The sequence below is a fragment of the Hylobates moloch genome, unplaced genomic scaffold, assembly GCF_009828535.3.
Source record: "Hylobates moloch isolate HMO894 unplaced genomic scaffold, HMol_V3 SCAFFOLD_2, whole genome shotgun sequence".
Lineage (NCBI taxonomy): Eukaryota > Metazoa > Chordata > Mammalia > Primates > Hylobatidae > Hylobates > Hylobates moloch.
In genome coordinates this window covers 106,774,419-106,845,720 of record NW_026652277.1, presented here as the reverse complement: position 1 = coordinate 106,845,720, position 71,302 = coordinate 106,774,419, and the positions used below count along the sequence as shown (strand labels likewise).

At 42.2% G+C, this 71,302-nt stretch overlaps 4 protein-coding genes across 9 annotated transcripts in view; 1 reads left to right on the top strand and 3 right to left on the bottom strand.

Moving 5' to 3' along the window:
- The window catches only part of PM20D2 (peptidase M20 domain containing 2), a 19,756-nt gene extending 14,340 nt beyond the window's left edge, over nt 1-5,416 (bottom strand). Inside the window, exons 1-2 of the mRNA XM_032155124.2 lie at nt 4,846-5,416; nt 2,043-2,191 (exon numbers count right to left, since the gene is read on the bottom strand). Of these exons, the coding sequence (XP_032011015.1) occupies nt 2,043-2,191; nt 4,846-5,310 (614 nt within the window). The 5' untranslated portion in view covers nt 5,311-5,416. The remainder of the gene's footprint in view (nt 1-2,042; nt 2,192-4,845) is intronic.
- Nucleotides 5,417-27,200: 21,784 nt separating this feature from the next.
- Nucleotides 27,201-27,674, bottom strand: LOC116469677 (small ribosomal subunit protein uS10-like). The gene has a single exon (XM_032754060.2). It carries the CDS (start codon nt 27,589-27,591, stop codon nt 27,232-27,234), a length of 360 nt encoding a protein of 119 aa, XP_032609951.1. The 5' UTR covers nt 27,592-27,674; the 3' UTR covers nt 27,201-27,231.
- Nucleotides 27,675-34,080: 6,406 nt separating this feature from the next.
- Nucleotides 34,081-56,100, top strand: SRSF12 (serine and arginine rich splicing factor 12). Of its 6 annotated transcripts, none has more exons than XM_058435391.1 (6): nt 34,087-34,285; nt 44,898-45,470; nt 46,203-46,268; nt 46,619-46,730; nt 46,898-47,039; nt 53,114-56,100. In XM_058435391.1, the coding sequence occupies exons 5-6, from the start codon at nt 46,909-46,911 to the stop codon at nt 53,481-53,483; spliced, it is 501 nt and encodes a 166-aa protein (XP_058291374.1). In that variant the 5' UTR covers nt 34,087-34,285; nt 44,898-45,470; nt 46,203-46,268; nt 46,619-46,730; nt 46,898-46,908; the 3' UTR covers nt 53,484-56,100. The 6 variants fall into 6 exon arrangements, with proteins under 6 accessions (XP_058291378.1, XP_058291374.1, XP_058291376.1 ...); XM_058435393.1 differs by having other exon boundaries at nt 46,607-46,730; XM_058435395.1 differs by lacking the exon at nt 46,203-46,268 and having other exon boundaries at nt 34,081-34,285; nt 44,898-45,019; nt 46,623-46,730.
- Nucleotides 56,101-67,617: 11,517 nt separating this feature from the next.
- Nucleotides 67,618-71,302, bottom strand: part of PNRC1 (proline rich nuclear receptor coactivator 1) — a 4,108-nt gene continuing 423 nt past the window's right edge. Inside the window, exons 1-2 of the mRNA XM_032155102.2 lie at nt 71,021-71,302; nt 67,618-68,703 (exon numbers count right to left, since the gene is read on the bottom strand). The exon at nt 71,021-71,302 is cut by the window's right edge and continues 423 nt beyond it. Coding sequence (XP_032010993.1) covers nt 68,260-68,703; nt 71,021-71,302 — 726 coding nt within the window. The 3' untranslated portion in view covers nt 67,618-68,259. The remainder of the gene's footprint in view (nt 68,704-71,020) is intronic.

The window sequence follows — 71,302 nt, the reverse complement described above, 5'->3', positions numbered from 1 at the left end:
GAGGCCAAGGTGGGTGGATCACTTGAGGTCAGGAGTTCAAGACCAGCCTGGCCAACATGGTGACCCTGTCTCTACAAAAATTAGCTGGGTGTGGTGGTGCTCGCCTGTAATCCCAGGTCCATGGGAGGCTGAGGCAGGAGAATCCCTTGAACCCAGAGGTGGAGGCTGCAGTGAGCTGAGATTGTGCCACTGTACTCCAGCCTGGGTGACAAAGCAAGACTCTCTCAAAAAAAAAAAAAAAAAAAAGAATTTTTAAGAAAAGTGGATTAGTAATTTAAAAAAAAATGAATTCTTGATCTTGTTCTTTATTTATTTATTTTTTTTTTGAGATGGAGTTTCACTTGTCGGGCGGCCAGGCTGGAGTGCAATGGCACGATCTCAGCTCACTGCAACCTCCGCCTCCCAGGTTCAAGCAATTCTCCTGGCTCAGCCTCCCGAGTAGCTGGGATTACAGGTGCCCACCACCACGCCCGGCTAATTTTTGTATTTTCAGTAGAGATGGGGTTTTGCCAAGTTGGCCAGTCTGGTCTTGAACTCCTAACCTCAGGTGATCCACCTGCCTTGGCCTCCCAAAGTGCTGGGATTACAGGTGTGAGCCACTGTGCCTGACCTCTCTTTTCTATCTTAAAAGATGACCAGTGAAGGCCAAGTGTGATGGCTCATGCCTGTAACCCCAGCACTTTGGGAGGCCGAGGTGGGTGAATCACTTCAGGTTAGGAGTTCAAGACCAGTCTGACCAACACGGTGAAATCCCGTCTCTACTAAAAATACGAAAATTAGCTGGGCATGGTGGCGCATGCCTGTAATCCCAGCTACTCAGGAGGCTGAGGAAGGAGAATCACTTGAACCTGGGATGTGGAGGTTGCAGTGATGCACTCCAGTCTAAGCAACTGAGTGAGACTCAGTCTCAAAAAAAAAAAAAAAAAGAGATGATCAATGAGAAAGCTAAGAAGGCAGACACTAAGAGAAGGCCTGGGATCAAGTGCGCTGACTTCAGAACCAAGACCATGAAGCCTAACCTTAAGTCCCAGAAGGGTAATGAGCTGCAGAGCCTGCCTGCATATGCAGGCCCCTTCTAGTCAAAGGCAACGGCAGAGATTCCTAATCCCCGGTGTTTTCTAGAGATGGACTAGTTTACTACCACCCTTGAAACCAAAGTTTAAAGATTCCTCCTACTGTCACAGTACCAATTCCCAGTGATAAGAAGGAAGATACTCTAATAGTTAAAATGATCACCCTTTGAAAACAGGGCCTGGTAAGGTGCTAAGAGGTGGGATACCCGGGTACAATCTAGAAGCACTGCTGTGATGGTTCTGCTATCACTCCCTAGGTACCGAGCTACTTCTGAGGAAAACACACGGTTTTGCTGAAGCAGCTGAGCACTGGCTCCTTGTGTCTGGACCACTAACTACTATGGTTATTACTATGGTTGAAATTTCTGGTATAAAAAATCCAAACCACTTCAATGATGTGTGCTCCTAGGTACTAAAAAGTGAGTTCTTCAACATAAAGAAAGACAAATAAAAGGTTTCAGCACCAGACAAATCGGAAAAGCACAGAATGAGAAGTTCCACAAAAATCATAGCTACTCATGTTCCATATTCTCTCAGGACACAATTTATCCTCTTTGCAAAGAACTCAAATTAAAGCAAATAAATTGGATAAGTGTGTTTTCTTCCCATATCTAATGGAACGATCTCTTGCAAATCTATTCAGTTGCAAAGACAATCTTATATCAAAGGATAGATGTTTTCCAGACACCAGATTATTGACAGTTCAAAAGAGAACTTAATTGTCAACATGTTTGTTATTCCTATGGTTTCTAAGTGCTACTATTTTAATACTCCAATTATGAACACCATAACGAATCTCAATTAGAAGAGGCTTGCCAAATGTCACTCCATAGATTAAGACATCTTGTCATTGTCTTCCAATTTACTTCTTAAATGTACAAATGTGGAGTTTTCGTCTCTGGTTTAGACATAAAAGTATTCTACAGCCTGTGTTCCCCTAAGAAGTTTATCTTCAACTTGATTACTCACTCATGTTCAGCCATATCTGGTAGATAAGCAGCATTCTCTTGTGATGGATGGGCCATAAAAACAACATCAAGATTTGTAAAAGCCCCTGCTTCAATTAAATCAATTTTGCCACCACCATCTTCTTCTGCAGGGGTTCCCAGGACAGTTACCTAGAAGGAAATACTCATGTCAGGGAAAAACAACAAAATCCTTATAGGAATATATCAAACAGGTTCACTTGCATATGTATTCACAATCTACATTAAAGTCCTTAACCTATTAAGAGAGGTTTTGTTCTATGACGCTTACACAGTGGGCATCAACAAATGGTGCTAAATTAATCACAAAGTGTACATTGTTATACCAACTTGGTGCAAAGTATGTACTAAAGACACTATAAAAAGCTTTTCCCAATTTTACAAGTAAACTAATGGCAAAGATAAAAAAAAAAATACTACAAGTTTAGTTCCTCAAAATTTGTTAGGATTTGTTTCAAAAAGCTTCCTCTCGACTAAGCCTTTCAGTGTATGTATATAACTATGAAGTACTTTACGAGTCAGGAATTTTCTGTTAACTTACTACTTATCCTCACAACAACCCTGTGAGGTAGGTGGGAGATCTCTATCATTTTACAGGGGGTGTTTTTGAGGAATTGAGTGAAGTGTCTTGCCCCAGGTCACAGAGCAAGTCTTCAGGCAGAATTAGGATTAGATGTCCTGATCTTCTGGCCTAAACTCTGATTCCTTACTGGGCTACCTACTTTAAAAGTCTGAACTCATTAATCCTTTATGAAGAACATTAAACAAGTCTTAATGCCACAGTTAGAAACAGCCAACTATTACACAAACTTACTAATTCGATTCCACCAGTTCAACCAGGCAGATTTATTGGTCACCAAACACCTAATTAAACAAAAGAGAACTTTACAGAATAAACATTTTACTTTGATATTTAAGCTTAACTTCTTCAAACAATCTTAAAAATCAAAATAAACAACTAATATATTTTCAAGATCATGTATAAGAACACAATGAAACAAGCTGGAAAAGTCTTGGCTTGCAAAGGAAATCAACTTAAATTCCATTTTCAGATAATTAATAACTTAATCTTGCTAAAACTGAGAACAACCATTTGAAGTTAGAAGTGTGGGCCGGGAGCGGTGACTCATGCCTGCAATCCTAGCACTGTGGGAGGCCGAGGTGGGCGGATCACCCGAGGTCCGGAGTTCGATACCAGCCTGGCCAACATGGCGAAATCCTGTGTCTACTAAAAAGTGCAAAAATTAGCTGGGCGTGGTGGCACGCACTTGTAATCCCAGCTCAGGAAGCTGAGGCACGAGGATCGCTTGAACCCGGGAGGCGGAGGTTGCGGTGAGCCGAGATAGGCACCACTGCACTTGGCCTGGGCGACAGAATGAGACTGTCTCAAAAAAAAAAAAAAAGAAAAGAAAAAGAGTGTACATTTCTCAAAGTTTAGCTTTTTTTGGCGGTTCTACGGTTCTCAAACTCTGACATGAAGCTCCCGCTCCTTTTTTTTTTTTTTTTAAGAGGGGGTCTCGCTCTGTTGCCCAGGATGGAGCGCAGTGGCGCGATGTCGGCTCACTGCAACCTCTGCCTCCTGGATTCAAGCGATTCTCCTGCCTCAGCCTCCCGAGCAGCTGGGATTACAGGCGTGAGCCACCACGCCCAGCTATTTTTTTTTGTATTTTAGGAGAGACAGGGGTTTCACCATGTTGGCCAGGAGGGTCTCGAACTCCAGACCTCAACTGATCCGCCCACCACTCTTCATTCTTAATCCTTAACTCATTAAATACGATATGTCTCTCGCTGACTACTCAGAACCTTTCAAAAACGTGGTTGAAGCGAAATCTCTCCAGTGTTTTGTGACATGGCAAAGCATGCTTCCCCCAACCCAAACAAAAACCTAACAAATGCAAAAACGAGCCCCCAGAGACAGAAAAAAGAAGGCAGCTAAAGTGAAAAAGCCACAAAAGATGTAGTGTTAGGATAAAAGAGGAAGGTTACTGACACTGGGGGAAATGAGCTAAAGAGTATGAAAATAAAACATTGGTTTTCCCCTTAACCTGAATGACGATTGAATCTTAGCTCATAGTGTAGAACATGCCATCTGGAAAAGCAGAGTAACACAGGATTAAACTTGCCCTACGACAAACATAAACGACATTTCCCCGTTTAAAGAGTCGAGGCATTTCTTAAAATCGTAAAACAAAAAAAATTAAGACTTAAGGATGAACTCATCTATGTATAATGCTCATTCACTTCCCCTTTATTTGTATACTTCTAGGGGTTTGGTGGTTCTAGCGACTGAAAATTCCTGTCCAAATACCAATGACTTGAATCACAACATTTTCTAGGACTGCCACAAACAAAAGACTTATTTGGAGACGAATAAAAAGGGGCCGTAGGATTCCCTACAAAAAGTTATTTCCTCCTGAGATTGATGGCACAACCTTGTTAGCAAATTGCTGTTGCCTCTCAGTTACCAAAAATAACCCGTAACAAACACCAGGCTTGGGTGTAAGTTCTTTCCTAAGAGAACAACTCAGCAGAGCTGTTTATAACTAGAGAGGAGGAAACAATAATCTGCAAGATGTCGCCAGGTCAGCAACGCGAACTGACTTTGACTGGGGGTTCAGCTCTGCTCCTGCGCCGAGGCGAGGCCCGCAGGTTTAGCGCGGTCCCGCACACACCTGCCCCGGGCGGGAGGGCACCGAGGCGCGCGGGACGCACGACGGTCCTGCCCTTGCCGGGTCGCCCCCGACCCGGGCAGTCGGATAGGGTCCCGCACCCGGGCCCCACCTCACCTTCACGGGCGGAGGCGGCCTGGGGAGGCCCTCTAAGGCCCCCCTCACGCCCAGCGCGGCCGCCGCCCCGATCTCGGCGATGAGGTTGTGGCCGCAGGCGTGGCCGATGCCGGGCAGCGCGTCGTACTCGCAGAGGAAGCCCAGGTGCAGCGGGCGTGGCGTGGCGCTCGACGCCCGGGCCTCCGGCGGCTCCCACTCGGCGCGGAAGGCCGTGGGCAGCTGGTAGTGCGGCTGCACTGCCCAGGAGGCCGCGGGCGGCTCCCGCTCGAAGAAGTGCGTCAGCACGCGGTGGGCATGGTGCTCCTCGTAGGCCAGCTCGGGCTGGCTCCAGATCGCGCGGCTCAGGGCCCCCAGCCGCTCGGCCGCCTTGTCGATGCACTCCGCCGCGCGCAGCTTCAGTAGCTCCAGCTCGGAGAGGCCATCGCATGCGCCCCCTTCCACGGGCCGCTCCCCTCCGGGCCTCATGCTGCCCAAGCCCGCTGCTCTCGGCGCCCTCTCGCTCCCTGGCTGGGCCGCAGGTAGCGACCGCCCGCGCACGCGCCCAGCGGCCTCCAGGACCGCGGCGGAGCGCGCACGCCAGCCACACAGCTCCCAGGGCGCCGCCCCCAGTCCCGGGGCCGCCTCCGGCGCCCCGCGGGAAACGCTGGCGGCCGCTCGCACCCTACTGGGCGCTCTGCCCCGCCGTGGAGTTTTGGGGTGCTGTGGAGAAGGCAGGGCTCGGGACTCTTCCACCTCCTTGGCTGCTCTGGCCTTTGAGTTATGTTCTAAGGTTATCGATTACTTTTCCGTTGTTGCTTATTTCCCACAGCAGCAGAATGAGAACGGTTTTATCAGTTAATAGCCGTCAGAGACAGATCAAGCCGAACACAGTCCTCGGAAAAACGCCACTCTGTAGCATTAGTAATTAAAAACCTCCCAAGGTTTGTATTTCCTGAAGGAGGCCGTCAGTGTCAATGCTGTACTAACGACGGTACTGTACGTAAGTTTCGGTACTGCCCCCACTTTCTTCTCCTTGAGGTTGTATCACTAAAAGCTGCAGCTACTCCCTACGGTTTCCTCATTAGTTACTAATGTCTGGAACAGCAGCTAGATTATGCAGTAAGCTCTTGGTATATATTAGCTATTATATAATAATTTATTTGAATAGAGTAGAACTAAAAATTTGAAATGAGTTAAAACCAAAGAGTTAAAAGATTTATGGTAGTAAATATTCATACTGTTTTGTTGATTTGGACAGTTGTCTTGAACAGCTTTGAAAGGGAACATATGACAGGTTTCGTTTATAATTTTAATTGATGCTGAACTCCACTAACATGATATGTGCAGCTGGTGTTACATTATAACTGAGTTTTTAAATTACCCAGTGAAGAAATTCAAGATGTCACGCTCTTGTTTTTCTCCAGAGTGAAGCACAAAGTCTGAAAAACTGTTGTTGACGATATGCCTATTAATAACACTGTAGATGTTTATATTCTGAGGTTTTCCACATATTAAAAGCTTCTATCAGCTCTTCATACCCTATCATCTTTCCTTAATTTGTCTCAACTATGTTAAGTGGGACATAATATATTAATGTGATAAACCAAATGTGTATTTTGAAAATAAGTCTAAGGGAAGCTAACATGCATGAAGACTATCAACTACTGTTTTTACTACTCTATATGCTAATAATAGCAGAGTAAATGTCACATTCCATTCGCGTCTGAAAACACTTTCTCAGTTAACACTCCAACAAAAACTCAGCTCTAAAAACAACAAATGTGTTATTAAATTCCTGGGCCCCCTTGGCGATACTTAATAAATCTTTCTCTGGTATTCTGCTGACGAAAATTTCCCCTGTATTCACGAGATTCAATATTATCCTGCTCAGTTAGTTGGCTAAAAAAAGGGAGGGAGGATTGGAGAGCAAAAGCAATAGGTGACAATTGTAGAGCAATTACTCTGTGCTAGGCACTGTTCCAAGGGCTTAGCATGTGTTAACTCATTTAATCCTCAGAGCAAACTGTGAGGTGGTTAATGTGGTTATTTATCTTCACTTTATAGATGTATGTCCAAGATTATAGAGCTAGTAAGTAGTGGACGCACTGTAGAACAGAAGCCAGAGTCAACCTCCAGTGGCTGACTTTCAGCCACCATGGTCTACTGCTTGTGTAAACAGACATGCACATTCATAAATGCATCTACAGCTTATCTATTCAAATCAGAACCCACAACACTCATTTTGAATAAATTTTACTGCAGCAACTCTGCCTGCTGACATCAATAGAACCCATGTTTGCCCTCCTCAGGCATCAATAAACAGCAACAGAAAAGGGATGCATAATTTCATATAGAAGCTGCTATTTATATTGCTTTGCAGGAATTAACAAAGCTGCCACTTGAGGTAGAGGAAAGACAGATTCATTTCAAGCTCTGTTCCTTGTGTATATATGTGGGTGGGTATACATGCCCACAGGCATGTGTGTATTCAGTTTCTATTGTTGACACCTTGTATTTCTTGCTCATGGTATTTTGCACCCTTGAATTCATTTATTTGATAAACTGTGATAACTTGCTGACCGTTTATCTTCCCCTCCAGCCTTTAAACTCTTGTTTTCCCACTGCATTCCCCAGCACCTAACATCTTATGGTCAGCATTTCCTCTGCATTAATAAATATTTGTTGGCCGATTATTCTTCTTGAATCTAATAAACTAACTGAATAATGGCAGCAATTAACCACTAAATGACACTGACTACCAATAGACATTGTTATGCTTCTTTCCTAGCCTTCTCAGTCCTTTATGTGGAGCTGGGGGCAGGAAGAATTGCTTCTGGAAGCTGATGGAGTTGGACATGTGGCCTTCTAGAATCTGGTCAGCTCATAAATTCTTACTATGACTTTCATTTGTACCCATAATATTCATACAACTGTCTACCCTATCTATGTGCTACTGGTAAGGAACCTGTGTATTTTTATTAGAAACAAAAAAAAATGTATACAAGCTCCCTTCCTTTAGCTGGTGCTGGATCTGAGGAAACAACACAATATCCAGAATTTAGTATTAAGATACATAACCTTTTTGGGGGGGTGAGAGGAGTACAGATAGTTCTCTCTTGACTGGTTTTAAAGTATATAAATGTTCTTTCTTAGCTCCTGATGAGAAAAAAGGGGAAAAATATATAAAGATTCCTCTTCTTTCCTGGCTGCTTAGAAAACCAGCTGTCATCACAACTGACTCAATAACTTTGAGAACAGGACATTCATGACAAATGAGTGCTGTGGTGGAAAGAGTAGATAAAAAATTTCCTTTACCCTGGAAAAGCAACTAAAATACAGGCAAATTGTACAAGACTACACTGGATATTATTTTGGGCTTCAGATTCAGAACTCCTTTGACAAGGCAGCAGGCTTTTGTATGGTTTATATTCTTTGAATTAAGATAGAAATAATAAAATAAAATCCCCAACATAGCAAAGCACGAGCTTATGGCAAAGCATGAGCTAAATGAGAAAAAAAAGTTTTTGAAAACATAGAAAAAGGAATGGAATGAAAAATAAAATGAAGAAAATTAAAGGTAGAGAAAAAGTAAATAGAAGTACCAGAGAGCTTCAGTGCAGGATTTCAGGAATGAAAAGCAAACAAACAAAAATAATTGTGGGGGGCCGGGTGCAGTGGCTCACACCTGTAATCCAGCACTTTGGGAGGCCAAGGCAGGTGGATCACGAGGTCAGGAGATCGAGACCATCCTGGCTAACATGGTGAAACCCCGTCTCTACTAAAAAATACAAAAAATTAGCCGGGCGTGGTGGCGGGCGCCTGTAGTCCCAGCTACTTGGGAGGCTGAGGCAGGAGAATGGCGTGAACCTGGGAGGCAGAGCTTGCAGTGAGCCGAGATCGCGCCACTGCACTCCAGCCTGGGTGACAGAGCGAGACTCCATCTCAAAAAATAATAATAATAATAATAATTGTAGGGGAAAGGAATAAAAAGTGCAAAAATGATTGGATCCATGGACAGAGTGCAGATATTTCACCAAAAAAAATCAAATTTATAATACCTTCAAAATATACGATATTTCCAAATGTGCACGTGAATCCAGCCTGCATCGTTTCAGTTTAACGATACTTGGAACTACGGCAATTTTCTCCTGAACAAAATGCTGGCCACTGCACGATTAGGGGACTGCTGCTGCCAGCATGGAGAAGCAGCAAATCACAGTGTCACTCTAGTATATTGGTCATTTACAACATTCTCCTAAGCATCCCCAGACACACATGCAAACTTGGTTAACTCCAGAAACCAATTTCTCTAGCTGAAACAAACACGTAACATGCACTAGATAGCACATGTAAAATCAATCCGGGCTAAGGTGTTGGAAGAGCTGGTTGTCATATGGCAGAAAGCAGACAACTAAGAGAGTAGGTGAGCAGAAAGGTGAATTTGATTGGGGATGAAGGGACATAGAGGAAGTGTACAACACATTGCTAAGGAATTGCAACTTTAGCTGGTTTTGGTGGCTCATGCCTGTAATCCCAGCACTTTGAGAGGCCGAGGTGGGAGGATAGCTTGAGGCCAGGGGTTCAAGACCAGCCAGGACAACATAGGGAGACCCTGACTCTACAAAAAATAAAATAAAATAATAAAGTAAATAAGCCAAGCATGGTGGCACACACTTGTGGTCCCAGCTACTCTGGAAGCTGAGGTTTGAGGATCGCTTGAGTCCGGGAGCTTTGACCTCATGCTCCTGCAGTGAGCATGATTGCACCACCACTGCATTCCAGTCTGGGCAACAGAGTGAGACTTTGTCTCAAAGTAAAATAAAATAAAACCTAGACAATGGCTAAACTATTGGATGTTATTAAGCAGGAGAGAGACAAGATCAGAAATTTGTTCTACAAGAATAATTGATGACTATGTGGAAGATGAATTGGAAACAGACTTAGGTCTGAGATAAGTTAAAAGCTTCTACAGACCGGGCGCGGTGGCTCACGCTTGTAATCCCAGCACTTTGGGAGGCCCAGGTGGGCAAATCACTTGAGGTCAGGAGTTTGAGACCAGCCTGCCCAACATGGTGAAACCCCATCTCTACTAAAACACAACAATTAGCTGGGTGTGGGGGCGGGCGCCTGTAATCCCAGCTACTCAGGAGGCTAAGGCAGGAGAATCACTTGAACCTGGGAGTTGGAAGTTGCAGCGAGCCAAGATTGTGTCACTGCACTCCGGCCTGGGTGACAGAGTGAGACTCTGTCTTTAAAAAATAATTTAAAAAATTAAAAATAAATAAAAGGCTCTTGCAAAGCCCAAGGATTCCAGAAACATTCCATGGGCAGAAGTGGCCAGACTTAATGCCTCACTGAATGTCTGTTTAGGTGAAGAAGGTGCTGCAGAGAAAGGGGGAAAGAGAACTGAAGTTTCTTGGGTTAACAGCTGAGTGAATGGTAAAGCCATGAAACAAAATAGGGGAAATAAGAGAGTGAGGGGCAAATTGATGGATGTGCATTAGACACGTGGAGAGGAGGTGGATGCAGTTGTCCAGGAGGAGACCAGCAGAGCACCAAGGAAAGTGCATCTCTACATAGCTAGTATGAGTAATGGTATACCCAGAGGGGAATTAAACCATCCAGGGAGTGAGTGAGTTGAAAGGGAAAAATGTAAGCTGAGGAAACAACCCTGAAAAACAAAAAGGGAATGAGCAAAAATACCTGGCAGACCCTTGCTTCTGCTGGGCAAGATTCTATTACAACTCGTTTTCAAGTTCTGTACGGATTTCTTCAAATGGCCCATAAAGTGAAGGCAGTGACTTTAAAGCCCTGAATGTCCTGGTACCTGATGACCTGAGGCTCCCTTTGGCTTCCCTTCTCTTGGCAGTGAGATTAGCTGCTCTGTTCTCCATCACTATTCCTGGAAATGAGGACAGGGAGGTTCTGAGAGGACAGGCTTTTCCTTTGCCCTGATTCCCCACAGTGTGTACAAAACAACACTGCAAAGATGTAACCCACCTTGTGGTTAACAAGAACATTTCTCTCCTACCGTTACGGCTTAGGAAAATGGGTGGAGAACTTTGACTGCCCCTGGTCCTCTATACAACATCTAGAGCTTGGGCCTGGTGCAGTGCTTTTAAAGTCCTTGAAGAGATTCCTCCATTGATCCCTCAAGCAATGTGTTCACCTCGACCGTGTACATACCATGGTTAATAATTACCTTTACTAAGGATTCACTTCTCAAACTTCCTGGTCATTTTGTTGTTACATATTTCAAAGATGCTAGCAGGAATGGATGGCAGGTATAGATGGTCACAGGGTTACAATTCTCAAGGTGTTCTGTGGGAATAAATTTTTATTAAAAATGTGATAAGAAGTCATTAATAAAAATGTGTGTTCTAAAAATTAGTAAATAGGACAGGACTGGTGCTTCATGCCTGTAATCCCAGCACATTAGGAGGCCAAGGCAAGAGGATTGCTTGAGCTCAGGGGTTCGAGACCAGCCTGAGCAACATGGTGAGACCACCCCGCCCCCATCTCTACAAAAAAAGTTAACAAAAAAAATCAGCTGGGTGTGGTATGTGCCTGTAGTCCCAGCTCTCTGTCTCTGCATGTGCATATGCTCACGTTTGTGTAACAAATGTAATTTGTTTATGGCTGGGGCCCTTTTGCAGCTTCTCCGTTTGCTCCATTTTTATCTTTAGGCCAGACTTGAGGCATTAAATTCAAATCCAGACCACTGATGGTTATTATATATTTTATTGAATGCTTTGAAGGGAGATAAAGAAAGCATTACATCATACCTTGCACTGTAAACTTTTCTTAAAATGCTTTAAGCATTTCTCTTTTCCCCCAGAACCTCTCTCCCTCTGGCAACTGACTCATCTCTCCTTTCCTGTCTATATATACCCAACAGCCACTCCAGCTGGGGCTCCACCCTTATCACCTTATTTATTTATTTGAGACAGGGTCTTGCTCTGTCATGCTGGCCAGAGTGCAGGGGCGTGATCACAGGTCATTGCTGACTGAACCTCCCAGGCTCAAGCAATCCTCCCACCTCAGCCTCCAGAGTAGCTAGAACTACAGGTCCAAGTGCTAACCTCCAATGTGACTGTATTTGGCAGCAGGACTTTAGGGAGGTAATTAAAGTGAAATAAGGTCATAAGGGTGGCTCTCGCCTATAATCCCAGCACTTTAAGAGGCAGAAGCAGGAGGATGGCTTGAGCCTAGGAGTTCGTGCACAGACCAGCCTGGCCAACATGTGACTTTACCTCTCCAAAAGAATACAAAAAAATAGCTGGGTGTGGTGGCACAGGACTGTAATCACAGCGCTTTGGGAGGCCTAGGCAGGAAGATTGCCTGAGGCCAGGAGTTTGAGACCAGCCTGAGAAACACAGCAAGACCCCATCTTCTCACACAAAAAAAATTTAAAAACTAGCTGGTCATGGTGGCATGTGCCTGTAGTCCTATCTATTAGGGAGGATCAACTGAGCCCAGGAGTTTGGTAAGCAATGATTGTGCCACTGCACTCCAGCCTGGGCAACACAGTGAGACTCGGTCTCTAAAAAAAAACAAAGATTAAAAGTTTCCTCAAAAGCTTCATTTTACAGTCCTATTTGCTCTAATATTAAGTTTTCTATGTCAACTAACAAAAATTTCATCATTGTTATTATTGTAAGCTACCCGACTTCACTAAAACTAGCTTTCTTTGTTATAAATTAATTTGGCTTAGGGGAAAAGTTTGTTCAAGATGCTATGGTAGAGATATTTATTTATTTGTTTACTTATTTATTTTTCTAAGACACGGTCTCACTCTGTCACCCAGGCTGGAGTGCAGTGGTGCCATCTCTGCTCACTGCAACCTTTGCCTCCCAAGTTCAAGCAATTCTCCCACCTCAGCCTCCCAAGTAGTTGGGACTACAGGAGTGCACCACTACACCCAGCTAATTTTTGTGTTTTTAGTAGAGACGGGGTTTCACCATGTTGGCCAGGATGCTCTCGACCTTCTGACCTCAAAGTGCCTTTGTGATCAGCACTTTGGCCTCCCAAAGTAAGCCACCATGCCAGGACCGATAGAGATATTTAATTCAATTTTTTTCAGGCAAATGTGATAGCTGGCCAATTTTTTTTTCGTTTTTTAAAATCTTTTTTTTTAGAAACCTCACCTGGAAAATTTCCAAAAACCTAGAATGCCATTTTTATTATCATTTCAGAAAAGTAAATACTTTCTTCATTGTCTAATTCATACCAAGTGGCAGCAGTTGATGCTCTCATTTCTTTTCTTGTCTAAAATTAGCTTATAATTGTACCCGAGTGTTGTTGTTGGCAAGTGGTTCAATTTCGTTCTCTAGGAACGCTTGACCATGCAGAGGTCTGCAACCATGAAGACATATAATATGGATCTATCATGTTGCTTTGAAAGTTTGTTGCTGGGTGCAATCCCAACACTTAGGGAGGCCAAGGCAGGAGAATGGCTTGAGCTTAGGAGTTTAAGCCCAGCCTGGGAAATATAGGAAATATAGTGAGACCTTGTCTCTACAACAAATGCAAAAATTAAAAAAAAAAAAAAAAGAAATCTTGAAACCCCAGATTTGACCATAGCACTAAATACCAAGGGTTAGTACAAGACAAAATTAATTGTAGAACAGTGTATGCTGTTGAATGGAAGTGAACCAAAATTATATTGAAAATGTGAATAAAAGGCCTAAAAATCAAAGTTATTAAACTGGAATGTCCAATGGTTTATATTTACCATTAGAAGAGACCTATACCACATAAATTAATTTTAGAGTAATAGAGAAACTATCAAAGGAAACAAACAATGAATATGTCTGAAGGAGAGAGAAAAAAAGAGGGCAAATAAGGAAACAGTATGCAGCTGTAAAATTTTTACATTGCTATAGTCTGGTCTAAATATTTCTATTTTTAAAATTGTCTGCAATAAAATAATAAAATAAAAAATTACAATATGCATTTTTAGCCCAGGCATTACACAATGAAGGTGAAGTTTAAGAAAACAAGGTAAGCTAAATAAATAAATGGAAAGGCCAAAATAGCTAATTTATTATCAGCCTCTTTGTTTGCTTTCGATTAATGGCTAAATAATTTTCATGCAAGATCATATTAAACCCGAACTTCTATGTTGCATGATAGGATCATCCACTGTAGTTGCTAAACCAAAATAATTTGATCTTCAAATACCTAAGGCTGTGAAATAAACAAATCCCCTATACATGAGCTCAGATTCCAGTTTCAAACTCTGAAACTCTTTTTAGAGATGGGATCTCACTATGTTGCCCAGGCTGGTCTCAAACTTCTGGCCTCAAGGAATCCTCCCACCTCAGCCTCCCAAAGTGTTGAGATTCCAGGTGTAAGCCATTGTATCCAGCCTGAAATTCTTTCTATAAAGTGCTTCTTGTGTCCCATTTTGGACTTTCTATTAGCTTCACTGTATATTTTTCAAATTAATGTGGAAACTCAGTAAGTATTTATTAGTTTTTGGTTGATTTAATATCCAAAGCAGCAATTGTTAGTAAAGTTTCAGTGGAATTGAGAACCGTGTATAAAGGAGAAATTAGAACACTTTATAGAGAATCACCTTAATCAATCCATGATTCTAACAGGACAGCAAGCCTGTGGGAGTTGAAAAACCTTAAAAGCTGACACAGTAATCTGGAGGAAACATCTCATACAAAATATCAACATGTCTGTAAGATGAAAACACTGTAGTAATGGCTTCCACCCTTAGCCTCCACTACTCGTACCAGAGAAATTGTCTGACATCCCTTTGCTATACTACCACATTTTGGGGTAACTTTACAATGAAGTATAGAGTTCATCAAAAGAGAAATTTATTCTGAGGGAATCTGTAAGATTAATAAGGGCATGAAATGTGGAAATTTTCCAAATATAAAGGTATATATGGTGTATCTGGTTAGAAATTTTTTTTTTTGAGATGGAGTCTAGCTCTGTCGCCCAGGCTGGAGTGCAGTGGCGCGATCTTGGCTCACTGCAAGCTCCGCCTCCCAGATTCATGCCATTCTCCCACCTCAGCCTCCCGAGTAGCTGGGACTACAGGCGCCTGCCACCACGCCCGGCTAATTTTTTTGTATTTTTAGTAGAGACGGGGTTTCACCGTGTTAGCCAGGATGGTCTCGATCTCCTGACCTCGTGATCCGCCCGCCTCGGCCTCCCAAAGTGCTGGGATTACAGGCGTGAGCCACTGCGCCCGGCCTCTGGTTAGAAATTTTAAAAGATTTCAGTATCATGAAGATGTATATGTTTGAAAATATTTTGCATATTAACACATTAGAAATAAATTACACTGAATTAGCAGAGTTAAGTGAACATGATTTAACTCATGTTCTTGGTAAGGACGTCTCTTGGTCAGTAAGATACTTGAGAACACAGATCTAACAAAGATGATGAGACCTCACAGGTTGACATTGAAGTAGCCATAGGCATTCTGGGTTCCAACTAAGGGAAAGTTGAACTGGGCATACATTTGGTTTGGGTTTAGTGGATATAATTATGTGTATTGCAGTCACGTCTGCAAAACTCATCTAGCTGTCTAGGTGCAGAAATGGCATCCAGCAGTATTCTTATTGCCCACGTGGCAACTTACCTGGCATCCGCACAGGTAAATGTTCAGGGCCAGAGGTCATATTGCAATATGACCTTGTCCTACAATGGGCAACACCATAAGTATATGGATAGCGAAGGGGAAACAAGGCTTGAAATGAATGGAGATAAAAGTCAGTCTATTGGAAATGCTTCTAGTCACCAGATATGTAAAATTGTTAAGGAGGGACAAGTCTGTTTTCATCTTCCTGGTCAAAAAGGAAGTTCTACTTGTGAAGAATATACTCAATGATGCCATATACACAATTACAACTGTTTCACAGTTTTCTCCTCTCTTTCAATGGGAATGGTACAAAATTGAGTTTATCAGAATTACTGCGTATAGGGTACAAACTTAGCAGTACTACACACAATCTGTCTGATCTTGATGAAGCCTGATGACATGTCACTTACTGGAAGAAAATTTAAATTTATCAATAAAGATAATATAAACTCATTATATGCCATTGAAATAAGACATTGAAGACAAACTGGTTAATGACTATGGCCAATTCAAAGAGAACTTAAGATTTATCATTGTCCAAGAAAACTTGAAATGCCTTTAAATCTTATAGCCAATATACAAAAAAAATTTGATAGAGGCTTTACCAAATTTGACGATAATCCTAAAAATATACATGGCATTACATGTAACGGATTATAGCTAAATAATGAAGCTAAAAGAAACTTTTCTAAATGATCAATAATAAAAACAAATTTAAATCAATTATGCTAGACTTTCTATAGAAAACTACATTACAAAACCATTGCCATATGAAGAGGTGATCAAAAATTATGAAGTAAAAAAATAGGAGAAATGGTATATTTTTCTGAATTTTGTGATATTTACAATATTTACCAATTTCTTAAGATTTTAAATCACCATTTTCTCTTATCTGTAGCAACAGCTGTTAGTCTCCTTCCCTGATTCCCTTCAGCAAGCCAGTGCACCCATCTACCAGCTGCTGCAGGTGTTCACTACCAAGGACCCATACCTGTACCCTTCTGCAGCATACTGACTGCCCAGGCCTGGGGGAGCCACCTTGCATGGGAGCTTGAACCACCCCAATGACTGATCGATGTAAAAGCTTTTGACTCACAGCAGGGTAATTTACACTCCAGAGCTCCCCATGAAATCAGCCTGAGGCTAGATCTCTTCTAAAACCATCCCTTTGCCTAGTTACCCCTGCCCTATCTTGCATCCCTTTCTCCCTTACAATTTTCTGAGAGCCCACTCATAAGTCACTTGCACAAGAATCTCCATCTCAGGCTCTGCTTTTAAGGAACCCCACCTGAGAGAGTATCTAATTTTGTATTTGTAATGTTGTGTTCTTATATAGTTGCCCCCAAATTTTAGAAGCTTCAAGTTCCCCCAGTTGTGGATCTATTTCTGGTCTTACTTATTGGTATCACTGCACAGGGGAAACTGAGCTAGAAAATGGGGAATCCATTCTTCAAGTGGTTTGAGGAACAGGCTTGGGTTGCTAACTATTTTAGTAACTACTATGATATCCTACCTGCCTTTTGTCACCATCAAAGAAAGACCGAGCTGAAGGGGTAGGATAAAAGATGTGTGGGGGTTCAGTCAGGATGGTGGGAGAAATTGTAAAACTATAGGAAATAAACACAAACTCTCTTGGAAGGCCTGGGGGTTTGCATAGTTTCACTGAAGTGTTTGGCTGAAGGCAGCTGAATTCTCTTAAAAGCTTAGGGCATAGATGCATAGGAATGTAGAGGAGTTTATCTAAATAACTTGTTTACTCATGTGGTCCTAAAACTAACCTTTGATCGTGATTGAGATCAGGATGGCTCTGGGTGGTTAATTAACCAGGTTAATTACCCTCTAATGGTGTTGACTCAAAGCCTTTGTCATTTAATGTGTGCTGAATAAATGCCGGCAGGGCCAGCGAGTCAGGGCCGAGGCTGCAGCTCTACAGCACCCTCCTTGGTGTCTGTAAGTGGCCCAGACCCTCAGCTGGACTGACAGGCAAAATATCTGTGTCAGTGTATGTTATTCATCCGTCGTTGGGTCCAGGTCTGCAGGACAGACCCCTGCAAGATAGATGCACTAAATTTAGATTTAGCAGCCTCTATTCTAAAGCCCAAATATCATGTAATTTAATAAGAATTGTATTTCCCTCCCATATAAAATATGTCTGGTGTTAGTCCAGGGCAACTTCACTGCCATCAAGGACCAAGTAGTCACACTTCTGTTCTGCTATACCCAGTGCGTGGCTTCCTTCCTCGAGGTTTCTTCATGAGTCCAAGATAACTGCTGGCATTCCAGCTGTCATGCCCACATTTCAGGCAGTAGGAAGAAGAGAAGGACAAAGAGTGTATCCCCTCAGCTGAAAAAAAGTCCCTTAAGGGGCCATTCCAGGTATCTCTTATTACATTTCCCTTTACATGTCTTTGGCCAGAATGTGGTCATATTCATATCTACAGGCAAGGGAGGATGAGAAATGTAGCAGGCATAAAGGAGGCAGGAGGGTGATGCAAGCAAGAAGAGCCAATACAATCTGCATTAGTGAACTGACTGCCACTCTATGCAGCCAGGGCCCAATCCTGCTGAGAGCTTCTGAAGACTCTGTAGAATCCACTTGGAATTGTATACTACTGATAAACATATAATTACATAAAACAATATCTATACTTATGTATAGAGAAAACAAATAATTATGAGATTTATATTAAAATATAGAACAGCTAAAGTTTTATCAAATGTCATTTTGAACACAAGTATGTTCTTTTATTAAATTTTTATATTTTATCTTATTTTATTTTATTTTTTAGAGACAGGATCTCACTGTATTGCCCAGGTTGGAGTGCAGTGGCATGATGATAGCTCACTGCAACCTCAAACTCCTGGGATCAAGTGTTCCTCCCACCTCAGCCTCTCAAGTAGCTGGGACCATAGGCATGCATCACCATGCCTGGCTAATTAAAAAAAAAAATTTCTTTGGTAGAATGAGGTCTCACTATGTTGCCTAAGCTGGTCTCAAACTCCTGGGCTCAAGGTATCCTCCTGCCTCAGCCTCCCAAAGTGCTGAGACTACAGGTATGAGCCGCCGCATCTGGCCATTAAGTAGCAGTTTTTAAAATGCAAAAAAAAAAAAAAAAAAAAAGATTAAAATTCCTTTTGAAGAGAAACGATGTAAAAGTCTTTATTTTTTTCTTGAGATGGAGTCTCGCCATGTCGCCCAGGCTGGAGTGCAGTGACACAATCTCAGCTCACTGCAACCTCTGCCTCCTGGGTTCAAGGTATTCTCCTCCCTCAGCCTCCCGAGTAGCTGGGATTACAGGTGTGTGCCACCACGCCCAGCTAATTTTTGTATTTTTAGTAGAGACAAGGTTTCACCATGTTGGCCAGGCTGGTCTCGAACTCCTGACCTCAAGTGATCTGCCCACCTCGGCCTCCCAAAGTGTTGGGATTACAAGTGTGAGCCACTGCACCCAGCCAGTCTTTAGTTTCTTGATCTTGGTTCCAATAATTCATTCATTCAAATTTTGAATTAATTTCAAAAGAACTCATTTCTATTTTTAGGATGTGATGGTGGAGGAAAAACTCCTGCCCATTGAGAGGGCTCCATAAGTGCTTCCCAAAAGAGAATGAGAAGGAAAAGGAGATCTCCGCAGGAGCTGCCTCCTTGGATCCAGGGCAAAAATGAACCTCCTATTGGAGAGAAGGTGAATGAATGTGGCTTGGCAGCACAGGAAGTTTGAGTAGAGGGAAGGGAACGGCCCATCCTTCTGAAGGACAATGAGGAAGCTGTTGTTTGCATAAGCTCTCTATGTCACTGCTAGGCCAGTGACAGCATCATCCTTGTAACTTCAACCATCATCTCCTTTTTTCTTGAGTGTCTGCATCTGTCTTCATTAGGTTCTTTTATTGGGAAACTTACTTCCTCCTTCAGGATTGAGTTGGTTCTCGTCAGCTTTCCATAGGTGTCCAATAGGCTCAGTACTTTTGATTACTTTTTCTTTGGAGGCTGATGTCCTCCAAAGATGACTAACTTTTGCATTCTCCTTTTTGAACAGTGCCCAGCTTGTCAAGAGGTTGAATTAGTGCAACCAGTGTTTGTGAAAGCAGCATTTCCCATTTCACACAAAGTCAGCTTCTGGCCAACTGGACAAGTCTGAACAAATATGAAACCCACTAAAGGGCCAGTGACAGGTGCACATACTACTGACTCTGGCTAGAGGCTGTGGCAGGAATTGGACTCATGTCATCCAGCCACAGTTCCACCACCATCTCTTGTGGCTTCCCAAGGACCAGCCTGAAGCAAACTCCTCAGTGGTGTGAAGACTTTCCATGTCACTGGAAACCCACCACAGAGTTCTACCAAGTAACCATGCCTCCACCAGTCCACAACAAACTTTTAAGGCCTCTCCAGTTATGCCTGCAAACATCTCACATTAGCAACCTAAGTAGGCCATCAGTAGAGCTGGTCAAGAGAAAGGATAGGTTCAATTAATTATTTTTTAATAAAAAAAAAAAAAAGAGACACAGTCTTCTTATGTTGCCCAGGCTGGTCTTGTACTCCTGAGCTCAAATTATCTTCCCACCTCAGCCTCCCAAAGTGCTGAGATTACAGGTGTAAGCCACCGTACTCAGCCAGATAGATTCAATTTTTAAAACCTTATTGCCATTACTGTTCAGTAACTCCTTGACATGGTTGAATATTTGTCCCCTCCAAAATTTATGCTGAAATCTAATCCCCAATGTGACACTATTGAGAGGTGGGGCTTTTAAGATGTGATTAGGTCATGAGGGCTCCACCTTCTGAATGGATTAATCCATTCATGGATTAATGAGTTCATGGGTTAATGGATTAATTTATCTTGGGAGTGGGATTAGTGGTTTTATAAGAAGAGTGAGACCTCAGCTAGCATATTAGCACACTCAGCTCCCTTGGCATGTGATACCACCTTGGGACTCTGCAGAGAGTTCCACCAGCAAGGCCTGTACCAGATGCAGCCCCTCGACCTTGAACTTTTCAGCTTCCAGAACTGTAAGAAATAGGCCAGGAATAGGGGTTTACAGCTGTCATCCCACCACTCCGAGAGGCCAAGGCCAGTGGACTGCTTGAGCCCAGGAGTTTGAGGCTGCAGTGAGCTATGATCATGCCATTGCACTCCAGCCCAGCCTGGGCAACAGAACAAAACTCAAGTCTCAAAAAAAAAAAGAAGCCAGATACAAAAGAATACATTCTGTATGATTCCATTTATTAGAAGTTCAAGGCCAGATGTAGTGGCTCACGCCTGTAATTCTAACACTTTGGGAGGCCGACGCAGGAAGATCACTTAAGCTCAGGAGTTTGAGACCAGCCTGGGCAACGTAGTGAGACTGCATGTCTATTAAAAAAAAAAAAAGTTCAAGGAGAGTCCAAATTAACGGATGTGGATAGAAATCAAAGTGGCGATTCCTCTTCAGAAGTGAAGACTGACTGGTAGGAGAAATGAGAGAACTTTCTGAGTGATGAAGGTGTTTTATATCTAGATTGGAGAGTTGGTTACACAAGTGTATATATTTGTCAAAAGTCATCAAATCGTACACTTATATTATTTCACAGTATGTATGTTTTACCTTAAATAAAAATGTTTTGGCCAGGCACAGTGGCTTACACCTATAACCCCAGCACTTTGGGAGGCCACGGCAGGAGGATCTCTTGAGCACAGGAGTTCGAGACCAGCCTGGGCAATGTAGTGAGCCCTCATCTCTACTAATAAAATAAAGTAAAATACAATATAACATAAAATAGCCACGCGTGGTGGTGCAGGCCTGTGGTCCCAGCTACTCAGGAGGTTGGGGTATGAGGATCGTTTCAGCCTGGGAGGTCAAGGCTGCAGTGAACTGTGATGATGCTACTGCATTCCAGTCTGAGTGACACAGCGAGACCCTGTCTCCAGAAATAAAACAAGACAAAACAAACAAAAAAAGTGTTGTATAATTTTTTTTTTTTTAAATTTAGAAGAGAAGAGCCAGGCACAGTGGCTCACGGCTGTAATCTCAACACTCTGGGAGACCAAGGCAAGAGGATTGCTTGAGCTCAGGAGATTGAGACCAGCTTGTGTAATATATTGAGACCCCATCTCTACAAAGAAATATATATTTTTAATATTAGCTGGGCATGGTGGCACACACCTGTAGCCCCAGCTGTTTGGGAGGCTGATGTGGGAGGATCCGTTGAAGCCAAGAGTTTGAGACCAGCCTGGTGAACATAGCAAGATCCTGTCTCTACAAAAAATTTGTTTCAAATTAGCCAGATACAGTGACATGCATGTAGTCCCAGCTACTCAGGAGGCTGAGGTGGGAGGACTGCTTGAGCCCAGGATGGTGAGGCTACAGTGAGCTGTCACTGTGCCACTGCACTCCAGCCTGGGCAACAGAGTGGGACCCCCTCTCAAAAAAAAAAAAATTAGAAACACAGAGAAGAGGGGTGTCTTGGTCCATTTTCTATGGCTTTTAAAATAATACCTGAAACTGAGTAATTTATTTAAAAACTATTTATTTATTTAGAGACAGGATCTCACTCTGTTGTCCAGGCTGGGTTGGAGAGCAGTGGCACTATCACAGCTTACTGCAGCCTCGAACTCCTGGGCTGAAGCAATCCTCCTGCGTTGGCCTCCCAAAGGTCTAGGATTGCAGTATTTGGCTTCTTTTGCTCAACACAATGTGCTCGGGATTCATCTCTGTTGGTCCACCCCTTTTTTCATTCTGAGTAGAATGCTATTGTACAAATACACGATTGGACATGATCCCATCCCCTTTACTCCCCATTCTTCCTCACCCTCCTGCCTTTCGGCCTGTACCTACCTCCCTTTTTTCTCTCCTCACATCTTGGTGGCAGCCCCCTGACTCTGCAGGAAGAACCCCTCAATGAGTGTCAAGGGGTTCTTGGCCACAGAATGAGAGGCCACCACACCCTCTAGCTTTGCCTACACCAGCTTCTCTCTTTTTTCTTTTTTCTTGCAATTTGCTGAAGAAACTTTGTAGCTTGCCCTGTAGTTTTCCACATTGTGGATATTGTTGATTGCTTTCTTTTGGTGTTATTAATGTGTTTTTTTAGCCCCTGTATTTCCTGAAAACTGATAGAACTAGAGTTGTCACCAGCCACATATGGATATTGAGCATTTGAAAAGTGGCTCATGGGACTTATTGGGGGAACCAGCCTCCAATATTTCAACGTAGGTTCTTTCTATTTTCCATAAGCGTCAGCCGGCTGAGAAATAAAGAGAAAGAGTACAAAGAGAGGAATTTTACAGCTGGGTCGCCAGGGGTGGCATCACATATCGGTAGGACCATGATGCCCACCTGAGCCTCAAACCAGCAAGTTTTTTATTAAGGGTTTCAAAAGGGGAGGAGGTATAATAACAGGGATTAGGTACAAAGATCACATGCTTCAAAGGGCAAAAAGCAGAACAAAGATCACATGCTTCTCAGGGAACAGGACAAAGGGCAAAAGCAGAACTACTGATGAGGGTCCAACAAAGATCACAAGGCAAAGGGCAAAAGCAGAACTACTGATAAGGGTCTATGTTCAGCAGTGCATATATTGTCTTGATAAACATCTTAGACAACAGAAAACAGGGTTCGAGAGCAGAGAACTGATCTGACCACAAATTTACCAGGGTGGGGTTTTTCCCCACCCTAATAAGCCTGAGGGTACTGCAGGAGACCAGGGCGTATCTCAGTCCTTATCTCAACTGCATAAGACAGAGACTCCCAGAGCGGCCGTTTATAGACCTCCCCCCAGGAATGCATTCCTTTCCCAGGGTATTAATATTAATATTCCTTGCTAGGAAAAGAATTTAGTGATATCTCTCCTACTTGCATGTCCGTTTATAGGCTCTCTGCAAGAAGAAAAATATGGCTTTTTTTGCCTGACCCAGCAGGCAGTCAGACCTTATGGTTGTCTTCTCTTGTTCCCTAAAAATTGCTGTTATTCTGTTCTTTTTCAAGGTGCACTGATTTCATATTGTTCAAACACACGTTTTACAATCAATTTGTACAGTTAACACAATTATCACACTGGTCCTGAGGTGACGTACATCCTTAGCTTACGAAGATGACAGGATTAAGAGATTAAAGACAGGCATAAAAAATTATAAAAGTATTATTTGGGAATTGATAAATGTCCAAGAAATCTTCACAATTTATGTTCCTCTGCCACGGCTCCAGCCGGTCCCTCCGTTTGGAGGTCCCTGACTTCCCACAACAGGACTAAATGAATTTAAAATTTTATTTTAAATTTAAATAGTCCCATGTGTTTAGTGGCCACAGTATTGGACAGTGCAGATATAGAACACTTCCATTATCACAGAAAGTTCTATTAACCAATGCTGAGCTAGGCTAGACTCAGTGTTTTTGGAAGAGCATTTCGGCTAGGTGCAGTGGCTCAGGCCTGTAATCCCAGCACTTTGGGAGGCTGAGATGAGTGGATCACCTGAGATCATGAGTTTGAGACTAGCCTGGGCAACATAGTGAAACTCCATCTCTACCAAAAATCAAAATTAGCCAGGTTTGGTGGCACATGCCTGTAATCCAAGCTACTTGGGAGGCTGAGGCAGGAGAACTGCTTGAACCCGGGAGGCAGAGGTTGCAGCAAGCTGAGATCACACCACTGCACTCCAGCCTGGGCAAGAGAGTGACACTCTGTCTCAAAAAAAAAAAAAAAAAAAAAGCATTTCACAGGTACTGATGTGAACTTCCTTCAGAAGAGCATATAATGGATGTTTCTCTTTGTATTAATTTAGCAGTCATTTATGGCCATTGCCTGGACCCATTACTTCATTAGGGGTTGCAAAATTATGACATTATAATTCTATCATCTCCTCTTTATTTTATTGACTGGAATACTTTTAGAAAAACAAAACAAAACAAAACTTCCTTCATCAACCATTTGGGTTACCCTGAGGAATAAATTTATACAGGAAAGTTAGGATCCAAAGGTGACCAGTTAGTGTTGTTTTTTAGTATAATTATGAACTCATGCACTTAAAAATATTTGGTATGTTTTAATTCATTGCAGTTAGTGTTCTTATTGCTACTCAAATTGTCTTATCTCTACCCAGGATTGTCTTTGGAATCCTTTTCACATGACCCCAGAAGCTTTTGATAACTTTTTTCTGATACAACAAGATATTTTAGGCTCATCATGTACATTTTTCCCTCAAACATGGAATCAGCCTCACTTCCAAAAAGTCATTGTTTATTTTAAGACAAAATTATATTTAGGGAGTATGGTCTGGGCCCTGAGAGGTGCCAAATGGTACTGGGCTGGTCATTGTTTCTAAGCCTTTTCAGTGGACAATGCTAATAACTACTTTTTTTTTTTTTTTTTAGACAGAGTCTCGTTCTGTCACCCAGGCTGGAGTGCAGTGGTGTGATCTCAGCTCACTGCAACCTCCACCTCCCAAGTTCAAGCAATTCTCTGCCTCAGCCACCCGAGTAGCTGGGATTATAGGTGCCTGCCACCATGCCCAGCTAATTTTTGTATTTTTAGTAGAGATGGGGTTTCACCATCTTGGCCAGGCTGGTCTTGAACTCCTGACCTCGTGATCCACCCACCTCGGTCTCCCAAAGTGCTAGGATTACAGGCGTGAGCCACCATGCCAGGCCTTTTTTTTTTTTTTTTTTTAAGACAGGTCTTTCTATGTCCCTCAGCTTGGAATGCCGTGGTGCAATCATGGCTCACTGCAGTCTTAACTTCACAGGCTCAAGTGATCCTCCCACCTCAGCCTCCCCAGTAGCTGGGACTACAGATGCATGTCACCACACCTGGCTAACTTTTTAATTTTTTGTAGAGATGGGGTCTCACTTGTTGCCCAGGTTGGTCTCCAACTTCTGGGCTCAAGCCATCCTCCTGTGTTGGCCTCCCAAAGTGCTGATACTACAGGCATGAGACACCATGCCCAGCCAAGAAATACTTTACTTTTTTTTTTTTTTTTTGAGACAGAGTTTCACTCTGTCGCCCAGGCTGCATTGTAGTGGTGTGATCTCAGCTCACTGCAACCTCCACCTCCCAGGTTCAAGTGATTCTCCTGTCTCAGCCTCTCAAGTAGCTGGGGCTACAGGCACCCACCCCAATGCCCAACTAATTTTTGTATTTTTACTAGAGATGGGGTTTTGCCATGTTGGCCAGGCTGGTCTTGAATGCCTGACCTCAAGTGATCCGCCCGTCTGGGCCTCCCACAGTGCTGGGAATACAGGCATGAGCCACCATGCCCGGCTGAGAATTTTTTTTTATTGTTTTATTTTTTGAGACAGAGTTTTGCTATTGTTGCCCAGGCTAGAGTGCAATGGTGCGACCTTGGCTCACTGCAACGTCTGCCTACCAGGCTCAAGGGATTCTCCTGCCTCAGCCTCCCGAGTAGCTGGGATTACAAGCACCCACCACCACGCATGGCTAATTTTTTGTATTTTTAGTAGAGACGGGGTTTCACCATTTTGGTCAGGCTGGTCTTGAACTCTTGACCTCAGGTAATCCACCTGCCTTGGCCTCCCAAAGTTCTGAGATTACAGGCGTGAGCCACAGCACCCAGCTGAGAAATGCCTTTTTTTTTTGAGACGGAGTCTCGCTCCGTCACCCAGGCTGGAGTGCAGCGTGGTCTTGGCTCACTGCAACCTCCGCCTCCCAGGTTCATGCCATTCTCCTGCCTCAGTCTCCCGAGTAGCTGGGACTACAGGCACCCGCCACCACGCCCGGCTAATTTTTTGTATTTTTAGTAGAGATGGGGTTTCACCATGTTAGCCAGGATGGTCTCGATCTCCTAACCTCGTGATCCGCCCGCCTCGCCCTCCCAAAGTGCTGGGATTACAGACATGAGCTACCGCGCCCGGCGAGAAATACTTTTTAAAAGAGGAAATATATCACACACAAGACCCTTTTAACTGATCTGCTTGTACCAGTCTCTACTGTTCCAATTCATCCTCCACATTTTTGTCAGAATATCCTTATTAAACACAAAACTGATCTGCTTGTACCAGTCTCTACTGTTCCAATTCATCCTCCACATTTTTGTCAGAATACCCTTATTAAACACAAATCTTCCAAAATGCTGGGGTTACAGGTATGAGCCAGGTATAGTGACTCATACCGGTAACCCCAGCATTTTGGAAGGCTGAGGCAGGAGGATCACTTGAGGCCAGGAGTGTGAGACCAGCCTGGAAACATAGCAAGACCTACCTCTACAAAAAATTTAAAAATTAGCAGGGCATGGTGGTACACACTTGTAGTACCAGCAGCTGGGAAGCTGAAGTGGGAGGACTGCTTGAGCCCACGAGGTTGGGGCTGCAGTGAGCCATGATTGCACCACTGCACTCCAGCCTGGGCAACAAAGCAAGACCCCGAATTGAAAAAACAACAACAACAACAACAAAAACAACTTTGGCTCTAAATCTTCATTCCAATCTCTTTAGCATTCTTCCTTCCCTCTCCCCTAGTTCAGCAACACTACACTACTCTCACCACAAATGTCTCTTTGCTCATCGAGTTCACTTTGCTTTTTCTATTCCTGGGTGAATTTAATTCAATAAATAGCTCAAACATTGATGTCCTCTAAAATAACTCCTAGTACTCCCCCCCAGAGAACTAATCTGTTTCTATTATATCCTCCATACTACTCTGAAATACCTTTATGTGGCACTAATGAAACCATATTATAATGACTTATTTACATACGTGTCTGTCTCTAGCAAGAATGTCTCTCAAAAATTAAAGATACTCACCAGTGATGGTACTATTTAGTTTTTTTTTTTTTTTTTTTTTAACAACTGGTAATCAATTTATTAAAATAGTTGACTTAAGCATCTGCAATGGTGACTTCCACCTCAACTCCTGGCTCAATACTGATGGAAGTAATCTGCTTAACAATCTCCGAAGGACTGTGCAAGTCAATGAGTCGCTTGTGAATTCTCATCTGGAAACGATCCCACGTTTTAGAACCTTCACCATAAGGAGTTTTTCTTGTAGTGATTCTCAAAGTCTTGGTAGGCATTCGAACTGGTCCTTTCACTTTGAGATTCTTTTCTTTTGCGTCTCTGATCAAGTCAGCACACACCTTTTCCAGGGATTTTACGTTGCGGCTTGTTAGGGTGATTCGAATTCGGTGAATTGCCACCTCCGGCTCCACGGGTGTTTTTCCAGTATCCTTAAAAGCCATGGCTGCTGCGCGGCTTCCTGACCGACTTGTTCCTCGGCGAGAGCGAACAGCAGTGAGTCAGGAGCAGGAGCGTGCAGAGCAGATATCCTCAGCACCTATGACCGCGTCTTCCTCAAAAAAAAGCGGTACTATTTAGTTTTATATGTTACACTGATGAGACCTTAAATGTGGAATTGCATAGTGTGAGAGTTAAAACTACAGGAACACACCACCATGCCCAGCTAATTTGTTTTTATTTTTATTAGAGATGAGGTTTCGTATGTTGCCCAGACTAGGCCCTTTTCATATTTACATTAGGGAGAAAGTTTTAGTTTTGTGCCAGTATGTCTTCAGCATCTTTATATTGAGTGATTAATTTCCCTTTTATAAGAGAGAGCAGGCTTGGAGCCTATGTAGACAAAAGTAACCGACTGGAATTTCCGACATGGTTTCGTTTTCATTATTATTATTTTGAGACACGATCTTGCTCTATTGCCCAGGCTAGAGTGCAGTGGCACCAACACAGCTCACTTCAGTCTCAACCTCCTGGATTCAAGTGATCCTCCCACCTCAGCCTCCAGAGTAGCTGGGACTACAGGCACGCTCCACCATGCCCAACTAATTTGTTTTTATTTTTACTAGAGATGAGTTATCATATGCTGCCCAGACTAGTTTTGAACTCCTGGCCTCAAGCCAGGCTGCCTCAGCCTCCCAAAGCACTGGGATTACAGGCGTGAGCCACTGTGCCTGGCTCTCCTTCTGTCTATAAAACTTTTTTTTTTTTTTTTTTTGAGACAGTCGCGCTCTGTTGCCTAGGCTGGAGTGCAGTGGCACGATCTCAGCTCACTGCAAGCTCCACCTCTTGGGTTCACGAGATTCTTGTGCTCCAGCCTCCTGAGTAGCTGGGACTACAGGCACACACCACCATGCCCAGCTAATTTGCTTTTATTTTTATTAGAGATGAGGTTTCGTATGTTGCCCAGACTAGTCTCAAACTCCTGCCCTTATGCAATCCTCTTGTCTCGGCCTCCCAAAGCACTGGGATTACAGGCATGAGCAACTGTGCCTGGCTCTCCTTCTGTCTATAAAACTTTAAAAATTAATATTGGTGATAGAGCTTTCTTTTTAAATAAAAGTGAGCTAATTTAAAGTAAACATATTATGGTAAAGAAGTACATCATTATGGCAAAAATCTCAAAGGATGGATGAAAACGACTTAAGTTTGGGAAACAATGGACTAGGTCCTTGAGAATTAAGGAGCATAACTTCTATTTTCATCTCCAGTTCCTAGCACTGTGCTTCGCATACAGTAGATCAACACTAAACATATGGCAAATTAATTAGGAAGAAACACCCCCCCAAGATTTTCAATACCCAATATCATTTTAGGGAATATACAGGAAAAGTGACAGGCCTTCTTCTAAGTTGACTTTTCTGAAAAAGTTAGTTGGTCCCTACTAGTTACATTATTATCATACAAATGACCTTTTTAAAAACATGATTTCTTATGGCTATAGCAGAAGAGATCAAATTCATAAGAGGATACAATCATAGATTCTCCAACTGATTATGTGGAATGATGATGTCTTATAAACCAAAGTACATAGGTAATAGAAATATGTTTACAATGTTTTCTATACAAATCCCCACATCACTCTTCATGGTTTGTTTTAAGAAAGGATAGGCCATGGCAGCTGTCACTAGAGGAAAGCTAGCACCATCTGTTGGAGAGTGAGTTCACAACATAAAATGACATTCTCTGTTGACTTCATTAATCCTGACACCGTTTCTTCAAGGTACTTTTTAATCACACAAATTTCAAGACACTAATACCTGCTTAAATACAATTTAATTTTCAATTAGTTCCAGTTATTTACTATGACAATAAACAAAACTAGTTAACTAATCTGATTAAGATATTAATCAGATGCATTGTTTAATGCAGTTAAAATATTAATCAGTCTTTTACTATTTGACTCCTTGATTAGACCTGATAATTAGCCCATTCTGAGCCATTTAAGAAATGGAAGAAAAGCTTATTCAACCATATACTCTATCAGATTGCTTTAGAATAACAAATATCGTATGTATTGCTCAACATTGTAAACCTGCCTCAACTTCTTGATTATCCATGGTAATTAGGAAGAAATAGCGATAGCCTTGAATTGTGAACTTTACTAATAACCCAGAAACAGTAATTTTCTACATTCAAACTCTTCTCCCACAAATCTGATGATATTGAGAGGTTTGTGCTTCTCCTGTACCATTTAGAACAGATGCTTCTAAGAGACAAAAAGAATGTAAGAGATAGCCAGCTCAGACTGTGTGCAGGTAGGTAGAGATAAGAGGAAAGTCCTAAGTGTTTAGATTCTAAATGACAGTAAGTTATTGTTGTATCAGCAATTTCCCCACAGACAGGATTCAGGAGTAAACAACCAAACATTATAAATAAATTCATATGTGGCTCTATTTTAAACACAACATAGACTACTAATTTTAAAGACTTGTAAAATTGAAAAAAGATTCTGAAGTTTTCTTGCAATACTCTTTATGAAACCACGATTCCAATGAAAAAGTTTAAAATTTATTTACTTTTGAAAAGTCAGGTAATGATATCTAAATGAGAAATGACACAGGTTTTCCTAAAATATTTTCAAATCAAAGTCTCTCTCAGGTGAAAAATTAAGAAGCATTAAATTGATCATAATTTTTTAAATGTATTAAATAAAAAGTAATGGAAGTAACAGTTACTTTGAAGAACAATATGTGAAACTCTCATATAAAAATGAGGCTTTTGTTATGGGAACAGTTGTCAGATTTGCCAGTGGTATACTCCTTGGTAATCCTCTGGCAATTTAAGAAAAACATTAACTTTCCTAAGCCTGGAGGGTACCATTTGGTGCCTTAAAGCAATGATTCAATAAAGCAATACTTTTGTTAAATGGCACCTAAGTTCTAGGACATGGGGTAAATATGAATATGTCTGTGAGTCCAGGGACAGGCAGGGTGTTTACTCTTGACCTAAGCCTTTCCCCTATCTCTTCAAGTACTCTAACCTGCCAAAGGGAAGACAAAATACAGCTTCATCAGTTACTCATCTCAACTGGTTTAAGGACCAGGGCAAGACACTGGCCAAGCTGACTGTAACATTCCTTAGTTGGCCGTGCCCGACAATGTTCTCTCCTTAGGCCTTCCAACCAGAAAACAGCTTTCTTACACTTTACACTAGCTGCCTCAAATCATATCTGGAAAAAAGAACATACGTTTTTATGTAATATAAATAATTATGGCTCCACAACTTATTTTATATCAATTCCAGCTACCTTTTAAGTTCAAGTTGCTAAGAGAAACTCCTTACACAGTTGAAGACCCTTTCCTCAGGTACCTCCATCAAAAGGAACAGAAAAAACACCCCCTATCCACACATGCCTGCTAAGTATTTTTGGATACTCCTATAAAAGCTTTTTTCAAACTGTAAAGAGCTTTGTGGTTTTTTTCTATATTTATAAAAAGCATTAAAAAAAATCTGACAATACTAAAAGATAAGAAGAAAGCAAGTATCAGAGTATAATACCTATACCTGGAAAAATTCTATTTATACATGAACATACAGATAAATTTATTTATTTACAGACAGGGTCTTGCTCTGTCACTCATGCTAGAATGCAGTGCACTGGCACAAACATAGTTCACTGCAGCCTCCAACTCCTGGGCTCAAGCAATCCTCCTGCCTCAGCCACCTAAGCAGCTAGGACTACAAGCATGTGCCACCATGGTTGGCTAATTTTTTTTTTTTAATTTTCTGTAGAGATGGGGAGATTCTCTTATGTTGCCCAGCTGGTCACGAACTTCTAGCTTCAATCAATCTTCCCACCTTGGCCTCCCACAGCACCAGGATACAGGCATGAGTCACCATGCCTGGCCAATATATTTTTAACTAAATAGGTTAATCGTTTACATGTCTCATGAATTGATTTTTCTCCACTTAACAGTATGTCAGGGATGAGTAATTGTGACTACCCACCAGGTCAAGTTTCTTTTCTTTGGTCAAGTTTCTTTTATTTGCAAAGTCAATGTAGTGGGTTGAATGGCAGCCCCCAAAAATACATGTCCAAGTCCTATCTCCAGGTATGTATCCTTATCTGGAAAAAGAATCTTTGCAGGTGTAAGTGAGGATTTCAAGATGAGATCATTCTGAATTAACCAAGTGGGCCCTAAATCCAATGACAAATGTCCTTATAAGAGATAGAACAGGATAGGATAGATGGCTGATATCATTTGGCTCCGTCCCCACCCAAATTTCATCTTCAATTGTTAGCTCCCATAATTCCCACGTGTTGTGGGAGGGACCTAGAGGGAGATAACTGAATCGTGGGGGCAGTTCCCCACACTGTTCTCCTGGTAGTGAATAAGTCTCACGAGATCGGATGGTTTTATAAGGAGAAACCCCTTTCACTTGGCTCTCATTCTCTGTCTGCCGCCATGTAAGATGTGCCTTTTGCCCTACACCATGATTGTGAGGCCTCCCCAGTCTTGGGTATGTCTTTATCAGCAGTGTGAAAACGGACTAATACAGTGGCTCACACCTGTAATCTCAACTTTGGGAGGCCTAGGCAGGAGGATCACTTGAGCCTAAGAGTTTGAAATCAGCCTAGGCAACATAGACTCCATCTAAAATAAAAAGAGAGACAGAGGAAGAGACAGAGAAAGAGAGGAGGCCATGTGAAGACAGAGGTGGAGACTGGATCTATGTATCCACAGCTAAAAATGTGTAGGGCCACCAGAGACTGGAAGAAACAGAGGATTCCCCTAGAGTGCCTTCAGATACACTATGGCCCTGCGGACACCTGGATTTCAGACTTCTGGCCTCTGAACTACAAGAGAATAAATTTCTGTTGTTTCAGGCCACCAAATTTGTGGTGCTTTGTTACGGCAGCCCTAGCCAACTAACACATAGTAAGCATTCTAAGCTTTTGTATTATGAACCCAGCCTGCTCTCCAGCCTCATTTTCCAACTCTTCTCCAGCTTCATGCTTCTGTTTTACCTCGTTTACTATACTGCCTCAAAGCCTTTGCACGTGCTGTTCCACTGCACTAATCACTCTTCTCCATTCTTTACCCATCTCTTCAAGACTTGTTCAGGGAACATAAGTGACCCTCTAGCCTTGCTCACCATCCCTCTAGCCTTGCTCACCATCCCACAATGCCTGCTCTCAGCAGCATATAGTTCTTTTCATAGCCCTGTATCATAGTTTGTATCTTTACCAGTGTGATTGTTAGTTTCTGCCTCCCTACCAAATTCTAAGCTCCAGGGGAATAGGCACGGTGCCAGACTAGCCCTGTGCCTGCAGTGCCAGAGCAATCCCTTCTGAATGAAAGAATAGCCACCGTTCCAGTACAGCTGCAGACCCAGGAACCTCCACAGCCTCTGAGAGGGCTGTGAGCTAGAAGGGTGACCACGACATGTATTCTTCAAAGCCTACCACTTCTGAGAGCGAAAAGGTGCACTCTTCACACTTAGGAGCTGCCTGGTTACAGTCCCAGCCCTGAATAACAGGCTGTGCCTACTGGCCACAGGAGCAAGGCGAAGACAAGAGTCTAACTAGAAGGGGATGGGCTACAACATTTTGGGGGAATGGGGAGACGGTAATTTAAATTTTGCTTAACTGTCCCTGCATTTTAACTGTTGTCTTCTACATCGTGGATTCATTTGTACATTCGTTTGTCCCCCTTCTAGAATGTAAGCTGAGAGGGCGGGGCTTGGCCTGTTTGTTCATTGATATATCCAAACTTAAGTGCCTGGTGCATAGCAGACGCTCAATAAACATCTGAATGAATGTACTCACAGCTGAGTGTTATGCCCCAAGTGAATAAAGGATGAAGAATCATATAATACTTAAAAATCCAACAGGCCAGGCGCGGTGGCTCACACCTGTAATCCCAGCACTTTCGGAGGCCGAGGCGGGAGAGGCTTGAGCCCAGGAGTTTGAGACCACCTGGGCAACACAGCGAGACCCCGTCTCTATTAAAAAACAAATCCGAACAAAATCGAGACCTCACAGTTGGAAAGCCGAAGGCTCAAGACCAGACGGGCAGGAGGCCTACCAACTGCCAAGGTCCTGGGCTCAGGACGATGAGCCGAGGGCCGCGGCGGCTGGGCGGGGGCGCGGTTGAATGCTGCTCCCACTGCCCCCACCTCCGCCCAGCCGCAGCCCCGACACCCACTCTGGGTCCTCTAACCCCCGGCGTCCCCGCCGCGGCCTCAAGCCCCCTCTTGGCCTCCGCCCTCCTGACATACACTGGCCCTCGCCGCCCCCTCCCCAAATCCCGTCGCACTCCAGGACCCCCCATACCCGGATCCCAGAGAGCCTCGGAACGGCCGCGCTCCTGTCTTCGGGATTCCCGCGGCCCCTGGGCCGCGCCGGCTCCGCCCCCGTCCCCGCCCCCGCCCCCGGCCCGTGCGTCCAGGCTGGCGCCGCGCTGCGCCCCCTCTGCGCCGGCCTCTGCGGCTGCGCGCTGGCGGGGCTGAGGCCGAGGGGTGGGGGTCGCGCCGGGGGCCAGGGGAGCTCCTGTGGCGGTAGCAGCGGTAGCGGGAGACGGAGCGAGCCCAGAGGCCGCGGGCAGACCCGGAGGGAACGGAGGAAGCGGTCATGTCTCGCTACACGAGGCCCCCCAACACCTCCCTGTTCATCAGGAACGTCGCGGACGCCACCAGGTGAACGGCCGCGGCTGCAGGTTGGGGGCGCGGAGGAGGGGCGAGGTAACAGCCGCGCCGCGGAGCCGGGCCGAGGCCCGGCGGAGGCCCGGCGGGGCTGCGCGGATCCTCCCCGCGGGTCCAGGCTGCGCCGCTGGGGGAGGTGTGAGCCCTCGGACTACTCCGCGGCCTGGGCGGAACTCGCGCCTCCGCCCTCCTGGCCAGCTTTCAGCCCCGGCGCCGCGCACATCGTGTCCCGGGCCCGCGCCGCTTTCCGCGCCTCAGCACTGCAGCCGGCGGGCCGTGGGGCACGGGGCGCCCCTTTCCGGAGCCCAGGTCGCTCCCCGCCTCGAGCCAGGAGGGTTTGCGCTCCAGCGAGTGCCCGCGCTTCAGGCCCTTTGTCGCCGTGCCCCGATAAAATTGCGCGTCCAGTCCTCCTAGATGAAGAGGAATTGGGGCTGGTGAGAATGTTCTGTACCATAATGCGTACTCGGGCCTTACAGTTTCTTTCCCCCAGTTCTGGTCTACTTAGAGACGGTGCTGCTTGCATTTTATTCACACAATTTTATTCTGCATAGAAAAAATAACTTCAATGAATGAGATCAGTGCGTTTTTCTTTAAAGTTCTGAGTCCAGTATTAACACTCTTTTTAAGGGCGTGAGTATAGACTCACCTGGTTGATTCTGATTCCCCATCCCTCTGTTGAGAATTCTGTCTACAGAGTGTCTGAACACAGATATTAAGGAATGACTTCTTCATATAGCACTTCCTCCCTTAATGGAGCTGGAGAAATTGGGGGCGGGGGGAGAGGGAACGGTGTTAATAGACATTCTCATTTCACTGGGCTTACTTCATTTACTTCCCCCCCAACCTTTCTACCTATGCAGTACTGTTTTATTGTACATAAGGGAGAGCGGAAACTAAGAGTTTTAATGATTTACATGGGGCCAGACAGGTACAGATATATGGAGCTCTTGACTCCGTAGTCATCTGAGATGAGTATTGTAATTTACCTTTGAGGAGTAAATAAACGTTAAGTAATTTTTATTTTTTAGTTATTTTTATTTTTTGTAGACGAAGTCTCGCTCTTGTCCCCCAGGCTGGAGTACAATGGCCCGATCTTGGTTCGCTGCAACCTCTGCCTCCCGGGTTCAAGCGATTCTCCTGCCTCAGCCTCCCAAGTCGATGGGATTACAGGGGTGTGCCACCACACCCGGCTAATTTTTGTATTTTTAGTAGAGACGAGGTTTCGTCATGTTGGCCAGGCTGATCTCGAACTCCTGACCTCAAGTGATCGCCCAGCTCGGCCTCCCAAAGCGCTGAGATTACAGGCATGAGCCAACGTGCCTGGCCAAGTATTTTTTATTTGATCACCCCAAGTACATGTATCACAACTATATGCTGTGGTTAATATATCTTAGTTAACATCTAAAAGGTGCCTTGTTTACGTTTCTTCTCTCAGCCTTTTTATCAATATATTACATAGAAAACACAAACATAATTCATGATTTGGGCAGAATTAAAAAACCTTGCAGTTGAACAGACAACTTGAAAATGGAATAAGCATCAAGCCTCTTCAGGGTGTCTGTAGAAAAATCAGAGGTTTCCAATTCTAATGGTTCACAGGGGCCAGCCAGGTTAATATAAACGAGTGAAGCTGCCAGCCTATAAGGCACAGTAGGATGGTGTGGACTATCAAATAGAAATAGAATAGCAAATGGAAAAGGAAATGTGCCATCTAAAAGGAGCAGCATCTGCCTCTAGGCTCCAGCTGACAGCTGCCATGTAGACATCTGGACTTATTATTGACATACCTTCCTAGTTGTAAAGAGAAATCAGAAATCTGGATTTCGTATGTGTAATCTCAGTCTTTAGATGTTAGCATTAAGTTGAATCATATGAAAATCCCATTCGTGGCCGGGTGCGGTGGCTCACGCCTGTAATCCCAGCACTTTCGGAGGCTAAGGCGGGCGGATCATGAGGTCAGGAGATGGAAACCATCCTGGCTAGCACGATGAAACCCCATCTCTACTAAAAATACAAAATATTAGACGGGCGTGGTGGCGGGTGCCTGTAATCCCAGCTGCTCAGGAGGCTGAGGCAGGATAATGGTGTGAACCCGGGAGGCGGAGCTTGCAGTGAGCCGAGATCACGCCAGTGCACTCCAGCCTGGGAGACAGAGCCAGGACTCCGTCTCAAAAAAAAAAAAAAAAAAAAAAAAAAAGACAGAGCCAGGACTCCGTCTCAAAAAAAAAAAAAAAAAACAAAAAAAAGAAAAAAGAAAACCCCATTGGTAGATTTGAAAGCTGTAAAATATAAGGCTGGGCACGGTGGCTCACGCCTGTAATCCCAGCACTTTAGGAGACCGAGTTGGGCGGATCACTTGAGGTCAGGAGTTCGAGACCAGCCTGGCCTACCTGGTGAAACCCTGTCTCTACTAAAACACAAAAATTAGCCAGGTGTGGTGGCTGGCGCCTCTAATCCCAGCTACTCAGGAGACTGAGGCACGAGAATGGCTTGAACCCCAGAGGTGGAGGTTGGCAGTGAGCCGAGATCAGGCCACTGCACTCCAGCCTGGGCGAGAGAGTGAGACTCTGTCTCAAAAAATAAATAAATAAAAGAAAGCTGTAAAATACAGCCTGGTGTATACACCTGTAGTCCCGATTACTGGGAAAGCTGAGGTGGGAGGATCACTTGAGCCCAGGAGGTCAAGGTTACAGTGAACTATGATCACACCACTGTACTCCAGCCTGGGTGACAGAGAGACCTTTAGAGAGTCTAAAAAAATAAAAGCTGTGGCCGGGCGTGATGGCTCACACCTGTAATCCCAGCACTTTGGGAGGCCGAGGCGGGTGGATCACAAAGTTAGGAGCTCGAGACCAGCTGGCCAACATGGTAAAACCCCGTCTCTACTAAAGATACAAAAAATTCACCGGGTGTGATGGCGCGCGCCTATGATCCCAGCTACTCGGGAGGCTGAGACAGGAGAATCGCTTGAACCCGGGAGGTGGAGGTTGCAGTGAGCCGAGATCATACCACTGCACTCCAGCCTGGGCGACAGGGCGAGACTCTGTCTCAAAAACTAAAAAAAAAAAAAAGCAGTAAAATATTGGCAATTTCATATTTATACACATTTTTAAAATGTTTAAACGTCATGCAGGCCAAATAAAACACATCTGCAGGTGACACCTGATCTCTGATCTATGTACTTCATTCACCAATGAGTGATTGAGACTGATAGTTGAGATTGACTGATTTCCTTTTCCATTTTTTCACTTTTTTTTTTTTTTTAGCTCTGCCACTGGCAGACTATCAAAATCTACAAGATTATATTACATGAATGAAATCTCTAACATTTGTTGAATACTCACTGTGTACTAGGTGCCATACTAAAAACATTACATACATTAAATTTTCGCAGTAACCCTATAATGTATGGTGGGTTTTTTTTTTTTTTTTTTTTGAGACACAGTCTTGCTGTGTCAGCCAGGCTGGAGTGCAGTGGCACGATCTCGGCTCACTGCAACCTCTGCCTCCTGGGCTCAAGCAATTCTCCTGCCTCAGCCTCCCGAGTAGCTGGGATTACAGACATGTGCCACTATGCCTGGCTAATTTTTGTATTTTTAGTAGAGACGGGGTTTCATCATGTTGGCCAGGCTGGTCTCGAACTCTTGACGTCAGGTAATCCACCCACCTCGGCCTCCCAAAGCACTGGGATTACAGGCGTGAGCCACTGCGCCTGGCCGTATGTTCTTTATTAACCCCATTTTACAGATGAGAAACCAACGTTTAGGTTAAGAATTTTGCCTAAGATCGAATAGCAGGTGAGTGATGATATGAAATTAGAATCATCACATGTAATCTATATTAACCTTTTAGTACAAAGTAGTATACAGTATAAGTTAACTAGCAATGTGACATGTAGACACTTTTTAAATTAGCTTTAAAGGTAGGGCACAGTGGCTCATGCCTGTAATCCCAGCAGTTTTGGAGGCTGAGGCGGGTGGATCACTTAAGCTCAGGAGTTTGAAACCAGCCAGGGAAACAGCAAAACCCTGTCTCACCAAAAAATACAAAAATTAGCCAGGCGTGGTAGTGCGCACCTGTAGTCCAGCTATTTGAGAGGCTGACGTGGGAGGATTGCCTGAGTCCAGGTGGTCAAGGCTGCAGTGAGTCAAGATTGCACCACTGCACTCCGGAGGTGAGAGTGAGACTCTGTCTCAAAAATAAATAAATAAATAGGCTTTAACATTTAGTATGCTTATAAACAAAATCTTTGGGGCCTGGCACGGTGGCTCACATCTATAATCCCAGCACTTTGGGAGGCCAAGGCGCGTGGATCACTTGAGGTCAGGAGTTCGAGACGAGCATGGCTAACATAGTGAAGCTCCATCTCTACTAATAATAGAAAAAATTGGGCCGGGTGCGGTGGCTCACGCCTGTAATCCCAGCACTTTGGGAGGCCGAGGTGGGCAGATCACGAGGTCAGGAGTTCGAGACCAGCTTGGCCAATATGGTGAAACCCTGTGTCTACTAAAAATATAAAAATTAGCTGGGCGTGGTGGCACTCGCCTGTAGTCCCGGCTACTAGGGAGGCTGAGGCAGAAGAATCGCATGAACTTGGGAGGCAGAGGTTGCAGTGAGCCAATACTGGCCACTGCACTCCAGCCTGGATGACAGAGTGAAATTGTGTCTCAAAAAAAAGTAAATCATTAGGATAAAATGTTAAATAAAACATATGTAAAATTATATACGCAGTGTGATTTCAGTTACAGCCATGCATCAATTAAGGACAGAGATAGGTTCTGACAAATCCATTTGGTGATTTTGTTGTTGTACAAACCCAAACCTACTACATAGTAAAGCCAGCTACACACCTAGGCTACGTGGTGTGGCCTATTGCTTCTAGGCTACATACCTGTACAGCATGTTACAATACTGAATACTGTAGGCAATTGTAAGACATTTACCTACATGTATCTAAACATAGAAAAGACACTGAAAATATGGTGTAAAAGATTTTTTAAAAGGTACACCTGTCTAGGACAGCTTTGTTATAAGATTATGGGGCCACCATGATATATATGGTTCATCATTGACTGAAACATTGTTATGTGGTGCATAACTATATTAAAAAATGAAAAAAGGAAAAAACTATATATGGAAAATGAGACTGGGGCCAGGCTCAGTGGCTTATGCTTGTAATCCCAGTGCTTTGGGAGGCCAAGGCAGGAGGATCCCTTGAGGACAGGAGTTCAAGGCCAGACTGGGCAACATAGCAAGGCCTCATCTCTAAAAAAAAAAAAAAAAAGTTAGCCGGGCATGGTGATGCGTGCCTGTAATCCTAGGTACTGGAGTTCAAGATTGGAGCGAGCTTTGATTGCACCACTGCACTGCAGCCTGGGCAACAGAGTGAGACCCTGTCTCCAAAAAAAAAAAAGAAAAGAAAATGAGACTAGAAAGAAATTAATTTGAACAGTAGGACTTTTCCTCTTCCTTTTTTCAAATATTTTTCAAATTTTATTTACTAAGAATGTTTTAAAACAAAACAAATTAAAAAAATTAAAAGCAGATGACACTAAAAGGCTTTGTGAATTACTGTAAAATTTGACAGAAATGAAATTGAACACAAGAACTGAAGAAATTTTAAAAATAAGTTTTAGGCCGGGAGAGGTGGCTCATGCCTGTAATTCCAGCACTTTGGGAGGCCGAGGCGGGCAGTTCACCTGAGGATGCCAGCTACTCGGCAGGCTGAGGCACGAGAATCTCTTGAACCGGGGAGGAGGAGGTTGCAGTGAGCCAATATCACGCCCTTGCACTCCAGCCTGGGCAACAGAGTGAGGCTCGGTCTCAAAATAAATAAAGTTTTAAAATTTGTGTTATGTTTCTTTTCACTGGTGAAACAAAATGTGGCTTAAGAAAAATAATATCTTTGCTTTTGTACTGCATAAAGGAATAATGTTTTAATGTCAAATATAGTGTATTAATGGAACTCCAGTCTAGGTGACAGAGTGAGACCTGAGACCCTGTCTCCAAAAACAAACAAACAAACAAACAAACAAATGTGTGAGCAAACTAGGAATGGAAGAGAACTTCTTAACCTAATAAATGTCAGCTATAAAAAACATAGCTAACATCATACTTAATGATGAAAGACAATGCTTTCCTTGTAAAATCAGGAACAAGAAAAGAATGCCACTCTCACAACTGCCAACGTTTTATTGCAGGTCCTAACCAGTGCAACAAGGCAAGAAAAAAACATATAAAATACAAAAATTGGAAAGATAAAAGTAACCATTCTTAGGTGACATATTTGCTTACATAGAAAATACTAGGGAATGAACAAAAAAACTTCTAGAACTAATAAGTTTAGTAAGTTATGAGGATATAAGGTAAATTTACAAAAACTTTATATTTAACAGCAAACAATTGAAAACAATGACAATTTAAAAAAACAGTTGCATTTACCATAGCATCAAAAGGCATACTTACTTAGGAAAACAGTTAACAAAAAACATGCAGAACCCTTTGCACCAAAAACTACAACATATTTTCAAAAGGAATTTTAAAAGCCAGCATAACAAAACCCCATCTCTACTAATAATAGAAAGAATAAGCCAGGTGTGGTGGCACATGCCTGTAATCCCAGCTACTTGGGAGGTTGAGGCACGAGAATAGCTTGAACTTGGGAGGTGGAGGCTGCAGTGACCCGAGATTGTGCCACAGTACTCCAGCCTGGGTGACAAAGCAAGACTCCATCTCCAAAAAAGAAAAACAAGTCTCACCCTGTCTCTCAGACTGGAGTGCAGTAGCATGATCGTAGCTCAATGCAGTCTCAAACTCCTGGGCTCAAGTGATCCTTCTTCCTCAGCCTCCTGAGTAGCTGGGATTATAGCCACTACGCCCAGCTAATTTCTTTTATTTTTTTGTGGAGATGGGGGTCTCACTATGTTGTTCAGGCTGATCTTGAACTCCTGGGCTCAAACAGTCCTCCCACGTTGGCCTCCCAAACTGCTGGTATTGCAGGTATCAGCCACCATGCCTGGGCAACAGTGGGAATTCTAACACATGTTTTTGGAAATGTAAGTTGGTTGGGCCACTCTGAAGAACATGTAATGAAGCTGAGATAGGCATGCTCTTCCAGCCTACCAATTTCTTTGCTGGTGATACTGAAGCAGGAGAATAGGGTCTGGAGGCAGGGAACCTAAGGCCGATTCACACTGACTTCCTAGAACTGAATCAAATGGAGAACTCCATCTCTCTACACCCAAGTAACAAAAGGATCAGGGGCTACTCCCTTTGCACCGTTATTACAGATAAAAAATGGAAAGTACCTCTGACTGGTCCCCTCCTGCAACCAATCAGACTGGTCCCAGGCCAAGTCTTCATGTGTAACTTTGTAGCTTTGCTTCAGCCTCTAATTGGTCGCCTCCCTCCACCAGACTGGTGGTGGGCCAAGTCTTCATTTACATAGGGTGTAACTGAGTAACCAGTGGGAAACCTTAGAGGGTATTTAAACCCTAGAAAATTCTGTAACCAATGCACTTGAGCAGCTTGCTTGAGCCTGCTCCCACTCTGTGGAGAATCTTTTCATTTCAATAAATCTGTGCTTTCATTGCTTCATTTTTTCATTGCTTTGTGCATTTTGTCCAATTCTTTGTTAAAAATGCCAACAACCTGGAGGACTCACAGGCAAGACCCTCCATTGGTAACAGAAGGATATAATATTTCTTTAAAAATACTGAAAATTATGGCAAGTATGTCAAATACTGAGATAATAATTTTTTTTTTTGAGAGAGAGTCTTGCTCTGTTGCCCAGGCTGGAGTGCAGTGGTGTGATCTCGGCTCACTGCAAGCTCTGCCTCCCGGGTTCACGCCATTCTCCTACCTCAGCCTCCCGAGTAGCCGGGACTACAGGCGCCCGCCACCATGCCCGGTTAATTTTTTGTATTTTTAGTAGAGACGGGGTTTCACCGTGTTAGCCAGGATGGTCTCGATCTCCTGACCTCGTAATCCGCCCGCCTTGGCCTCCCAAAGTGCTGGGATTACAGGCGTGAGCCACCACGCCCGGCCAGAAAATAAATCTTGTTGGTAGATACATGGGTGTTTATTATTCTCTGTACTTTTTTGAATGTTGAAGTAGATCATACCAAAAGTGCAAAAAACAACAGCTAACAGGTGAGGGAGTGGAGACAGTGGATGGGAATTGGCTCTTTTGAAAAGACCTGTTCATCTGACTCCCATCACCCTTGGCTTCCAGGACTCCAGACCTCTGTGGCACACAGTGCTGCAGCCTCCTCTTTTATATTATCTATGATCCCTTTCCTCTTAGCCACTACATTTGGTTGATGGGATTGGTTGTCTCAGAAGACCTTCATTTGAATCCTAGCTGTACTACTGGCTATGTAGATCTCTGGGCAAGGTAACTTCTCTCACCCTCAGTCTCCTTAACTCTTAAATGGTAATAGTAATGTATTCTTTTTTCATTGATAGGCAAATATATATTGAGTACCTACTGTGTGCCCAGCAGCTACATTAGGTACAGAGATATGCTGGTGAAGACACCTGCTTTAGCAGTGATTCTCAACCTTCAGTCTCAGAATTGCTTGTGAAATCCTAAAAAAATTAAACATAACTGGGCCTCACTATGGAAAACACTAATTAGGTCCAGAATTAATGCATCGGGTTGGGGTGCCTCTGTCTGTAACATCCCTTCACAGATGATTACAGTACTCAGGAGAGGTTGAGACTCTTTATGCCAGTCTATGGTCTGTGGGAGCAGGAATTGTGTTTTTCTTGTTTCTCATTATATTCCTAGAGCCTGGCATATAGTAGGTGCTCAATAAGTATTTGCTTAAGTCTGAATAAGTAAAAGAAAAAAGATATTGTCACTGTCCTCAGAAACTAATAGTAAAACATGTTCTATGAGTATTAAATGAAATAAAGTATGTCATAATGTTGACTGAGCTACTGGCATATAGTCGATGCTTAGTCAATTTTTGTTGAATCTTATATGTAATAATTTCTAAATCCCCATCTCTAGCCTTAGTCACTGGCTTCTAATAATTATATTAATACACACTAATTAATATGCATATAATCACAATTTTCTGTTGCTTATAGAACTCTTATCAATGTTCTACCATCACCTCAAATTCTGCATTTCTAAACCTGAAAGTTGCTTCTTTTGCCTCTTTTCTTCCTCCTTGATCTAGCTCTCTTCTAATTTTTGTCACTGACACCATCTTTTTTCCATTTGTCCAGGCTAGAAGCTTCTTAGTCATCTTTGAATCTTTATTTCTCCTGAGCCACATTTTATGATCATAGCTTGATGCTGAATCCCTATGATAGCACCATGAAGCAGTAGGGTGTAGTGGTTAAGATGGACCAGTATGAGACTGAAAATTTGATTTCTAGCTTTGTTACTTGCTGGCTCAGTGACCTTAGATAGTTTACTCTGTCTGTATCACCTGTAATCTGCCTGTATCACCTGTAAATAACCTGAAAATCTGTATCACCCGTAATCTGTCTATATCATCTGTAAATAACCACAGGGAAATTGTAAGAATTAAGTGGTCGTAAGGTGAACACTGGCTAACATATAAATGCACTGTAACTGTTAGCTATTATTGCTAAATATTTTGTCTCTTCAGTTAAATTGTAGCTCCATGAAGATGAATATCATGCTATTTCTTTTTTTTTGGTACCCCTTCTGAAGTACCTAATCACGCTAGAAGGCACATAGCAGGCTCGGAATACCTGTCAGATTTGGGAATACAGTAGTTACTTTGTTTTATGTTTAATATTAAAACATCAATTTTTCTTTAAAGCCTGATAAATAATTTTAGGACTTCTTTAGAATCTAATTCTTGCTATCTGAAAACAAGATTAACATAAACATGAAATTAAAGTGAAGCAAAATGAATGTGTTCTTAGTGAAACAGTTACTTATTAGGTCTTATAATAACTTTCAGAGGTGGATATGCTGGGTCAGTATTTCTGGAAATTAAGCATAACAACCACCTGGAGTGCTTGTAAAGATACAGGTTTCCAGCCTCTAATCCATACTTCCTGAATCAGAACCTCCAAGAGAGGTCTGAGAATCTAGGGAGGTTTTTTTCATGTTTTCTTTTTTCTTTTTTTTTTTTTTTTTTGAGACAGGGTCTCACTCTGTCCAACCCAGGCTGGATGGAGTGCAGTGGTATGATCTTGGCTCACTGTAGCCTCAACCTCCCCACGCTCAGGTGATTCTCCTGCCTCAGCCTCCTGAGTAGCTGGGACTACAGGCACACGCTACCACACCTGGCTGATTTTTGTATTTTTTTGTAGAGACGGGGTTTCACCATGTTGCCCAGGCTGGTCTTGAACTCCTGGGTTCAAGTGATCCACATACCTTGGTCCCCCAGAGTGCTGGGATTACAGGCATGAGCCACCACGCCTGGCCTGAGAATGTTTTTTTCCTTTCTTTTTTCCCTTTCTTTCAAAACCTTGCATGATTCTTACAAAAAACAATTTTAGATAATGCTGGTCTAGATGATGTTCTTTCTTTTGAAGGTTTCAAGTGGATTTCTGTAGGCAAAATATTTTAATCCAGCTATTCATATTTCTTTGCCTTATTTCTAAAACACTTCAGGCCTGAGGACTTGCGCCGTGAGTTTGGTCGATATGGCCCTATAGTAGACGTTTACATTCCACTTGACTTCTACACTCGCCGCCCAAGAGGATTTGCTTATGTTCAATATCCTTTATTTTATTGTGTGCATGCGAATATACTGTATATGCGTGCTTATACGTATATGTATTCAGTAGCATATGAGATTAATATTGCCTAATTAAATGTGTTTATTTCTTTATCTCAGAAGATCTAAAGCAGTCCACAGTAGCTGGCAAGCACCCCCCAGTTTGAACCAACCTGTTAGCTAGAATCCAAGCATAAACCCAGCAGGCGAGACAAAAGGCACCTAAAGTTCAAGCATCAAGGAGTAAAGAGGGAGGGTGGACACAGATATAAAGACCTGGAAGAGGGGAAGTCTTTATCAAGCAAAAGACAAAGCCAACACCAGGTTGAGACTTCGGCTTTCCTACATTTACTCAGAGTTCCAGAGTCAAAGCCAAGTCTGATTTTGTTGGTTCTGCGTCTCTTAGAAAGTCCATCTTGCAAGCCTTAAAGAGTAAAGGTCAAGGTTCAAGATCAAGTGACATTGAGGTAATTGCCAGTCTCGTTTTATATTGTATATCTTGAGCTTTTTCTGTTTGTTATTTTTTTAATAAACCAGTGAACAACCTCCTAAAAAAAGTTACTCATTTTTATATAGCTAATTTCCATTATAGCTAGGTTTAATATAATTTATATACATAAGGAAGTTTAGTGGGATATTACAAACCAGTATATGTCATTCCAGATATTTACAGATTGCTTTTATGTTTCTTTTATATTTATATCCCAAGTAGTAAAAACATAAATGTTTGGCCGGGTGCAGTGGCTTACGCCTGTAATCCCAGAACTTTGGGAGGCTGAGGCGGGTGGATCACCTCAGGTCAGGAGTTGGAGATCAGCCTGACCAACCCAACATGGTGAAACTCCGTCTCTACTAAAAATACAAAAATTAGCTGGGTGTGGTGGCGGGCACCTGTAATCCCAGCTACTTGGGAGGCTGAGGCGGGAGACTCTCTTGAACCTGGGAGGTGAAGGTTGCAGTGAGCTGAGATCACGCCATTGCACTCCAGCCTGGGTGACAAGAGGGAAACTCCATCTCAAAAACAAAAAAAACCATAAACGTTTAAAATGGTAGGTTCAAAAGTAGATACCATTTTTAAAGCACTAAATCAGGTTTTGTTTTAACTCACTTGTATATGTGCAGTTTTGTTTATAAGTAATGTCTCTTAAATGTCAAATTTAAAATTAAGCCTTTTAATGAAAGAGTAATTTTAATTTCAGAATAAAGGCTTCTGCATGCTGATATTCAGTGAAAAACCTGATGGATCCTTTATCTGAAAGAAGGGAGTGAGTCCTAACAGTTTGTAATTTTATAATGCTAGCCAAATTTGGACTTTTTTTTTGTTTTTCTTGTTTTCAAATTACACATGCATACTGCAGCCACACTATTGTAGACACTAAAAGTACAGTTACATGTTTGTTTTGTTCTTTTTATTTTTAGACTCACTCTTCTAAACATAATGGGTCATTTGTTTTCATGAGAAAAAGTGAAAGTTTTTTTTCTGATTATTCATATTATATTGAAGATGTGAGCTTAATAACTTGAACTTGATTTTCCTATTAATTTCATTTCACATGTAAATAATGCTTTTAAAATATGTTTACTTGATATCTCATGTTCAAAGTGTCCTTAACAGCTAGTCATATTTGAAGATGTTCGAGATGCTGAAGATGCTCTTTATAACCTCAATAGAAAGTGGGTATGTGGCCGTCAGATTGAAATACAGTTTGCGCAAGGTGATCGCAAAAGTAAGTGTGACTGGATGCTAGATTTTATTTATTCAGCAGAATGAGTTTCAGTGATGACCGATTTTTTTAATTTAAAATTCTTTCAGTAAATGATTACTAGTTGAGTGGTTGTTACTGTGGTGTTCAGGTAACGAATTACGTCATAAGTCTTGTTCTTTATGTTCCAGCACCAGGCCAAATGAAATCAAAAGAACGTCATCCTTGTTCTCCAAGTGATCACAGGAGATCAAGAAGCCCCAGCCAAAGAAGAACTCGAAGTAGAAGTTCTTCATGGGGAAGAAATAGGAGGCGGTCAGACAGCCTTAAAGAGTGAGTACAAGAGGACTGAAAACTTCATTTTCTACTTTTTCTGGGAAATAGATATACACATATATTTTTTTGATAGGGTCTCACTGTTTCCCAGGCTGGAGTGCAGTGGTGCGCGATCATGGCCCACTGTAGCCTTGACTTCCTAGACTCAAGCAATTTTCTCACCTCAGCCTCCCAAGTAGCAGGTACTACAGGTGTGCACCACCACACTGGGCTAATTTTTTTATTTTTTGTAGAGATTGGTGGTCTCGCTATGTTGCCCAGGCTGGTCTTAAATTCCTGGGCTCAAGTATTCCTCCCACCTCAGCCTCCCAAAGTGCTAGGATTACAGGTGTGAGGCACTGCACCCAGCCTGGAAAATATTTTAAAGTTTTTATAAACAGTCCACCTGAGTCATTTTGCTTAATGTACAAATGTAATCAATTTTTGTTAAAAGATAACGCTCTTCTCTATTTATCATATATTGTTATTTAACTTGGGTTTATGGGATTAATTCTTATGTTAAAGTTACAGACTTAACTTTATCTTTTTACATGAGAAGATAATATATAGTGAGCAGAAAACAAAAAGTAAAAAAAAAAATACATACTCAGCCACGTGCGGTGGCTCACACTTGTGATCCCAGCACTTTGGGAGGCTGAGGCGGGCGGATCTCAAGGTCAGGAGTTCAAGACCAAACTGACCAACATGATGAAACCCCATCTCTACTAAAAATACAAAAATTAGCTGGGTGTGGTAGCCACGTTCCTGTAATCCCAGCTACTCAGGAGGCTGAGGCAGGAGAATCACTTGAACCTGGGAGGCAGAGGTTGCAGTGAGCCGAGATCATGCCATTGCACTCTAGCCTGAGCAACAGAGCGAGACTCCATCTCAAAACAAAAAGCAAAAAAAAAAAAAACAAGGTGATGTTTTAGATAAATAAAATTTTCCTAAATGTGCCCAACAGTTTGTAATCTTCAACTTTAAAAATGGTTAAATGCGTAAGACATACAATAAAACATCCAGGTGCAGTAATCTCAGCACTTTGGGAGGCTGAGGTGGGAGCGTCACTTGAGGCCAGGAGTTTGAGACTAGCCTGGCCAACATGGTGAGACCCTGTCTCTCCAAAAAAAAAAAAAAAAAAAAAAAAAGAAATGTAATAAAATCCCTTGTGAAAAGTGGTTGACTAAAGTTAATGTAAATCAATTTACTTATAAAAGATAAGTTATCAAGAATAAATTCCAAGTATGGCAGTATTGAAGAAGACATATTAAGTAGTAATTTGGGGGCAGGGGAAAAGATATTTTCAAGTTATTTATTTTGCTAGCCAGGAGTTTATTTCTATTAGAATAATAGTGAATCACAACAAATTAATTATATGGACCAGGTGCGGTGGCTTACGCCTGTAATCCCAGCACTTTGGAGGCCGAGGTGGGTGGATTACTTGAGGTCAGGACTTCAAAACCATCCTGAGCAATATGGTGAAATCCTGTCTCTACTAAAAATTCAGGCTGGGCGTAGTGGCTCATGCCTGTAATTCCAGCACTTTGGGAGGCCGAGGTGGGGGCAAATCACCTGAGGTCAGGAGTTTGAGACCAGTCTGGCCAAAATGGCAAAACCCCGTGTCTACTAAAAATACAAAAATTAGCTGGGTGTGGTGGCACACGCCTGTAATCCCAGCTACTTGGGAGGCTGAGGCAGGAGAATCACTTGAACCTGGGAGGCAGAGGTTGCAGTGAGCTGAGATCACGCCACTGCTCTCCAGCCTGGGTGACAAAGCGAGACTCTGTCTCAAAAAAAAAAAAAAAAAAAGAATTTAAATTGATTGTTTCTAAATGCATTACAGCCTTAGTGAACCAGTTTTTTTCTCTTGCTTGATTTAAATAAGGTGGATATTCACATCATTTTCTGCCTTCTAGTGGAAGTAAAGTATAATACTTGACTGTCTCAAATCATCCTGGAGTATCAGGAATAGAGGACCACATCTTTCAGGGCAATGCTATTCTGCTTTGTACTTGTTATAAGACCATTGCTTAACCTCCCTGACCCCAGTTTTTCTCATTTTAAAAATTGTCTTATGGCCAGGTGCAGTGGCTCACACCTGTGATCCCAGCACTCTGGGAGGCCACGGTGAGATCACTTGAGTCCAGAAATTCGAGAGACCAGCCTGGGCAACATAGTAAGACCCCCGTGTTTACAAAAACTAAAAAAAATTAGCCAGGTGTGGTGGCACACACCTGTTCCAGCTACTGGAAGGGTGGGAGGGAGGGAGAGGGTGGACTGAGGTGTGAGGACTCCTTGAGCCCAGTAGGTCAAGGCTGCAGTGAGCCATGATTGCACCACCGCACTCCAACCTGGGCAACAGAGGAAGACTCTGTCTCACAATAAATAAATAAATAAATAAATAAATTGAAATGTAAAAAAAGGTATTCCATAAATCTTTGTTAACTTTATATCAAGGAATGTGTATGTTAGAACTCTAAATGTTCCTGAACAGTGTTAAAATTGCTCCTCAACTCCCTTTTCTTTAGTCCAAATATATTTTAGTGTCCTTCTTTCACTATGTTAGGATTTTTTTTCAAGGACATTTTCTTCATTTTGCTTCCTACAGCTGTCTACAAAATGAATGAAATTTAATAATTTCTAAAAGACTGTGAATTTATTCCAGAATATATTCTACATCAATATATTTTCAGTATAAATATATAATAAAAAATTCAAGAGAGGCCAGGTGCAGTGGCTCATGCCTGTCATCTCAGCACTTTGGGAGGCTGAGGCAGGTGACTTGAGGTCAGACAAGCCTGGCCAACATGGCGAAACCCCATCTCTACTAAAAATACAAAAATTAGCCAGGTATGGTGGCACGTGCCTGTAATCCCAGCTACTTGGGAGGTTGAGGCAGGAGAATCGCTTGAACCCAGGAGACAGAGGTTGCAGTGAGCCAAGCTCGCCCCACTGCACTCCAGCCTGAGTGACAGAGCAAGACTCTGTTTCAGAAACAAACAAAACCAAAAATTGACGCTTTACGTGGTATTATCATTCTCCAAAGAAAGCTTTCTAAATTTCTTCATCGCGTTCAATGTTACTATCTAGTATCATTTTTCTTCAGTCTAAAGAATATTTAGTATTTCTTTTTTTCCTCTTTCAGCTCACCAAGAAGTACCAGGGCAGTGAATATTTAGTATTTCTTATAGTACACATCTGCTGATAGTGAATTGTCTCAGCTTTTGTCTGAAAACATCTTTATTTAATATTCATTTGTGAGAAATATTTTTGCTGAGGATAGAATTTTATATTGGCAGTGATTTTATTTTTCTCTTTAAAAATGTCATTCCATTGTTTTTCTGATATCCATAGTGAGTTGTCAGTCTTATGATTGCTCCTTTGAAAGTAATTTGTCTTTCATTCTCTGGCAAGGTTTTCAGATTTTTTTTTTTTTTTTTTTGAGACAAGAGTCTCACTCTGTCACCCGGGCTGGAGTGCAGTGGCACAATCTCGGCTCACTGCAGCCTCCGCCTCCCAGATTCAAGCGATTCTCCTGCCTCAGCCTCCCGCCACCACACCCAGCTAATTTTTGTATTTTTAGTAGAGGTGGAGTTTCTCCATGTTGGCCAGGCTGGTCTGGAGCTCCTGACCTCAGGTGATCCACCCGCCTCAGCCTCCCAAAGTGCTGGGATTACAGGCATGAGCCACCGCACCCGGCCGGTTTTCAGATTTTTTCTTTGACTTTGGTTTTCATCAGTTTCACTGTGATGTGCCCAGTGTAGTTTTCTTTGTCTACGTAGGGTTTATTGAGCTTTTTGAAATTGTGAGTTAATGCTTTTTGTTAGTTTTGTAAAATTCTATGCCATTATCTCTTCAAATATTGCTTCTGCGTTATTCATTCTTTCCTCCGGCCTGTGTGACTGTATGCTATACATCTGTCGTGTTCTTTTATGGATTTCTTAAAATTCCTTTTCTCACATTGTATTTCAGTAGGATGTTGTTGTAATGATCTTTTAGTTAACTGTTTTCTTTTTTTTTTTTTTTTTTTTTAGTCTTGGAGGTTTTCTCTTGTTGTCCAGGTTAGGGTGCAATGGCGCGATCTCGGTTCACTGCAACCTCTGCCTCCCAGGTTCAAGTGATTCTCCTGCCTCAGCCTCCTAAGTAGCTGGGATTACAGGCATGCGCCACCACGCCAGGCTAATTTTTGTATTTTTAGTAGAGATGGGGTTTCACCGTGTCAGTCAGGCTGGTCTTGAACATCGTGACCTCAGGCGATCCACTCGCCTTGGCCTCCCAAAGTGGGATTACAGGCGTGAGCCACTGCACCCAGCCTAGTTCATTATTTCTTCTGCTATATCCAGATTGCTGTTAAGACCATCTAATGACTTTTTAATTTTAGATGTCATATATTTTTAGTTTTAAATGTCTGTTTCTTTTTATAGATTCTAGTTTTCACTGAAACGATCTTTTTATCTGTTTTGTCTTTTCCTCTTATTTTCTTAAATATATTACTCATAGTAATTTTTTAAATTCCTGTTTGATGATGCCAATATCCAAATCACTTTGGGAATGATTCTTTTGCCTTTTATTTTCCTTAGTTTTTAGTTATTCTTGCCTGTTTGTTTTTTTTTTTTTTACATAGCATGTTGGACATGGACAAAAAATTATAGAGGCTCTGCATGACATTATCATTCTCCAAAGACAGTTGTTTTATTTTGGCAGACAGAATACTGGCAGATCACTTTGATCTTAAGGCTTGGTTTTGGGCGTTGTTAAAGCTGCTTGTTTTGGCTTTGAATTTATTCCTAGGGCATGGCCCTTACCTCTAGAATGTAGCCCTTCTGGGTTGTTGCCTAATGTTCCTCATTGACCTTTTGGGAGTTTGAACTCTAATCTCTCTCTCAGCACTGTGTGTCTGATAAAAATTTCAGCGTAGTTCTTGAATTTCTGAATTCCGGTTTTTTGCTGGTCCCTTGGAATCTCTTCCCATACACACACAACTTAGAAGATGGCCAGTGATTTAAGGAGAATTTGTAGGCAAATTTTAGAGGTACTTTTTGGTCTCTAATTCACTCCTCTCTAGAGTTTTTGCCTCTCATGTCCCACCCATTTTGGTAGCCCTGAATTAACTTTCTCTCTTCAGCTTAGTCAAATACCCATTTTCTGGTTGGGCTCAACTCCTCCATGCTGTCATTTGAAAAATGGTCTTACTTAGTAAAAGAGCCAAGGCTTGTAATCCCTCAGGTTCTTCCTGCTTGTGTTGATTATCCTCCAGTGCCTTCGAACAGTTGTTTTATAAATGTTGTGTAGCTTTTCAATATAGTTGTTTTCGACTGGGCGCGGTAGCTCACGCCTGTAATCCCAGCACTTTAGGAGGCCGAGGCAGGGGGATAACCTGAGGTCGGGAGTTTGAGACCAGCCTGACCAACATGGAGAAACCCCCATCTCTACTGAAAATACAAAATTAGCTGGGCGTGGTGGCGCATGCCTGTAATCCCTGCTACTCTGGAGGCTGAGAGAGGAGAATTGCTCAAACCTGGGAGGCGGAGGTTGCGGTGAGCCGAGATCGTGCCATTGCACTCTAGCCTGGGCAACAAGAGCGAAACTCCGTCTCAAAAAAAAAAAAAAAAAATACATGTATGTGTGTGTGTGTGTATATATATGAGAGAGAGATGTTTTCTATGGGAAGATTAGTCTAATACAAGCTGTTCTGTCATGGCAGGACCCAAAAGTCCTACATCTAGATTTTTATTTTTATAAGCATTATTTGAACTGTAAATAATTGATTTTTTTAATCTTTTTTCTTCAGATTTTTGTACCTCTTAAGAGCTGTATAACCCAGACTAAATATGCAGTGCATTTTTCAGAACTGATCCCTATATGTCTAGCAAAGTAAAAATTTTTGGCTATATATTCTAGTATAACAAATATTACAAACTTGTTACTTATGTTTGAACCAAAAGCATGCATAATAAAATGAGAAATTTTTTTTACCTTATCTAGTAAAAATATAACTAATGTTATGTAAAGTATGTAAGTTCCTAAAAGTGTTGTTTCCTGACCTCTTATTTTGTGTGAAATACATGCTCTAACATTATGGATGTTTGCAGGTCTCGACACAGGCGATTTTCTTACAGCCAGTCTAAATCTCGTTCCAAATCATTACCAAGGCGGTCTACCTCAGCAAGGCAGTCAAGAACTCCAAGAAGAAATTTTGGCTCTAGAGGACGGTCAAGGTCCAAGTCCTTACAAAAGAGGTCCAAGTCAATAGGAAAATCACAGTCAAGTTCACCTCAAAAGCAGACTAGCTCAGGAACAAAATCAAGATCACATGGAAGACATTCTGACTCAATAGCAAGATCCCCGTGTAAATCTCCCAAAGGGTATACCAATTCTGAAACTAAAGTAGAAACAGCAAAGCATTCTCATTTTCGGTCACATTCCAGATCTCGAAGTTACCGTCATAAAAACAGTTGGTGAACAGCAACAGAAAGAGCACCACGCAGTCTTTAATATAAGTTATTAAACTCTCATTATGTTAAATAAAAATTCTTTAAGGCGTACAGAAAATGCGAGTTGATATTAGTTACTTTGGGCATATGGAACAAATAAAATCTCTAGCTTTGGATTAATACAAATTTGGTCTCCATTTAAAGGGCCCACACTACAAATTATGATTTGTCTGATGTCACCATTTTATGGACCATTTTTTATTTACATTGTGGTAGAAGGGTACTTTTCAAGGGAAATGAGTAAACTGGAACTAATTTTTAAAATTCTACTTGCATAGTATTAGTACTATTAATAATACCTTTTACACAAATATTTTTGACTTTAAAGCACTTTCATGTAAAAAGTAACTATGACTGTATAATTGCATAGAGCAGACTTAAGCTGTTTGACACCTATGTCTCTTTTGTGTCTTCTGTTTAAACTTGGGCCAATTCCTGGTGGATGTTAGTTCATATTACAAAATTCTGATGTTCCAAAAAGTAGAATTTATATAGAGATCAAACATTCAAAAGATACATTCTCTCCTAAGCTCAAAGGTTATATTTTTATTGGGTAGAACAGTATAGGTAAGTTAACATGAAATTGCATCCTGCACCATGTCCACATTAGTAATATCAGAACTTTTGAGAAATACTGGATTTTGAATGGTTTGAGACTAATTCTTTAAAAATTAGGCTGAGCAACACTCACAGTCCAAAAATATTCATATTAAGATTTACACATTTGAAGAATGGTACATTTTGTATAAAATCATATTTGATACCATTATTTCCACATACCTACTTTTCATCTGTTGCTTAATTTTTTCTTTTTAGAGTTCTTGCTCAACTTTATATAGAATAAGTCTTATTATTTTTGAAAGAGTGTTTAGTACCTTGTATTAAGAAACTTGGCCAAGCGTGGTGGTTCACTCCTGTAATCCCAGCACTTTGGGAGGTCGAGGCGGGCAGGTTGCTTGAGGCCAGGAGATTGAGACCAGCCTGGGCAACATGGTGAAACCCTGTCTCTAAAATTTAAGAAGAAGAAGAAACTCAAGACTACATCTTCAAAAAACAACTTTGCAGTATTTGAATTTTACATTATACTGCCCTTCATTTCTGACAGCCAAATAACTTTACTGATATTTATTGCTTTTGTAGTTGTTATAACTAATAATTTCTTTGAAAATGTATTGTAGTTTATGTTTTTCAAAGGGTTTTGGTAGTGTTTGTGATAGAATCGTTTTGCATATGATTATTATAGGGGATATATTTATAGAGCTCTACTTGTATACTTTGTGACTTATATTATGAAAACTTCTAAGTTCTCAACCCGTACAGTTAGTATTTGTATCCAGAGTGTTTAAGAAAAAAATCTGTCTTATATTTTTAGTATATAGGAGCCAGTGTTGCTTCTATTTGTTTTGAATACAAATTCCAGTTTTCTTTGCATATTAGATCCCATATGTAAGAAACAACCTTACACAATAATTTGTATGCTGGTAATATTTGGACAAGTGCCGTAAATTAATGTATATTGTACTTTCTGAATAGATTTTCTCTAATCATAGCAAAATTTATTACAAAACTACAACTCTTTGAACTATTCTGCTATAATAAAATTTAGTTATAAAATGATGTGGCACTACTGAAAATCTAAAGGATAATCTGAAGAATGAGTAAGACAGATATTGATAGTAATTTTTAGTATTTTCAAAATGTTTGGGTTCATACACATAAGTGAAATCATTTTAAAAACTAGGGGCTGGGCACAGTGGCTCACACCAGTAATCTTAGCACTTTGGGAGGCCAAGGCAGGAGGATTGCTTGAGCCCAGGAGTTTGAGACCAGCCTGGGCAACATAGCAAGACCCCTTTATCTATAAAAATAATAATAACTAGGTACCATTGTGAAAAATAATAACTAGGGATTGATTATAGTATCTTTACTCTGTATTCACAAATTGGTCTCTATATTCCTGAACATATTTAATCCTTTGATTTACCTCTGACTAGGTTTGTCATTGTAATCCCTAGGCTGCTTAGGAGGATACCATTTGGTTTGATGAAAAAGCTGGAATGATAATAGCTCAAACTCTTTTGAGCATTTAGTACATGCTTGGCACTGTTCTATATGTTTTAAGTTATTCACTCATGTATTTAACCATCAACACTCTTAGGAGGTAAATATCCCGCAATTACTTTTGCACCAACCTAGTACCACTGCAGACGAGGAAACAGATGGCAGAGAGGCTAAGTTACAAGGGCACACAGCCATAAACTTTGGATCTGTAGAGTGACGGGGCTTCAGAGTCCTCTTCCTGACTGCTGTTCCCATGTCTTTTGCAAAGAGAAGTCTTTGACAGGTATATGCTTTATTAAAATCATCTTTAGAAAGAAATGAGAGAATAGAAATTAGAAAATGACTGTAGGCTTTGATGAAAATGACTTGTGACTAGGTGAAAATTGTTTGGCTGGGTATCCTGGAAAATGGTCTTCTGGGAATATCTATATTCTAGGGTTCAGTTTTGTCATAGAATTGTTGCTTGGCCCATTTAAGAGAGATACTTTAAGTTGTTTATTAATAAATCAAATGTTTTAATTTTAGACATCTGTGATCAATTCTTTTAAAGACTATATTTATTTAAGTACTTCCCAAGTTTAGTGCAGGGGTACTACCTACCATTTATTCAGGATCATAGAGGGTAAGTTAGGGTCAAAGAAAAGCAGCTGCCATGACAGCTCCTTGCTTGCTTTGTCCCCAGGAATAATGCACAAATAATTTATAGCAGCTGATATTTTTCGGTGTTAACAGATAATAGGGGAATTTGCTGAAATTTTTATTTGGAGCCTCGGATTTAATTTTAGGCCACTGGGCTAATTTATTTTTAAATGTAAGTTAATTCCAGTACTTTATTTGTAAAGTTTACTTGAGATCTAACTATTCTAAGACATGCTGTTGCATTACAAATAAGAATTGCTGCATTTATTTTGATCCCATTGCCAGAGGCAAAATTAGTCAAAATTTAAAGGTATGTAGAAATACTTTTGTAATCCTTCTAAACTACATTAAATTTCTGGCTGACCGTGGTGGCTCACACCTGCAGTCTCAGCACTTTGGGAGGCTGAGGTTGGCAGATCAACATGGTGAAAGCAGGTCTCTACTAAAAAATACCAAAAAAAATTAGCCGGGCATGGTGGTGCATGCTACTCGGGAGGCTGAGGCTCGAGAATCTCTTGAACCCGGAAGGTGGAGTTTGCAGAGAGCCGAGATGGTGCCACTGTACTCAAGCCTGGGCTACAGAGTAAGACTCTGTCTCAAAAAAAAATAAAATTGTAATTTCTTAGATTTAAAAATTTGTTTTCCAAAGACAAAGAGGGTAGTAGAATATGTAGGGTACTTGTATAGATAGATACATGTTAATGCAGTACAGTCTGGTGCAGGGGATCTTCACCTGTCATAATAGACCCAGAGCTTCAGGTCTAGGCCCTGTAAAGCGAAATGCCAAACTACTGTGTGTGCATTTCTCGAAAGAAAGGTGATGTAGTTTTACACAATTTTGAAACAAGTCCATGACTCCCAAGGGTTTAAGGACCAATGGTTCAGTGAGACATTTACAGATTTTGAAGTCAATTCAGTTTGAATTCTATACACATTTACTAGCTATGCAACGTTGGACAAGTTACCTAACATCTATGAGCCTCAGTTTCTTTACCTGTAAAATGTGGATATATTTGCCCCATTGGGTTAGGGTTAAAAAAAAAGATGCTTAGCAGAATGCCAAGTACCTGGTAGGCATTCAAATGTCAATTTCTTCTTTCATTTTTCTTATTTAAATATTTAGAAAACATTTCCTAATAAATGTGGATTATGCACCTTAGCATTTAAATCACTCCCTGGATGAAAATAGGGTATTGAGGATACCCTAGGTATATGTTTGGTTCACATAATTCAAAACACCATACTCAACCTACATCTGTTTATAAACTAGTAAATAGGTTACAAATTAAAATATCTAGGCTGGGTGCAGTGGCTTGTGCCTGTAATCCCAGCACTTTGGGAGGTTCCGGGGTGTAGGGTGGATCATTTGAGGCCAGGGGTCCGAGACCAGCCTGGCCAACATAGTGAAATCCCGTTTCTACTTAAAATACAAAAATTAGCTGCGTGTGGTGGCACACCTTGTAATCCCAGCTACTCAGAAGGCTGAGGCAGGAGAATTGCTTGAAACTGGGAGACAGAGGTTGCAGTGAACCGAGATGGTGCCGCTGCACTCCAGCCTGGGCAAGAATGACTCGTCTCAAAAAATAAAAATAAAAAAGAGGCCAGTGCGGTGGCTGATGCCTGTAATCGCAGCACTTTGAGAGGCTGAGGCAAGCGGATTGCTTGAGGTCAGGAGTTCCAGACCAGCATGGCCAACATGGTGAAACCCTGTCTCTACTAAAATTACAAAAATTAGCCAGGCATGGTGGTGGGCACTTGTAATCCCAGACACTCAGGAGGCTGAGGCAGGAGAGTCACTTGAACCTGTGAGGCAGAGGCTGCAGTGAGCCAAGATCACTCAACTGCACTCCAGCCTAGGCAACAGAGGGAGACTCCATCTCAAAAAAAAAAAAAAAATTTACTGTGTGTCAGGTTTCAGATTCTTTCAGAATGTTGGTAGATTAAAGGGTCAGTCTCTTCACATGAGAGACTGCCTAGCCAGTAGTTAATATTCAGTCCTATAACTACATTGCTTGCATGTTCATTACTGTTTGGTTTTGTGTGTGCTAAAGCTTGTGTAAGGTGAGTAGTTCCTCAGAAAATGTGTAATTGAAGCGAGAAGCAAAATTACTACTCTAGGAGTAAAATTCTATTAACCAAATGCATAAGTACTACCTGCTTTTTAGAAATTTGCTTCTTAGAGGTAGATGGAGGGACACGATCCAGAATTCTTAGTATTTGCTTGTGACCACCTGTTTTGTTTACACGATCCAGAATTCTTAGTATTTGCTTGTGACCACCTGTTTTGTTTTTACAGAAATGTAGCTTATAAGACTGATCACCTGTTATCTAAAGAAACAACTATAGCCAGGCACGGTAGCTTAGGCCTGTAATCCTAGCACTTTGGGAGGCTGAGGTGGGAGGATCATTTGAACTCAGGAGTTTGAGACCAGCCTGGGCAACATAGACCTCATCTCTATTAAAAATAATAATAATAATAATAAATTTTTTAAAAAAACTACATTCCAGTTTTCTTAGCTTACTCCTAATAGTATGGACTTAAAATGCTGTTAAGTTGACTTTAATGTCAACAAAAATCTCAATATAAAATAGCCTTCTAAGCCCCAACTGATACCCTGTTTTTTTTTGAGACGGAGTCTCGCTGTCGCCCAGGCTGGAGTGCAGTGGCGTGATCTCGGCTCACTGCAGGCTCTGCCCCCCTGGATTCATGCCACTCTCCCGCCTCAGCCTCCCCCGTAGCTGGGACTACAGGCACACGCCACCTCGCCCAGCTAATTTTTTTTTTTTGTATTTTTAGTAGATACGGGGTTTCACAGTGTTAGCCAGGATGGTCTGGATCTCCTGACCTCATGATCCACCCGCCTCGGCCTCCCAAAGTGCTGGGATTACAGGCGTGAGCCACCGCGCCCGGCCTGTTTCTTTTAATAATAAGAAAACATCAACGGACTTTTGTGGGTTGGGGGAATTACACTTGTGAGGCAGTATCGGATTCATAGTAACAATTTTACTCTGTTAAATATCTTTTTGGAATTGATATAAGCTATTAACTTGTCAGACTCTTCTAAGCAATCTTATGTTTTTAAAATAAGAAGGGGCCAGGGATGGTGGCTCACACCTGTAATCCCAGCACTTTGGGAGGTTGAGGCCACAGGATCACTTGAGCCCAGGAGTTCAAGACTAGCCTGGGCAACATGTTAAGACCCTGTCTCTGCAACAAATTGTTAAAAATTAGCGGAGTGTGGTGGCGCGGGCCTGTAGACCTCCTACTCAGGAGGCTGACGTGGGAGGATCACTTGAGTCCAGGAGGTCGAGGTTGCAGTGAGCAGTGTTTGCACGACTGCACTCCAGCCTAGGTGACAGAGCGAGACCTTGGCTCAAAAAAAAAGAGTGTTACTCAAATTTATCTTAACACTGTGAAGTACTTATATAATTTTTTTTTTTTTAGATCAAGTTTCACTCTGTCACCAGGTTGGAGTGCAGTAGCGCAATCTCGGCTCACTGCAAACTCCGCCTCCCAGGTTCAAGCTATTCTCCTGCCTCAGCATCCCGAGTAGCTGGGACTACAGGCGTGTGCCACACGCCCAGCTAATTTTTGTATTTTTAGTAGAGACGAGGTTTCACCATGTTGGCCAGGATGGTCTCGAGCTCTTGACCTCGTGATCCGCCCACCTCAGCGTCCCAAAGTGTTGGGATTACAGGTGTGAGCCACCACACCTGGCCAGTATTTATATAATTTCATAAGACTATTAGGAAAAACATCTTTAAACATTCATTGTTGTCAGTAAACCTTAAAATTTTGCCTTTAAAGTGTTAAATGTAGCTGAATTTAAAATACTAATATTCTAATTAGAATGTTCATTACAGTTTTGTTTGTTTGTTTGTTTTTGAGACGGAGTCTTGCTCTGTTGCCCAGGCTGGAGTGCAGTGGCACGATCCGGCTCACTGCAAGCTCCGCCTCCCAGGTTCATGCCATTCTCCTGCCTCAGCCTCCCGAGTAGCTGGGACTACAGGCGCCCGCCACCACGCCCAGCTAATTTTTTCTATTTTTAGTAGAGACGGGGTTTCACCGTGTTAGCTAGGATGGTCTCGATCTCCTGACCTCGTGATCCGCCCGCCTCGGCCTCCCAAGGTGCTGGGATTACAGGTGTGAGCCACCGTGCCCGGCCCATTACAGTTTTTAATGGATATAGTCATAGATCATTTAATGACAGGATACATTCTGAGAAACACCTTGTTAGGCAATTCTGTTGTGCAAACATAAAGTGTACTTACACAAATCTAGAATGGCATGTATATTTTTATTTACGTATATTTTTTCATACGGAAATTCAAATGTCCCAGCACCATTACTGAATACCAGTAATGGCGATGTTTCTGTGACTTGATCTGCAGTGCCACATTAAGTGCCATGTATCAGGTTTCTATATATGCTCCATTATAATCTTATGGGACCACCATCATATATGTGGCCCATTGTTGACCTGAATGTTGTTATGCAGCGCATGACTATATAAATTCTAGTAATTTTTGATATTGTTTTACACTTTATAATTTCTTACTCGTATTATATATACTATTAAATGGGATTTTTTTAAATGCCACTTAAAAACATGGATGAAAATTTTGTATTCTAAAGTACAAATTGTCCTTTATATAAAGCTCTGAGCTGCCTGTCAGTGGTCAAATATAACTGATACTCATTTGGGCTTTTGTGACCACACCCTGTCCACCCTTTATTTTGACCAAAAGATTGTAGTTTCAGTGTCTATCACAGAAAGTGGAACTACATCACTTAAGGAATAATTTCAAACAATGCTTTTAGCATCTCATTTACTCCACTGGTGTTAATTCAGCATTAAAGGCTTTAAAAGGCAGGAACCAGTGAAATGTTAAGAGTTGCACACTGCCTTACACTCTACTCCCTAGTCACTTCAGTGCTAAGTAGCCCTCAGTCAGCCCTTCTTTTCTGGGGACATGCATCTTTTTTTTTTTTTTCTTTTGTAAGAGACAGGGTCTTTTTATATTGCCCAGACTGGAGTGCAGTGGCTATTCGCAGGCATGATCCCACTACTGATCAGCACGGGAGTTTTGACCTGCTTGTTCCCAATCTGGGCCAGTTCGCCCCTCATTACTAAACCTGGTGGTCCCCCTTCCCGGGAGGTCACCATATTGATGCTGAACTTGGTGTGGACCCCCAACTGGCATAGCACAGTACAGCCCAGAACTCTTGGACTCAAGCCATCCTCCGGCCGCAGCTTCCCAAGTAGTTGGGACTACAGGCACACACCACCGTGCCTGGCGACCTGCGTCATGAACACATTTCCTTTCACTGCTTGCAGTTTGTTATTCCACTTTCATTTCTTTAACTCTCTTCTCAAACCATGGACAGTTATAAATCCCTTTCAGAATGTTTGTAGAAATAGTCTCACTACGTTGCCAGGTCTCGAATGCCTGGCCTCAAGTGATCCTACTGCCTTGGCCTCCCGAAGTGCTGGGATTACAGGCATGAGCCACCAAACCAAGCCCTTTTCAGAATCTTTATAATCCCAACTTACCTCTTTATCCTTCTCTAATTATTCTTCAAGTATTAACATTTATGTTAACATTAACATTAAATGTTATCTGTCACATTTCCTAAATAAGCCAGTGCTTAAATATGTTATTGTTTCTCTAATCTTTCAGCTCTTATTTACAATGGCCTTAGTGTTTCTGTCATTAACTAGAGTTCTGTATTTTTAGATGTTATAACCAACTAACCAACCTACTTGAAAATGCAGAGGAAAACATTCAGAAGATTCAAAGTTTACAACCTCGTAAGATCAACTTATTTGTGCTGTATGCTACACATAAGTGAGCTTTTAGAATTATTAGTAAAAAAAAAAAGCAAATATTCAAATTATATATAATGTTGGAGTGAACCAGTAAAGCAGCCTTAATTTTCCCCAACTCTATTTTCTTTAACACTTTATTACAAAAATCTTCAGTATAAAAAGAATGTTAAATGTAGCTGAATTTTAAAGTGGAACATCCATATACCCACTACCTAGATTCTACAGTTAGCAGTTAATTACACCTGCTTTGCCAGATATATTTCCAGCTATCCCCCAAGTATTTTGAATTTAACAAAGTATTTTTAAAAAAATTGGAATATTCGTACATGGGGTATTCTAATTAGCTAAAGTATACCCAGTAAACCTTGGTTGAATACCTTTCATAAACAATTCTGTTTTCTTATTTTTGAAATTCAGGATCTGGTCTCAGGCATCACATGATTACAGGAACTTAAGAAATAGACCTGGATGGTTAGGAGACTGGACTGAATGCACAGTGACTCTAAGAGCCTTGAAAGTCTGGTAGAAAAGGGACATTTCCAGTCTTTGATAGTAATCATTTCTAAAATTTGAGAGAATTAAATGCCTAGTCATTTGAAGAGTAAGGTTAATTTTGCTCCACTTTGGAAGGGATTGTTGAAAGCTCTTGTTTTATAGTTAGAAAATCCCCTCAAATTGTAACTTATCCAAAGTTTTGATGAGACCAAAAAGCCCTCTGATTCCATGTTGTCAAGTAAAGTGAAATAATAAAGATCTTGTGTTTAAAAATCTTACTGTTAGTAGGCAATTGTGAGTTCAATTTAAATCAAACATTTGCAATTGGAAATAACCAAAAGTCATCAAAATGGCTACAAAAAGGAAGAAATCACTTAAGAATCCTGAAAACAAAAAGGGAAAACGTTTTCGGCTGGGCGTGGTGGCTCACTCCTGTAATACCAACACTTTAGGAGGCCGAGGCCAGTGGCTCACTTGAGCTCAGGAGTTTGAGACCAGCCTGGACAACACAGTGAAACCACATGTCTGTGTCCCTGTAGTCCCAGCTACTCCGGAGGCTGAGGTGGGAACATCACTTGAGACCAGGAGGCAGAGGTTGAAATGAACTGTGATCCCGCCACTCCTTGCACTCCAACCTGCGTGACAGAGCAAAACCCTGTCTCAAATAGAAAAGGCCCAGTGGGGTGGCTTATGCCTGTAATCCCAGCACCTTGGGAGGCTGAGGCAGGCAGATCACTTGAGGCCAGGAGTTTGAGACCAGCCTGGCCAACGTGGCAAAACCGTGTGTTTACTAAAACTATAAAAGTTAGCCAAACAGGGTGGCACGCACCTGTAGTCCCAGCTACTTGGGAAGCTGAGGCAGAATCACTTGAATCCAGGAAGTGGAGGTTGCAGTGAGCCAAGATGGCGCCATTGCACTCCAGCTTGGGTGACAGAGCGAGACTCTGTCTCCAAAAAAAGAAAAGAAAAAAGAAAACATTTCTACTTGCCATCCCTTGCCCAAGATCCTAAAATGCCAAGATGCCAAGAACATATTTGTAATTTGCATTTGACAACGTCAGATTAACGAACTCTAATCTTGGAATAAGAGAACTATCTGTAATAATTTAGTAAGAGCAGCCATGTATATATAACCAGCTTTGGGGGAGTGTGATTATTATCTAGTGTCTTTACAACCAGACATAACACATATTTTTCTGAATGCTAATTGTATTAGACTAGGAAAAATTACTTAACTTTCCTGAATCTTTTTTTCCACATTCATAAAAATATTGTGTGAATAACTAGAGAAATGAGGTATTTTTATCATTGTTTAATGTCATTTTGTCTTTTAAAGTATTGTTAAATGTTCAAGATTATCTGACCTCTTCTAATTAAATGCAGCTTGAATAGAACATGCAGCCTCCTTTGATAAATGTGCATCTGACTTTCATAAATTTTGTAGGATGCTTCTATCAATTGTTCCACTTTGTCCCTTTTTACCATTACTAAATTCAGAAACTATGATTAATGCCACATAATCTATGATAAGCTATTCCTTTAACGAGGGAATTTAAAATTTGTGTAGCCAGTTCTACACTAAGCCCACATTATTATAAACCCTGCTCTAGAAAATGAATTCTAAAATCTCAACAGTGGACCCTCACTAAATGCAACACCTTTTATAAATCTTAAATTGTTATTGAATTTGGTATTTTTATAATTCAAGTTAACAAAACAAGTAGTTCCTGAATTACATGATTTGTGTTTATACAATTCTGTCTCCTACACCATCTCATCTCACAACACAGGCATACTTTCCTTCCCCATTTGAAAACTTATGGAACAGTTTCTGGAAGATGTCTAGATTCAGAAGGAAAGAAGTACAACAATGAGAAAACAACTTGGAGGAGTTAGCTCAGGGATCAGACTCAGCAAGGCAATTCTGTGATTTTAAAATGTATTTAGTTTAGCAATGTCCTTCAAAAATTTAAATATAGGAGTATGATGGGACTATCAGCCTTTCATACCCAAGGATACATATACTTGATTCCTTCAACCTGAAGCAGATATTGATTGCATATAAATTGCCTTCCACCCACGAAAACAAAGGATAGTTTATCCAGCAATAAGATGAGGAGGGTTGTTAGGAGATGAGAGAGCTGCAAGAAGAGATAGAGAGTTATAAAAGATCAGTTTCACCCAATTTCAAATTGTAGAAAAGGGAAGGAAACTTTATTCCCCCTTTGCACCAACTGGGCCTCTGCTATCAGAATTCAGAATTTAAATTAGAACTGTCTGCTAACACAGACTTTTACAGGTACGGAAAAAAACCAACCTCTATGTAAGTTTCATGAGGAAATTCTAATTCAACTACTATCACAGTGAAGTTGACAGTCCATAGGAGGCAGAGAGGATGAGGTCAAGACTACTGGTAAAGCATTATTATTTTTAGACAGGGAGTCTCACTCTGTTGCCCAGGCTGGAGTGCAGTGGCGTTACCTCGGCTCACTGCAACCTCTGCCTCCTGGGCTCAAGAGGTCCTCCTGCCTCAGCCTCCCAAGTAGCTCGGAACACAGGCATGTGCCACCACACCCGGCTAATGTTTGCATTTTTAGTAAAGACGGGGTTCCCTATGTCACCCAGGCTGGTCCGCAACTCCTGGACTCAAGTGATCTGCCCCCCTAAGCCTCCCAAAGTGCTGGGATTACAGGCGTGAGCCACTGTGCCTGGCCTAAAAGCATTAAATCTTACGGGAGAAAAAGGAGAGGATAGAGACAAAATATTCCACTCCCATTTCCCTGTTGTCATTACTGCTTTGTGCACTATTTACCAAAGCCATACCTCTGGATCTGACCTATTTTCTATCTACTTGCTATGCCTTTCCACATGGATGTCCTAGACGCACCCCAAAGTTCAACGTGCCAAATCAAAATGACCTTCCTTTATAATCAAAATGACCTTCCTTTATAATTCTGATCCCCCTGCAATCCCCTAATTGGTAGTTTTATCCTTCAAGTTGCTCAGTTTCAAGTCTTTCCCTTACCCTCTATTCAGATGCTCAATCCCCAATTCTAGCTCTAAAACATTCCCCCAAATAAGCCCATACCTCTGATAATGCCCTCTAGGCCCTTTTCTCTTTTGAGCTACTGAAATATCCTAAGTAAGTAATCTGTTTCAAGCTTTCCCTTATCAAGCTGTCCTCTGTATTTCTATGTTTTCTTTTTGAAGCAAGAATTCCATTCCCTTACTCATAAACCTTTGAGGACTGCCATGCTTACAGAATAAAGTTGAAGCTCTTCCGCGTGACACTGAAGGCCCTTCGTGTTCTTACCCCAATACACCTTTTAAAAGCTTTCCTTCCTTTCTTGCATTTCTCTTAAGCTACTGGACATTGTACATCTTTTTATTTATTTATTTATTTATTTTTGACATGGAGTATCACTCATCGCTCAGGCTGGAGCGCAGTGGTGCAATCTTGGCTCACTGCAACCTCCGCCTCCTGGGTTCAAGCAATTCTCCTGCCTCAGCCTCCCGAGTAGCTGGAATTACTGGCACCCACGACCACACCCAGCTAATTTTTTGTATTTTCAGTAGAGACAGGGTTTCGCCATGTTGGGCAGGCTGGTCTCGAACTCCTGACCTCAGGTGATCCGCCAGCCTCGGCCTCCCAAAGTGCTGGGATTCAGCGTTGTGCATCTTTTTACACCACCATCTGCTCAAACTTTTACCTCTCACAATTATTTTCTTTCTTTTGTGTGTCAAATCCTTATCTTTTAAGGCTCAACTCACTGTTACTTTTTTTTTTTTTTGAGATGGAGTCCTGCTCTGTCACCCAGGCTGGAATGCAGTGGCACGATCTCGACTTACTGTAACCTCCGCCTCCCGGGTTCAAGCAATTTTCTGCCTCAGCCTCCTGAGTAGCTGGGATTACAGGTGCCTGCCACCAAGCCCGACTAATTTTTTTGTATTTTTAGTAGAGACGAGGTTTCACCATCTTGGCCAGGCTGGTCTTGAACTCCTGACCTCGTGATCCACCCGCCTCAGCCTCCGTAAGTGCTGGGATTACAGGCCACGTGAGCCACCATGCCCAGCTCAACTGTGTTACTTTCTAAGGTGTCCGATTCCCAAAGAGAAAATTTTCTCACCAAAATTAGTCCCTTCACTCTAAGAGACTTTACCTTTTTCTCTCTTCAGGCATTTGTTGTTGTAGAGTGGGGAATACAGCTTATATTTTAGTTCTATTTGTCTTTTCTCCCATCCCACCTAAACTTTCAGCTCTGCCATTTATCCTTCTATTTCCTGAACATACATTACACGTAAGCCCTCACACATTAAATTGCAGACATACTGCTCAAAATGACAAGAGCTGAGAAATGTTGGGACAAGGAAAGAAGGGTGGTTGAGGCAGTAGGACTTGCATTACACTGTGTTGAATTTTTATAACCACGTGCAAAAATGTGTTGTTAAAACCTGTGAATGTGTCCCTTTCTAGAATCACAAACTGATGTGGGAGAGATGTCAGAACTCATTGTAGTCAGTCATTAGTATTAATATTTACAACACATTACTAACAAAAGCTAAAATTGGTGACTAAAAATTGGAGGCATCTTCAAACTAAACTTCTAAATGAGCTTCCCTTCCATTTGTGAGGAAGGTGTATCTGCATTTGTAAGGAAGGAATGGTGACTCACACAAAACATCAAACAGAAGTTCCTTGTATCTTCCATCTTCTTTACTTGACCTGATTGCTTAACATTCCCACTCAAAATCTGTCTCCCTTACTTCCTCTTGTCCTTTTTTTTTTTGTGAGACAGGGTCTGTTACCCAGGCTGGAGTGCAGTGGCCTGATCCTAGCTCATTGCAATCTCCACCTCTCAGGCTCAAGAGATCCTCCTGTCTCAGCCTCTAGAGTAGTCAAATACTATGCTCAAAAACCTCAATGCTGCTCCTGGTAAGAAAATGTAGATTATGGCCAGGCATGGCGGCTCACATTCAGCCAGTAAAGTAGAAGTCAAAAAAATCCAACCACACAAAATCATCTCCCAGTTACACATTCAAACATGAGAAACAGTCACACACAAAGAGTCAAGACTATTTTAAAAGGGGGGGCCAAATTATTATTATTTTAAAATTTGATTACAACCAATTTTGTTGGCATTAAAATTAGAGGCATTAAGCTGGAATGGATATATACCAAAACCAGAAATTGAGTTTAGCAAAAATGGGAATAGGAGTTGTTCAATAATTTCAGATTAGAAATCAATTTAGAGAAACAAACCCCATGCTTACATTGGTTGTGCCACAGATTTAAACTTCAGTAGTGCATTAGTAAACTGTTCACATTTAGATCTTCACCTTGAGATTTGACAGCTGTTTCTTGAAAAAAATCTCAGTACCTTGTGCAAATAAAATCGGTCTTCCATGTGCCTTAGCACACACTTAAAATTTATCCATTGTATATATACAAAACACCTGCAATGTGGGCAGGGCAAAATACATACTTTCATAACAAAACTATAATATACCTCTCAAGTATGAACAATATACACATAATACATGGTATACAGTATTTACAAAATATAAAATATAATACAAGCTGTTTGTATGTAATTTTTTAAACTCATCTTTTGCAATTGTATGTTGCAACAAGGCAAATTTCCATTTCTGTACCAATTTTCTCAAGAGTCCAGGGATATGGGAAAAATTATGTTTTACACACATACTGAAATCTGAAATCTAAGTTTGAACTTTCAGGAGCGTTTTTAAGTGTACTGCCATCAGCTCCCTGTTTTGGTTGGAATTTTCAACAGTGCTTCCCATCCAGTGACTAGGAGGCTTTGGAAGAACACTAGGAGAAGGTGGATCACTAAACTTTGCCCCAGCATAATTTTCCTTTTGGCTCACTTCAGTTAGAAATGCTGATTTCTTCAAATGCGAATTTTTAATGTTCTCGGTATTTTTAAAAGGCTTTTTTTCCTGCTTCTGAATTCTGTCAGATGAAACAGAATCCTGCCAAAAGTTGTTTTCATTTCTTTTTGCAGAGGTGATCTTGGTTAGTGGCAAGTTATATTTGCTTTTCTGTCTGTTTATCTTTGGTTGCTCATACAAGTGTATACCATGAACAAGCTGGCCATGGGGAAGGGCAATTTTCTCCGATTTTCCCATCTTTGATTTTAAAACCTACAAAGACAAGAACACAAAAGTAAATATAGTTTCTAGATAAAAATCAGTTATGAACCTCATATCACATATCTAATTTTGTTGTGTTTAAGTTTGCCCACAGCCATAGAAAAGAACAAAATTATGTTCTTTGTAACAACACATATGTAGCTGGGGGCCATTACCCTAGACGAATTAATGCAGAAACAGAAAACCAAATACCACAAGTTCCCACTTATAAGTGAATTTGGGAGCTAAACATTGGATACAACATGGATATAAAGTGGGGAACAACAACAGACACTAGGCACTACTAGAAGTGGGGTTGAGAGAGAGAGGGGGGACCTACTGGGTACTATGCTCACTACCTGGAATGGGATCATTCATCCTCCAAACCGCAGCATCACGAAATATACCCATGTAGCAAACCTGCACAAGTACCTCCTGGATCTAAAATAAAAGCTGAAATTACAAAAACTTTAATTGGGCATGGTGGCTCACACCTGTAATCCCAGCACTTTGGGAGGTCAAGGCAAGCAGATCGCTCGAGCTCAAGGAGTTCGAGACCAGCCTGGGCAACATAGCGAAACCCCATGTCTACTACAAATATAAAAATCAACCCAGCGTGGTAGCACGCGCCTTGGGAGGCTGGCTGAGGCGGGATCCCTTGAACCTGGAAGGGGGAGGCTGCAGTGAGCAGAGATCGATCGTGCCACTGCATTCCAGCCTGGAGTGCGATAGAGACAGACCCTGTCTCAAGAAAAAAAAAAAAAAAAAAAAAACAAATTTCTCTTTACTTTTAAGTTCACTCTTGTTCGCCACTAAAAATGCAGTTAATCACCACTGCTAGTTACCAGTATGCAACGTAAAGCAGTTCTAAAATGTCAAAACTAAAAAAAGTCTGAAATAACCCAAGTCCACCTTTCTACAACTGTAAGGAAGACTAATGAGCTCTCTTCCAAATACGAGTGCCAGAAACAATCTTTGCGGTGTACCTCCTACTTTCTAGTTTAGTAACTGCTTCAAGAACGCTGCTTCACTAATCTTAATCTTTCCTAACTTAAGTGGGCCTTATAGGAAGTCTTGAACAGATGGAAAAGCATAAGGCCACTAGATCACTGCACTACCACCGCTTGTAACGCGGTAGTAAGCAAGACACGACACGAAAGAGCACAACTTTCCACGTCAATAAGGTTCACTGCCAGAGCTCCCTGGTTAGTACCTGTTCTAGAAAACAGGCCAGGAAACAAGCACAAAAGCTTTTAGGTAATCACGGATATTTCAAAAGTCGTGGAATTTTAAAAGGTGGGAGACATTGAGAAGATAATTTAAAGAAACACGGTAGGCAAATTTAGTAATTTTTTCCCAAGGGCACAGATAAACTGCAAATCTCTAATTTAATGCAATATTCTTCACTAAATAACGAGAACTTTTTCATTTCATTATTATGAAGAGTAGTAAGTCATGGAACTTAAGTCCATCAAACGTTATTCTGACAAGACTTTGAAATCATTTCGTAGACTTAATCTCATTTAAATTTCTATCCATTTTATCCTAATCCAATAGCACTGCAATCAAACCGGCTAAGTCAATGCAATTGCTAACTCTTCTGAAAACTTATTCTGGACACACTAACACGAAGTACACAGTGGCAACGGTAATAAAATCAGTTTTGTGCGGCTCCTGCCAACTCTTAACTTAGAAGGAACCACTAAGTAGGTCAGGCCCGCGGCGGGCAGAGCCCCAGCTGGACTGCGCGTCCCACACGGGGAACCTCACATTTTGGCACAACTCCAACCAAACGAAACCGAGCCGCTCGGAGCCCACTCCACCCCCCACGGCGGGACTTTAGAGACCGTCTCCGCGTTTCACCGACTAGGACTGGGGCTCCCGACAGCCGGGAGGCCGAAAGCGGGGCCCAGCCCTTCCCCGGCCTCGCCTCCTTCATGGGCGCCGGAGCGCCGGGCACGTAGCGCGCGCTGACGTCAGCCCTCCCGCGGGCCCCGTCCCTGCCCCCACCCCGCCGCGCGCCCGGAACGCCGAAACCCCCTGGAAGGCCGCCAGTCTTCTAAATCGGGGCTGTTGCTGGGGCGCAGCGGCGCTTCTCATTGGCCGACTCCTGGGAGCCAATCAGAAGCGCCAGCGCATGCCTCCCCTTCCCCCTTCTTCCCCCAAAGCAAGAATGGAGCGGGCGTCACGGAAACTTCCCTCCCGAGTAAACAGCCGCCCCCACCCCGCCCCCACCCGCCCGACCCCCCGGGTGCAGGGCCTGCAGCCCCAGAGCTCGGCCGCGACCGTCTAAGGGCCCGACTCCCCAACGGCGCCCTGGCGGCCTCACCTCTTTTCTGAGCGGGGTTTGGCCGGGAGCCGCGGGCCGCAGCGGGGCAAGGTCGGGGCTGGCTCCCTCCGTGCGGGTCGCGGCTGCAGGACTCGGGGCCAAGGCGGCGGCCGGGCCCGGGACCTCCTGCACTCCGCTCGGGCCGGTCGCGGGGCTCCGGCCGCCCTCGAGACTCGGCCGGTGCTGCTGGTACTGGTGGAAGCGGCTGGGCAGCTGCCCTGCGGGGCTGGCCCGCACCTTCTTCTTTCGCCGCTTCTTTGGCGCTGCCCGAGGGGTGCCTCC

Coding starts and splice junctions, on each gene's coding strand:
- LOC116469677 (XM_032754060.2), bottom strand. CDS start 27,591: ATGGCTTTTAAGGATACTGGAAAAACACCCGTGGAGCCGGAGGTGGCA.
- SRSF12 (XM_058435395.1), top strand. CDS start 34,221: ATGTCTCGCTACACGAGGCCCCCCAACACCTCCCTGTTCATCAGGAAC. Junction 34,286..44,897: donor AACGTCGCGGACGCCACCAG/GTGAACGGCCGC, acceptor AAAACACTTCAG/GCCTGAGGACTTGCGCCGTG. Junction 47,040..53,113: donor CGGTCAGACAGCCTTAAAGA/GTGAGTACAAGA, acceptor GGATGTTTGCAG/GTCTCGACACAGGCGATTTT.